Below are 71,537 nucleotides of genomic sequence, written 5' to 3' on the forward strand. Positions count from 1 at the left end.
GTTGAAGCAACTTCCCCTTCACCAGGGTAATCTGGCTGTAAGCAGGGTCAGTGCCGACCACAACACTCGCATGACCGCCCGTCCTGACCGTAATCCCATAATCCAACGGGAGGACTGCCCCAACGCTTTCCTATTTGCACGGACGGAGCAGCTCACATCTCTCTCCTTCTCTACTGTCTACTGATATATATTTACTTTTTGCCTTTTTCCATTTTCCTTATCTTTCCTCCTTTCTCTATGCTCTTCACCAGTATCGATTGTTCCTTAGTCAGCAGCGAGCTCTGTGTTTCGTTTTCCGTCTTTCAATCCGTTCCACAATTTCATTGGTCTATTTGGGCTTGAACATCAGCACAAAATCTCAAAGGTGATTGCAAGTTCTTTCAATCGCTTTGGTGCAATTTTCACAAGTACGGTGGTACATTTTCACAACGCTCAGTTCAAAACTCACAGCAGATCATCAAAAAGGCTGTTGTTTCAAAACTCTAAGCACATTTTCAGTTGACTAAGTACAACACACACAGTCACTTTTCATCTAGAAATCAGTGTTTCATCTATAAAATACATTGTTTCACATTGCAATACATGTTCATAGAAACTAATTGCTTTTCACAATGTAATGCTCACATTACTTTTGAGATGATTGTTTTGAGTTAAAAATTGACCACATATTTGTCAAAATTACACCAAAGTGATTGCAAAAAACTATAATGGCTACGATTGAGTTTGTCTGTCTGTGGGTGTATCTATTTGCGTGTGTCCATTCGTCCATGTGTGGATTGGCAGATAAGATATTCCTGGCCGGTTGAGAGACCTGAGATTATGAGGGAGAGGGATCTGAGGTGAATCCTGTACTCTGAGGCCCGTCACCATGGAAACAGATCAGCTGGGGTGGGTGACCTATATGACAGGTGGTGGTAGAGGCCAGTGGCGTAAAATACTTAAGTAAAAATACTTTCAAGTACTACTTAAATCGTTTTTTGGGGGTATCTGTACTTTACTTTACTATTTATATTTTTTGACAACTTTGACTTTTACTTCACTACGTTCCTTTGGAAAATCATGTACTTGTTACTCTATACATTTTCCCTGACACCCAAAAGTACTCGTTCGATTCTGAATACTTAGCAGGACAGGAAAATGTTCTAATTCACACAGATGAGACATCTTAGCTTTTTGTACTCAAGTATGACAATTGGGTACTTTTTCCACAACTGGTGGTGTGGCAGATGATTTTAGGACAAGGCGCTGGTAATCGACTCGGGTGGTGGCAGTTCGCAGGTCCGGTGGTGGCGCTACGCCTTCAGGATGACACACAGTTGGAGGCCATGCTTCTATAGTTGTATAAGGTGATGGTTAGGCAGATATAATAGGAGATTAGGACCCCTTTTACATTGTTTCATAGGATATATATGTTGTAGAACATATCCTGTGAGAGGAGCGTTTGTGCATTTCTGTTCACGGTTACAGCTCCAGCAACCTTGGGTTGGTGGTTTGCCGGTTGGGGTAGGTCAGGTTGGTGGATGGTTTAGGTGTTGGTTTTACTTCGACTGACGAAGCTTGCTGCGGTTGTATCCATCGAGTAAAGCGCGAGTAAAGATACTGTGCTCCTTTCAAGTAGCGTGCGTTTTACTCACGTTGAGATTCAATTCCATTTACATGTATTATTGTCCCCAAAGACCAATTCAAACATCAAAATGAGCACAGAATCACATGTAAAACAGCAGAAAGTTGAGGTGATAATGTCCGTTGGTCAAATCTTCTCAGCCATGCTCTCAGTGATGCTGTGACGGCCCCCTCTTGTGGCCACGCTACCACTGAGCTCCCTGTGTATACACCCCCCCCCCCCCCGCCCGCCTGCCAATAGCATTCGAGTTCAGCTGACATTGAAAACTGGACTAAGAGGAGAATTGTTTTCAAGTTACTTCTATTGTGTAGTGTTCTACATGAATCCATCCTGTAGGAATGTAAACCAAATGGAAGAAAATAACATACAAAATAACAATAGTTTGAACACTATTATAGCTCCTAGAAGTTCAGTGTGTTTGAAAATCTAATAGTAACAAACGTGGACCCATGGACATTGACATTGGGAGCTCTGTGAGATTGTACAATTTGAGGGAAACAATTCATTTCCCCACTAAATTATGGCATTGAAGATATATTGCGGCTACCTCCCAATTAGAGGCCTGATAAGTGAAAACAGTTTCCAATCCTTTAAATGATAAAGGGAAAGAAGTCCATAAAATAGTATTAGGTCAAAGTCAATGCCCAACTGTGAATTAACCTGGCAGATACCTAAGTCCTCCTTACTTCACAGTCTGGAAAGGCTCCTTGATGTTGTTTGCACGCTGTCCATAATGAAGGGGGCTGTGCTTTATATCCGGTTGGTTCTCCTCTGTGCCTTTCTCACTCAAACACCCACATGGACAGCCACACACAGCCCCCTTCCAGTACAACTGTCAGAACAACGAGAGGTCTCAGAGGGAAAGAAATGTTTGAGACAACCAATCAAAACGCTTGCACAATTTCTGCGGGAATACTACATTTTACAACAGGCTCCTGTCCAGACCAGTGTGTCACAGCTCTTCTTGCGATATGAATCAAGTGGATCGCGTCAGCCAGGCTAACTGTGAACGCCCTCCTGTGATCAATGTTTCGGGAGCAATGCCTACTGCACTGTTTTTCCCACAGATCAGTCCTACCGAGAGTCCTTGCTAGATGCACATGCCCAGTGAGGCATAGAGGACTGTGGAGCCGGGGTATGTCAGCCAAGGTCGGGCTGCTTGGCCTGTGACCTGCTAGCCGGTGGTGAGGGCCTTCCGTGCTCTGGAGCTGATTGGAGTTGGCAGACCGGACAGCCCCTCAGAAGAACTGGGCTTTGGGCCACAGCTGCAGGCAGTCTCCCTGATGCCCAGAGACAGAACACCTCACACACCCTACCCCTCACCCCCCACCCCTCCTGCCCAAAGCCCTTCCCCCACACAAAACTCCTCAAGTCTTTGAACTGGACCGCTAATCCTCTGCACTCTTCAGGTGGCTCATCCCCATGGCAGCAGGAGTGGGTGGAGTGGAGATTGGTGTAGGGAGGGGAGGAGGTTCACGGTCCAGAATGTGGTGGGGGTGAAGAGGGGCACTGTCAGGGAGGTTGGGCCTGTTAGGGAACCAGAGGACAACGGGGGTGGTTGGACATGGCATGAAACCGGAAAAGGCTCCCACAAAGAGAGAGAGAGAGAGACACATGGACCGGGACAATGCTGCTCTGGATGGAGGGAGAGAAGGAAGAGGTGGGGAGGGGCAGGGACAAGCCAAGCCAGGTCAGTCTGCTTTGATCTCTGTCTTATTTCAAAAAGGATAAATGGAATTAGAGGAGCAGGACGGAGCTGAAGGAGAGGTGGGGGGAGGGAGAACCTGGATCCTCTGCTCTTGGGTGGAGGAGCAGGGGGGATAGAAGGAGTTGGGGTAAGGGAATGGTGTGTTTCTAAGTGCACCAGCCGTGTCAGAGCAAGGAAGGGTAGGGGGAAAGCGTGTCCCAGGAATTTACAAATGAAAAGACAAGGTTTATCTTTTAATGCGATTAAATTTTTCCATTTCACCGCTCTACTAGCAGACAGTTCAGCTCTTTAAGTGCAGCAAGCTGCGGAACGGTGTCTTAAAGGGGAGCTGGCGGGGGGCACAGAGACAGAGTGGAGGCAGGGAGGGAGGGAGGGCGGGCGGGCGGCCTACACATCTGAGAAAGTGAGCAGCCATGACAGGCATACAGTACAGCATATAGGCAGTGGGCACAGCGCTGTAGCTACTGTACACGGTGGGTGATTCTAAGAATAGTGTTCCACATCCTTATTCCAACAAGTAGCATCACCAAACTGTTAAAGATGGAGGGCAAAGTACAGCTCTGACATATCAGGCTGTTAAAATCTAGAGCAGGTCATAAAGCAGGGCATATGTGCTCGACGTCGAAGGGATTTGACACAATTTTGCCTGTTTGAATGGTTTCAGAATATGACTTTTCTCACCACAAACAGGTGAACGTGATTGATTCAAAACGAGATTGAACGTAGCCTCTTCAACCAGTGTGACAAAAACAATCTTGAGAGCCTCTCAAAAACAGCGTCTATGCCTAAAGTGGATAGCTGGCCTCAGTTCCTGGACTGGGACTCCGAGTTCTGGCACGGACGTCTGTGTTACCAGGTCCTGTCTGACAGTGTGACTGCCAGCTTCAGCGTTGTTGAAAGTGGGGCAGTCGGAGCTGCGATGTAGAGATGGTACATGGACATAGACAGATATCAATTATCACTGCCCTGCGAATGCAGTGGCTTTTGTTTCTCTCACTGGAAAATGTGTGAAAGTACCCACATGACGTCCGTGTACAAATTATTTCACCACCTGCATACCACAACAAGCATTCAAAGCTTTACGGGTACGTTCTGTATGGCTCCCATGATTGAAAAGGGACATTCGTAATTGAAAAATTAGGGGACATTCATGGTAGGGATCATATAGAGAGTCCCAGCAATAACCTTTGAACTGAACCATGTCAAAAGGTCAAAGGAAGGGTTTGAGGAGTCGTGTGGCAGTTGGGGTCAAGGTCAGGTCCAGGGGCTGTTCTATGGGCCAGGGTGGAGGGCTACAGCTCATTTAGGCTCAGTGGGTGGGTCAGAAGGCCTATAGGAGGTTCATAAGGCCATTGTAAGGGGGTCAGAGAACAGGGAACAGGGATACAAGGTCACTGGTTTTGTATACGTGTTAGGACTAGAGGGTCTGTAGACATAGATTTGATGATCCATGACAAATGTGTGTTTGTGTTTGTGTGTGAGGGCGGGGGTGTGGGTGTTTGTGTGTGAGGGCAGGCGTGTGTGTGTTTGTGTGTGAGGGCGGGGGTGTGTGTGTTTGTGTGTGAGAGCGGGTGTGTGTGTTTCTGTGTAAGTTTAACCATCTGAATCATGCTTGACTCTGAATGTGATGGAAATGCAGTGGGGAAAGTGACTAAATGTTCTTGCTTGAACTTCACATTTTGTGCTTGAGTGAGCGTGTCTGTTCAGTGGTCTGGGAAGCAGGAACGAGTCGGTGTGTGTGTGTGTCTGTCTGCGTTTCTAGTGGGAGGGAAGATGAACTGTCAATGGGAGGTGATGCTGACATCCTGCTATTTGGACCAAGCATCAGGGGCACAGTAAGTGAACTGAACGGGGAGTACAGACACACACACACACACACACACACACACACACACACACACACACACACACACACACACACACACACACACACACACACACACACAGAGGAATATAATTTTGAGGGTTCACCCTGTCAACCTGCTTCACCCTGCTTCACCCCCCCCCCCCCCCCCCCTTTAGTGTGGGATGGCACCAGCGGTGTGGCAGTTGTCACCCCCCCCCCCCCCCCCCCCCCCACACACACACACACAGAGGTGTAGACATTCACAACTCTCTCCAACTGTACCAGTGGGGTCCTCCTCTCATTATCCCCCTCTGTGTGCAAACACATTCCTGTAGCCGCTGACCCGCGCTCGCCGGGTTACCATAGCGACCACTGCCTCTCCATAGCGACCGTTACTTCCTTAAAGCACACACAGCTCGGGGCCTCGTCTCCAGGTGACCTGTTTAGCCTCTCCTTCTCCACTCCTCCACTAACTACCTCTGTCGTTCACACTCTCTTCTCTCCCTTTCTTTTCACACCCTCTCTGTCTATTATTTGCCCTATTCATCTGTGGTTGGTGAGGTCCACGGATTTTCAAATTTCCTCAATCTGGGGTTTTACAACACCTTAAACAAAATAGCAATTGGAAACCAACTCTCTCCAATTGGTTGCTGTGAACTAATTCCATTCACAATCAAAACAATTTTTATTACACAACTACACTACAGATAATGGGGTCTGATCTGATGATGAGATCAGATGTTCATCCACACACAGGCTCCAGCATTTCCCGGGAGCCTCTCGTCTCACAGCCGAACAAGGCTTTGGGTCTCTGGGTGGTCACAGGTAGAGAAAGGCCTTGTAATGTACACCTCATTAGGCACTCTCCCCTGTTCTTTCTCCCTATTCACCAACAAACTAGAACGGTCCAAACACACCAAGACAGTCGTGAAGAGAGCACGACAAAGCCTATTCCCCCTCAGGAAACTAAAAAGATTTGGCATGGGTCCTCAGATCCTCAAAAGGTTCTACAGCTGCAACATCGAGAGCATCCTGACTAGTTGCATCACTGCCTGGTACGGCAACTGCTTGGCCTCCGACCGCAAGGCACTACAGAGGGTTGTGCGTACGGCCCAGTACATCACTGGGGCTAAGCTGCCTGCCATCCAGGACCTCTACACCAGGCAGTGTCAGAGGAAGGCCCTAAAAATTGTCAAAGACCCCAGCCACCCCAGTCATAAACTGTTCTCTCTACTACCGCATGGCAAGCGGTACCGGACTGCCAAGTCTAGAACAAAAAAGGCTTCTCAACAGTTTTTACCCCCAAGCCATAAGACTCCTGAACAGGTAATAAAATGGCTACCCGGACTATTTACAGTGTGTGCCCCCCCTACCCCTCTTTTACGCTATCATATATGCATAGTCACTTTAAATATACATTCATGTACATACTACCTCAATGGGCCAAACCAACCAGTGCCGCCGCACCTTGGCTAACTGGGCTATCTGCATTGTGTCCCGCCACCAACCACCCGCCAACCCCTGTTTTACGCTACTGCTACTCTCTGTTTATCATATATGCATAATCACTTTAACTATACATTCATGTACATATTAAGTCAATCAGCCCGACTAACCGGTGCCTGTATGTAGCCTCGCTACTGTTATAGCATCGCTACCATATATAGCCTCGCTACTGTTATTTTTCACTGTCTTTTTACTGTTGTTTTTATTTCTTTACCTACCTATTGTTCACCTAATACCTTTATTGCACTGTTGGTTAGAACCTGTAAGTACGCATTTCACTGTAAGGTTGTGTTCGGCGCATGTGACAAATAAACTTTGATTTATTCATCACCATTGAAATGATCCCTGTCGTTCATTCTACCCCATAGCCGCCTGCCCATTCCCATTCCATTGCTGATAGGCCCTTGGAATTGAGAGATCTGCAGTCAAATTCATATTCTTTCCTTTCCATCCTTTTTTTTTTTGAGGTCAGCGCTCGCTGTTGGTGTGAGAGACTGATTGTAGCCTTTACAAAAATAAAACGCACCCCACCCTTCCTCCCCCCTCTGACAGGACTGTCGGTCTCCTGGTGTGGTCTGACCTTTCTCCTGAAAGACTAACTGAGGAGAACAGAGAGGGAGAGAGAATGTGTATGTAAATGAATGAATTATAACGTACTGCGATGGAAGGCATTCGACGTGTGTGGGTGTGTGCGCGGGCGCCCGTGTGTATGTCAGAAAGTGAATGTGGATTGTTTATGGTGACTGGGGATGAGGGTGATGGTAAATAAAGATATAAACTGCATTCCATCTCCCTGCTGTAGCCATGACAACCTCACAGCAGGAATAGCTGTCTGTCTTACTGTGCTGACATGACTTTAGAGGGGAGCACTGTTCAACCCCCCCCCTTCCTCCCCCTTACACACACACACACACACACACACACACACACACACACACACACACACACACACACAAAATCACGCATGTACCCATGCACACACACAATCCTACACCCCTGAGAGCACAGCTTTTTCCGGTCTTAAGACTGGCCATAAGACTGATAAAACTAGAGTGGGCTGGGGAGGTGGGGGAGTGGAGTAGGGACTTGCCTTCGCCTCAGAGGGACCCTGGTCTTTTAAAATAAACTCTAACCTGGATATAAATACATATCTCCTCAGTCTTCACTGTCAGCAGCCCAAAGCAGAGGCAGATTGTGACCAAGCACAGCCTCTCTCTCTTAGGCCCTGTATCCATTCTCTTCCACAGGAAACAGGAAGTCCCAGGCTGCGTCCCAAATGGCACCCTGTTCCCTAACTAGTGCAAGTAGTGCACTGTAAAGGGAATAGGGTGCCATTTGGGATTACACCCATTCATGCCAGAAAAAAAACAGCGCTTGGAATTGATTTTTGTCTGGATACGGTGGATCAAACACAACTTTCAAAATGATTAGCATTTCATTCAGCTCCAAAACACCCTGAGGAGAACCGGCGTCAATAAAACACCTTGAGAAATGATATGAACGGAGAAAATAGATTGTGGAATTAGAGTTGTAGGCTAGTGTGTGTGTGTGTGTGTGTGCGCGCGCTTGTGTGTGTGTAATAGTGTGCGAGAGGGGGGTTCTCTGTCAGAAGTCTTCTGTCACACTTGGTAATGATCAAAGTGCTCTTCTGGACCCCTACTGAGCATACTCTCACTCAGTCATCTGGAGTAGAACTGCTCATCCATGCAGCTCAACACATTTATACCACAACACACACCTCCTTCTCTACTACTCTACACAGGTAGGGTTGTCCTACAGTTGCTGGTGCTTCTGCTAAAGATAAACTGTGATCTTTCACTTTACAAAATCTGATGTTCCAAGTGTGGGTTGATCGTGAGCGTTCGTTGTGGCGCCAGTACCTGTGTGTAGGCCTGCTTGTGAGAGGCCAGCCACCGCGTTTAGGAGACTGTGTGGGTATGACAATGGGTTGTGTAGGCTGTGTGTGTGTGTGTGTGTGTGTGTGTGTGTGTGTGTGTGTGTGTGTGTGTGTGTGTGTGTGTGTGTGTGTGTGTGTGTGTGTGTGTGTGTGTGTGTGTGTGTGTGTGTGTGTGTGTGTGTGTGTGTGTGTGCGTGTGTTATATGTACTACATGTGTGTGCGGATACGTGTGTGTATCTGTGTGCTATTCAGTCAGTACTCTGCTGCTGATTCGGGAGTTCCAGAAGCCCCCGTTGGGTTGGAGGCACAGAGCCGGGCAGGAGGGAGCCACGGATGGGTAATGGCCCGCCTTTGTGTTACAAATCCCGGGGGAATCCGGCGCCCATTGTGGCTCCCCGCTTGTGTGCCAAGCAGAGAGCTGAGAGGGGATTTGTAATAGAAGCTCTGCACAGTAGACGACATGACTCGCGTGTTTTTAAAAACTCTGTTTCTGTTTTTGTTTCCCTAGTTCAGCATTTCCCAAACTCGGTCCTTGCCCCGGTCATCTGAATTGTTCAAAAGTTTTTAAAACAATTCTAATAAATGCAACAGTTGGACAATGGATGAAGCTACTCCAAGCTTTTTACATTTTTTATAATCCATCAGATATGGACTAAATTATAGAACAGAAAACATTTTAATGGCACGGACAAACAATGAATGGAGTTCAAGGATTTAGGTGGGAATTCAGGTATTAAATGTATTGTATAATGTCCCTTTTTTCAGGTTATTATTTATACATGTTTTATTGAAGAAAATGGTACGTTCCTCTTTGCATAAATACACCAGTTGTATTTGCATATATGACTAAATTTACATAAAGGGGTGGAACAGGGCTGGAACCACCAAACACCTGCTCTGTCTACCCTACCTGCACTCACCTGCTTTGTCTACCCTACCTGCACTCACCTGCTCTGCTACCCTACCTGCACTCACTTGCTCTGTTTACCCTACCTGCACTCACCTGCTCTGTCTACCCTACCTGCACTCACCTGCTCTGTCTACCCTACCTGCACTCACCTGCTCTGTTTACCCTACCTGCACTCACCTGCTCTGTTTACCCTACCTGCACTCACCTGCTCTGTCTACCATACCTGCACTCACCTGCTCTGTCTACCCTACCTGCACTCACCTGCTTTGTCTACCCTACCTGCACTCACCTGCTCTGTTACCCTACCTGCACTCACTTGCTCTGTTTACCCTACCTGCACTCACCTGCTCTGTCTACCCTACCTGCACTCACCTGCTCTGTCTACCCTACCTGCACTCACCTGCTCTGTTTACCCTACCTGCACTCACCTGCTCTGTTTACCCTACCTGCACTCACCTGCTCTGTCTACCCTACCTGCACTCACCTGCTCTGTCCACCCTACCTGCACTCACCTGCTCTGTCTACCATACCTGCACTCACTTGCTCTGTTTACCCTGTTTACTCACCTGCTCTGTTACCCTACCTGCACTCACCTGCTCTGTTACCCTACCTGCACTCACCTGCTCTGTTACCCTACCTGCACTCACCTGCTCTGTCTACCCTACCTGCACTCACCTGCTCTGTCCACCCTACCTGCACTCACCTGCTCTGTCTACCATACCTGCACTCACCTGCTCTGTTTACCCTACTTGCACTCACCTGTGCTGTCTACCCTACCTGCACTCACCTGCTCTGTCCACCCTACCTGCACTCACCTGCTCTGTCTACCCTACCTGCACTCACCTGCTCCGTTTACCCTACCTGCACTCACCTGCTCTGTTTACCCTACTTGCACTCACCTGTGCTGTCTAGACTGCCTCATTAACTACTGTTGTTATCACGATCTCTTGCATAATTCAGCAAGTGTGACAACAGCATGATGCCCTCGGATTAGAAATCAACACGCTTGGCTCTAGATTATGCCTATCTAAACATACTTTACATTGTTTGCAAGATCAGACACAATATCATGATAATCACAGTGTTCATTTTCGGAAGTTGCTTTCATTTCTGCACGTCTAATTTGTAAACATTTCCACTGTATTCAATTGTTGCTTTTTTTAATTCCACCAAAAAAACACCCATCAAAATAAAGTTCTTTCTTCTCTTTCGTTGTGATGTAAGTGTCGATGGAGTGGTAAGGCAAAAGTAGCCGACTGTAGATTTAAGTCGACGAGTAAAGTCAGGGGTGGTACATGTGCACAGACAGCAAATCGGACATCTTCTGCTCTTTCTAGGAAACGCAACAACAGCAGGCATGGAATGAAGTGTATGCTATCGAAATTCCACTTCTCCCACACGAAGCTGAACATGTCCAAATAATGAATATCCTGATGATAATGAAATTAGATACCAGCACAAGCTCTTTGTAACATTTACAGTGCCTTCAGACAATATTCATACCCCTTGACTTATTTCCCATTTTGTTGTGTTGCAGCCTGAATTCAACATAGATTAAATATACTGTATGCTTTGTCTCACCCATCTACACACAATACCCCATAATGACAAAGTGAGGACATGTTTTTAGACATGTTTGCAAATTTCTTGAAAATGAAATACAGAAATATCTCATTTACATAAGTATCTACACCCCCGAGTCACTACTTTGGAGAAGCACCTTTGGCAGAGATAACAGCTGTGAGTCTTTCTGGGTAAATCTCTAAGAGCTTTCCTCACCTGGATTGTGCAACATTTGCCCATTATTCTTTTACAAAATTCTTCAAGCTCTGTCATATTGGTTGTTGATCATTGCTAGACAGCCATTTTCAGGTCTTTCCAAAGATGTTCAAGTAAATGTAGGTCAAAACTGTAACTAGGCCACTCAGGAACATTCACTGTCTTCTTGGTAAGCAACTCCAGTGTAGATTTGGCCTTGTGTTATAGGTTATTTTCCTGTGGAAAGGTGAATTCATCTCCCAGTTTCTGGTGGAAAGCAAACTGAACCAGGTTTGCCACTAGGATTTTGCCTGTGCTTAGCTCCATTCCATTTATTTTTTATCCTGAATAACTCCTCAGTCCTTAACGATTACAAGCATACCCATAACATGATGCAACCACCACTATGCTTGAAAATATGGAGAGTGGTACTCAGTGATGTGTTGTGTTGGATTTGCACCATACATAACATACCATAACACTTTTGTATTCAGGACAAAAACAGTGAATTGCTTTGCCACATCTTTTGCAGTATTACTTTAGTGCCTTGTTGCAAACAGGATGCGTGTTTTGGAATATTTTGAATCTGTACAGGCTTTCTTCTTTTCCCTCTGTCGATTAGGTTAATATTGTGGAGTAACTACAATGTTGTTGATCCATCCTCAGTTTTCTCCTACCAACACTGTAACTGTTTAAAAGTCACCATTTGCCTCATGTTGAAATCCCTGAACTGTTTCCTTCCTCTCTAGCAACTGAGTTAGGCAGGACGCCTGTATCTTTGTCGTGACTGTGTGTATTAATACACCATCCAATGTGTAATTAATAACTGCACCATGCTCAAAGAGATATTCAATGTCTGCAAAAAATGTTTGCCATCTACCTGTAGGTGCCCTTCTTTGCGAGGCACTGAAAAACCTACCAGGTCTTTGCGGTTGAATCTGTGTTTGAAATTTACTGCTCGACTGAATACTTATGGAAATAAGGTATTTCTGTATTTTATTTCTGTAAACCTTGTTTTCGCTTTGTCATTATGGGGGTTTGTGTGTAGATTGATGAGATTTTTATCCATTTGAGAAAAAGGCTGTAACCTAACAAAATGTGGAAAAAGTCAAAGGGTCTGAATACTTTCCGAATGCACTGTATATTAGTGTTTTATTTTTTTCATTAATTAAAAATATATATATTTAAAAACGTTCTTCCACTTTGACATTACTGGGTAGTGTGTGTGGATCGTTGACAAAGAAGGACAATTAAATCAATTTTAATCCCACTTTGTAACCCAGCAAAAAGTCAAGGGGTGTGAATACCTTCTGAAGGCACTGTAATTGTATGTCTGGGGTTCAGCGATTCAAAAATCTGGTTAAACACTATTACTGCACACAGAGTGAAGCCATGCAACTTATTATGTGACTTGTTAGGCACATTTTTACTCCTGAACTCATTTAGGCTTGCCATAACAAAGGAGTTTCATACTTATTGACTCAAGACATTTCAGCTTTTTATTCTTTAATTTAAAAACATAATTCCACTTTGACATTATGGAATATTGTGTGTAGGCCAGTGACAAACAAATCTAAATTGTATCCATTATAAATTCAGGCTGTAACTTTAAAAAAGGTGGAAAAGGTCAAGGGGTGTGAATACTTTCTGAAGGCACTGTAAAATACTTGTTTTTTATTTTCTTGATGGTTTTCTCAAAATATAACCAGGTAGTGAGTGCATAGGCTACTGGAATGAGAACATATAGGTGTTTTTGCAGCCTAATGGATATGCTCTGTTGTTTGCCATTACTTCATGCCATTGTACTCATGATCATTTGTGATTGTGCAACATGGAATTGTAACAGATGTGAATAAATGGAGTCCACAAAGATTCTTACTGTACGGTCATAAATTGCATGTAAGTATCTCTATAGCCTGCATTGTATTTCTTTCATTCTTAACCCTCATGTTGCTTTTGTCAGTAACCATGTAAAGAACAGAATTTGATTCAATTAAATGAAGGACAAACTCTAACTGTACAGAAAAGTATTAGACTATACATGTACAGTACCAGTCAAAAGTTTGGACACACCTACTCATTCAAGGATTTTCCTTTATTTGTACTATTTTCTACATTGTAGAATAATAGTGAAGACATCAAAACTACGAAATAACACATATGGAATCATGCAGTAACCAGAAAAGTGTTAAACAATTCAAAATATATTTGAGATTTTAGATTCTTCAAAGTAGCCACCCTTTGCCTTGATGACAGCTTTGCACACTCTTGGCATTCTCTCAACCAACTTCACCTGGAATGCTTTTCCAAAAGTCTTGAAGGAGTTCCCGCATATGCTGAGCACTTGTTGGCTGCTTTTCCTTCACTCTACTGTCCAACTCATCCCAAACCATCTCAATTGGGTTGAGGTCGGGTGATTGTGGAGACCAGGTCATCTGATGCAGCACACCATCACTCTCCTTATTGGTCAAATAGCCCTTACACAGCCTGGAGGTGTTTTGGGTCATTGTCCTGTTGAAAAACAAATGATAGTCCCACAAAGCACAAACCAGATGGGATGGCGTATCGCTGCAGAATGCTGTGGTAGCCATACTGGTTAAGTGTGCCTTGGAGCAAGAGTATGAAAGAGTTGTCGCAGGAGTAAAATGAAAGCATCAATCCAGCGAGATTTAAGTGACAAGTGGATTTTGCCCCTCAAACACAGGAAATATTTGGCTGAAAAAGACAGATCCTCAGGTGGGCAGGGCATGGCGTTGCTACCTAGAGAGCCAGGAGTTCAGGTGTGAGACTGGGGGATTAGGTGGCAACTTCCAGTACAGGAAGAATGGGCTATTGCCCTCTTCAGGAAAGAACATCACATTCCTTCTCTCGCTGACTCAGGCAAGCAATTCTGCAAACTGCTATAGATGGGCACGCTACCAATGCTTTACAGAGCCTTTGATTCCCATGCCATGTCTATGAGGGCAGAATTATAATACAGCCTTTTGATGGAGTCTGATCAGCTCCCATGAATAACAATTACTGACAGACTGTTTGGAATACCCACGTTGGTCTTGTTTTATCACAACCACTTCAGACGAAATGCTCGTGGCTCTTCCTAGAGTCATGTAATCGATTTAGGAGTATCGATGTATTTTTTTTTTACATTATCGCAGGATGTCTATACTGTCTCAGACCTCAACATGTGCAAAGGCACAACATGAAGCCTCGGCAGTAGGTGACATCATTTGACATTTGCCCAAAATGGCCACGGTGAGCCAATGCACGGAGAAGAAGCCTGTGGCTGCATGGCTGCTGTGTTTCGGGCTTGCTTCCTGAGAGTGTCCCCCCTTCCTCTGCCCTGCGTGATGTGGGCACAGATGAAGGAGAAGTGTTGCTCCGAGAAACAGGGGAGCAGGGAGACACACAGGAATGCAGCTCCAGTGGAGCCTCAAGGAGAGGAGGAGGGGGGGGGGGCAATTAATTTTGGGCTTCTTTTTTCCCCCACTTTCTCCTTCAGTCTCAGGCTACAGTTCTGTTGTTAAGACAACCAGAAGGAATGGCTGGCAACTGGTTGGTTTGTAACGCCTGTCTGTCCTCAAAAAGGGCTAGAGTAACAGGACACCACCACACATTCAAACACACAAACAAACAGGGGTACATTACACACACACACACACACACACACACACCTCTCATCATGGACACGCAGATGCTCTGCAGCTTCTGACATTCAAAAGCTAACTGTTTCTGTCAATCTCACTACTTTATCATGCCTAGAATGAAAGTGCTTTTTGGGGGTATTTGAATGAGTGAAAATAGCTATTCAGCTGCTATGACCCTTTATTAACACGCGTAGGGCTTTACAAAGCCCCTCGAATGGAGGCGGTCTTGTGCTCAGGTATGATGTCCCCTTTCATTCTCCGTGCTCGCCACCCATTGGCTCCCCGGCGCTGGTGGGCTTTTGTTCTCCCCCTCCCAACTCTCCCTCTCTCTGTCTGAGCGAGTGAATGGAAATACGCACAGATGTGTGGCGCTGTTCAAACTTCGCCTGCGTCGTCGCGCAACTGCCCAGTCAGACTGTATGTGTTGTCCTCTAACTGGGACGGTGGTGGAAAGATGCGATAGCCTATCCACCTGCCGATGCAACTCTAGTCGGCGGTCTATTGCAGTGGTTCACCGGTGACCAGTCCAAGGGTAGTAGGCGTTCTCCAGGCGCAGACTGCGGCGGGGAAAGCAGCGGTTCTTTTCAGGATGGGAAACTCGGATCTCCAGCGTACTGGCATGGATGATGCAGCTCAGTGAGCCCATATTCCCTTCACTGCCGTATCTAATCTCAAATGCGGTCTAACAATTCCAGTGGCTGAAGGACTTTTTTTTAGATGAAGGTTAGGGTATGAGGTCTGCCGTTTATCACTATATTTCACCTGTTTTCAACTGCTCGTCATGGCTATGGAAATCTCTGCCGGTAGGCTATGACTAATTTGTTCAGGATTAATTTTATAATTCTATTTAGCCTACCATTTAGGCATATTTACACACACGTTGAGTTATAAAAGCTGAACTGATGTGTGATGTTGCTGATCTTGAAAATAAATACATTTTGTCGTTTGTTTCGTAAATAATTCTGAGAATGTGTATGGGATTCAATGACCATAGTCGATATTTGTTTTATTTAAAGACCAATATCATGATGATTCCACTTTGATTTCATAATCCTCATAAGAGCCTAATTGTTGATCTGATTCAATGGTGAATGAATGCCATTGCATTTTCTCTTGAGAAAGTGAGCTGGGGGTAACGGGGACACAAGAGGCACTCACAGACAGCGAGTTTAAACATTTCACTTGCAAACGGCAAGACATCTCCGAGAACGCGACGACGGAGGACAGGACAACAGGTGCCTCTGCTCACCTCGGCGGACACAGAACTGGCATTACGCAGCGGGGTCACAGTTAGAGTAGACGCCGTTTCCTTTTACCTGCTGTGAAAATGGGAAGGGTTAGTCATGTTTGTGCTGTTGATGAAAATATTGAAAATGGTGGTAAAGCAAGGAGTGGGGGAAAACTCTGAGCCCGCTCTGAGGTGGATCCATCCACACCTGTACCTTTCCTTACCCCTAGGGGCAACGCTGCACCATACTTGCTATAGTAGTGTAGTTATGACACCACTCCAATATGAGTGTAAATAGTTCATGTAGCCTAGGTGTAAGTTATGAGTATGGGTAGCTTATAGTCTGCTCGGAGTGCCCACTGCACTGTATGGCTTTTTATTCCTATCTGACTGCGTTGAGGGTTCATATAGGGATGGAAGCCATGCAGTGCGCTGGGCTCATATCACGCTGGACCACAGAAGAGGACCACGGAGACAATCCCCCACTGTTCATCCCCCCTCTCCCCATGATCCGAGTGATCTGTCTCCTACTGCAGCGAGACTGTCTGGAGCTTGTGGCTCTCTTATCAGTTCACAGACAGCTCCCCGAAGCGTTATAATACATCGAGGCTCCAGCACCACCCAGATGTATGTCCACAACAAGATACCTACCTACCTGTTACCTTTCCCCATAACGTCCATGTTTCTATATCCCCCTACGCAGCGTGTTCTGGTCTAATCTCGCATGTTGATGTTGAAAGATCCTTTGGGTTTGGGCATGGTACAACCACAACAATTTGAGTCACTGATACTTTTTGTAAATAAATTACTTTTTTTTTAAAGACTAGACTAAAACATGTCATAGTGTGAGATAGAGAGAGAGGGTGAAATGAGGAGAGGGTGGTGCATATAGTTGTATATAACAAGTGTCAAGAGTGATGCTCCTTCATATGCCCTCACACACACACACACACACACACATATATATATATATACGTTCTGTACCATCACTCATTCATATATCTTTATGTACATATTCTTCATCCCTTTACACTTGTGTGTATAAGGTAGCTGTTGTGAAATTGTTAGGTTAGATTACTCGTAGGTTATTACTGCACGGTCGGAACTAGAAGCACAAGAATTTCGCTACACTCGCATTAACATCTGCTAACCATGTGTATGTGACAAATAACATTTGATTTGATATATGCTGGGAGTCAACCAGTTTATCTGGCCTTTGGATGTTCCTGTTGCAGACCATAGAACAAAAAAAAAACTTCCTGCCACATTGTACAATACTGCCACCCTGAGTAAAGCACAGTGCACTGCATTTTACACTCAGTTTTTCTCATCAGCGTTCCTTAAATAACCACTACATATTACAATGGAGTGCACTAGGGGGCCGATTCAGATTTAGGAAATGTACACCTTTCCTACGCATTTTAGGAAATATAAGCCTTTTTTACACACTCCTTTTCTATCCAATTCTCAGTAGTTGGTATTCAGACTTGTGTAGGGTGCCGTCTTTCGGATGGGACGTTAAACGGGTGTCCTGACTCTCTGAGGTCATTAAAGATCCCATGGCACTTATCGTAAGAGTAGGGGTGTTAACCCCGGTGTCCTGGCTAAATTCCCAATCTGGCCCTCAAACCATCATGGTCACCTAATAATCCCCAGTTTACAATTGGCTCATTCATCCCCCTCCTCTCCCCTGTAACTATTCCCCAGGTCGTTGCTGCAAATGAGAACGTGTTCTCAGTCAACTTACCTGGTAAAGTAACGGTAAAATAAAAATAAAATAAAGACTTAACTTATGGAGGCACATACAGTTGAAGTCGGAAGTTTACATACACCTTAGCCAAATACATTTAAAGTCAGTTTTTCAAAATTCTTGACATTCAATCCTAGTAAAAACTCCCTGTTTTAGGTCAGTTAAGATCACCACTTTATTTTAAGAATGTGAAATGTCAGAATAATAGTAGAGAGAATAAGTTATTTCAGCTTTAATTTCTTTCATCACATTCCCAGTGAGTCAGAAGTTTACATACATTCAATTAGTATTTGGTAGCATTGCCTTTAAATTGTTTAACTTGGGTCAAACGTTTCGGGTAGCCTTCCACAAGCTTCCCACAATAAGTTGGGTGAATGTTGGCCCATTCCTCCTGAAAGAGCTGGTGTAACTGAGTCAGGTTTGTAGGGCTCCTTGCTCGCACGTGCTTTTTCAGTTCTGCCCACAAATTTTCTATGGGATTGAAGTCAGGGCTTTGTGATGGCCAGTCCAATACCTTGACTTTGTTGTCCTTAAGCCATTTTGCCACAACTTTGGAAGTATGCTTGGGGTCATTGTCCATTTGGAAGACCCATTTGCGACCAATCTTTAAATTCCTGATATCTTGAGATGTTGCTTCAATATATCGACATAATTTTCCTCCCGCATGAAGCCATCTATTTTGTGAAGTGCACCAGTCCCTCCTGCAGCAAAGCACCCCCACAACATGATGCTGCCACCCCCGTGCTTCACGGTTGGGATGGTGTTCTTCGGCTTGCAAGCCCCCTTTTTCCTCCAAACATAACGATGGTCATTATGGCAAAAAAGTTATATCTTTGTTTCATCAGACCAGAGGACATTTCTCCAAAAAGTATGATCTTTGTCCCCATGTGCAGTTGCAAACCGTAGTCTGGCTTTTTTATGGCGGTTTTGGAGCAGTGGCTTCTTCCTTGCTGAGCGGCCTTTCAGGTTATGTCCATATAGAACTCGTTTTACTGTGGATAAAGATACTTTTGTACCTGTTTCCTCCAGCATCTTCACAAGGTCCTTTGCTGTTGTTCTGGGATTGATTTGCACTTTTCGCACCAAAGTACGTTCATCTCTAGGAGACAGAACGTGTCACCTTCCTGAGAGGTATGACGGCTGCGTGGTCCCATGGTGTTTATACTTGCGTACTATTGTTCGTACAGATGAACGTGGTACCTTCAGGATGAACCAGACTTGTGGAGGTCTACAATTTTTTTTCTGAGGTCATGGCTGATATCTTTTGATTTTCCCATGATGTCAAGCAAAGAGGCACTGAGTTTGAAGGTAGCCCTTGAAATACATCCACAGGTACACCTCCAATTGACCCAAATTATGTCAATTAGACTATCAGAAGTTTCTAAAGCCATGACATAATTTTCAGGAATTTTCCAAGCTGTTTGAAGGCACAGTCAACTTGACGTAACTTCTGACCTTCTGGAAATATGATACAGTGAATTATATGTGAAATAATCTGTCTGTAAACAATTGTTGGAAAAAGTAGATGTCCTAAACGAATTTCCAAAACTATAGTTTGTTAACAAGAAATTTGTGGAGTGGTTGAAAAACGAGTTTTAATGACTCCAACCTAAGTGTATGTAAACTTCCGACTTCAACTGTAACACAATTTGCGTGCGTGGCTCAGTTGCGTGCACTAAATAAATGTAATCAGAGAGGAAGAGGCAAAGCGAGAAGGATAACTGGGCCCAAAATCTGTCTTCTCCAGCAGGTGGCGTTTTATAAATATATTTTTTTACTCACCACGTCTTTTTTTCAATAATCATGTTTCCATCCACAGTTTTAATGAAAGTAAAGCCGTACCATATAAACAAAAATCACGACAGGAAGTTTCTGTACACCTTGTTGTCAGGAACTTGTTAGTTTGGTGGGACACCACTAGAGGGAAAATGCCATATTTTCTTTATGTAGATTTAAGGATATTTGCATGAATTGGATGGAAACCTAGCTAGTGTAGAGAATTTGGTCAACAAGAAACGCAATGGCTTTTTTGCTACTCGAGGCTTATTTGATAAGTTTTATAATGCTTAGGTTGTTAACTGATTATAAGTAGGACACGTGACATCTCGCCATTTTTGAGAAAAATATATACTTTATATCGGAGAATGGTCCCACCTGATCTTGCCTCCTCCTGGCTGCCTTATTCTCATTGTTAAAGCGTCCACTTGAATATATGGTCTATATAATGGATAATCTGTGATTTAATTCAACCCCAGAAAACACACTCCCTGGATGGCCTACCAATTTGATCAGGGCGTTTTTGTTCAATTTGTTTTAATGTTCATTTATCTAAAGCAATCCCTTTAAATACGGTGTACCTTTAATTTGAGTTTGATCGGCGCAAGACTTGAATGTAGACTATGGAGAACGCGTTCAGAGTCTAGAAAGACAGCCATGAAAATACAGTATGCATATTTAACTCTGTTTCAGTACCCATGGGTTCTGGGGTAGATTTAAAAACACTGATTTTACACATTAATGTTAAGGGAATAATCATGAATCCTACTTCAAGGAAAAATATGGCCTTTAAGCACAAACTAAAAAAAGGTGGTTTAATTGATTCTGAAAGTTGACACGTCCAGTTCATCAATGGTAACATTGGAAGTAGTAGTGAAGCCTACAATACAACTTTAATATGGAGAATAGTATACAATAGTATGATATAATAAATATACCTTAATTGCCAGTTATCCAATTTGGCTTGCTTCTCCAAATTGAATCCCTATAAGTTATAAGGCCATACAGGCACAGCATTTCATACTTCACTGTGGGAAAGGGCAGGCCCGTGCACAAACCTTTCAGGGGACAGGTGCGCAAAATGATCAAATATCTTGAAATTCACAATACTTTTGTCATTTAGCAGACACTCTTATCCAGAGCAACTTACAGTAGTGAGTGCATACATTATCATACTGGTCCCCCATGTGAATTGAACCCACAACGCTGGCATTGCAAGCGCCATGCTTGACCAATTGAGCTACACGGACCTTCTGTAACCATACCAAATGTAATATATACTAATTTGAGTGTCCTGGATTTACATTTACTATGTTACGTCTGGTCTATGAGACCCGGCTGCCACTCGCTCCACCTTATTCATGGTTTCCTCAGTTTAAAGGTGGTGGAAATATTAAGGAATTAGTTCAAGGTCAGAATACATTATATCTGTAGCCACAACTCAATTTCTTTAATCACCATCTCAAACGTTTACCTTGCTGGCATACTTAAGTTTTTTAATTTAACTTTTATTTAGTCAGTTAAGATCAAATTGTTATTTATAATGACGGCCTACCCCAGCCCAATTGTCGACGCTGGGCCAATTGTGCACCGCCCTATGGGACTCCCAATCACGGCCGGATGTGCTACAGCCTGGATTCGAACCAGGGACTGTAGTGACTCCTCTTGCACTGAGATGCAGTACCGTTGCCCCACTCGGGAGCTCAAATTAAAGGTCGGAATAAGCAGAAAGGTGCATAAAAAAGGGAAAAAGTTCCAGGGAATAAAGCGCCTTACTCAGGACTGAATTTCCCCCTCGGTGAACGGGAAAATAATAGGTCTACCTACACACATCTGGAACTTTTGTAGCCTGCAGGCCATCCCTGTGGCTCTCTCGAGAGCGCCAACGATTGGGGAGTACTGATGGCGGGTACAGCGCGGAAGTGGATGCGGATGTGACGTTTTCGGACATCACTTCATAACACTCTATCGCCGCAGGATGTATTATGAAAGGCTCCGTAAAGTTGTGTTGAATAACCACGGTTTCTCCGCCAAATTACACAACACCACGTGTGCATGGTAAACTCAGTCATTCACGATTCTGTCTGTAACACTATTTAAAAAGTAAACAATTACATTTGGAACGAAGCGAGCATGGCCAAGCGTAAAGAGTCTGCAGACACAGCAGTGAAGACTGACACAAAGAAACTGAAGAAGGTTGCAAAAGGCAAAGCTGGAGGACTAAGAGCCAAAAAAGGTAATCTAGCCAACTAGTTACAACACCCAACTAACACCCAGCACTTAGCAAATACTTATAGGAAACACCCGTTGAAGATGTTCTACCTTGCCATTTAGCTAATTTAGCCTACATTGTGACAACATTACATTATCAACGTTTATATACAGGATTTTTTATTTTTTTAACGTATTTTTTAAACGCTATATATAATAGGGGGTACAACAATACCGATTATACAAAGTTAAGACATACACGTCACTGTTTTAAAACGCTTTCTTATTCGAAGAATGTACTATAGAATGATCATGTACTGCTCGATATCCTTCTAAATAAACAAGAGCGTTTTTTTATTAGTACATTGACATTTCTGAATATGACATTTTGCCATTAGCACAATTAACTGTTACATTTTAAGAGGTAAAATTGTTTTTCTTGATCCTTAATAATACATGGATAATTCTGAAGGAGACCTCTGGCCTTATTAACAATTAGGAATTTGTGCGCTAATAACCCAAACTTTTTGCAACAGATATTATTGACAAATGTTTTCAGTAAGTTGTGATATAAGGAATATATACAACATCCCTATGAAAAGAATCACACAGACCTATTATTGTTCTGAGCGAGCAAAGGTTACAGTTGGCACAACTCTTTGCCTTGTCATCCAATTTGTCTTGCCTCCAAATATTAACCCTGCAATTTATAAGACCATACAGGCACAGCATTTCATAATTCATATATCTAAATTCATGACATTTGGAATGCCTCTGTAGTGAAAATTTGCTATTTTTCCAAGGAAGGGTATCAAGAAGGTGAGGTCTGGTTACACCTCTAAACAGCATGATAGTCCCAGATGAATAGCGTGAGACTATGGCGAACTGTAGGTGTAACGAGGGATATGGTAAAGAGAGATCAATTATTCATAATTGAATAACAACCATTCTGCGTTACGATGTTGCAGTTGCAGCTCATATCATAACTTCTGCTTCAAATTTGTCACTGATGCGTTTCAATGGGCCAGCATCTGTCAGATTCGTGTTTATTACAGATTGCAGGTGCATCGTCTTGCATGGTTACCGTTGTGGATCAACTGTCTTGTCTGCATATAAAAACTTGTTTACAACTGATCTGAGTTGATTGTGTGTTTTGATTTTCTGCCAAATTAAACTCTGCAATGGTTAATTCTTTAAGACTACATAATGTTTCATCTGTAGAAGCTACAAAGCACCTACAGATGTCAAATGAGGCTATAAAGCTTGCTCTGTAATATGAGTAGTATTTTATTTATATATATATATATATATATATATATATGTTTTATCAGCAAAAAAGAAATGTCCCTTTTTCAGGACCCTGTCTTTCAAAGATAATTCGTAAAAATCCAAATAACTTCACAGATCTTCATTGTAAAAGGGTTTAAACACCGTTTCCCATGCTTGTTCAATGAACCATAAACTATTAATGAACATGCACCTGTTGAACGGTCATTAAGACAGTAACAGCTTACAGACGGTAGGCAGTTAAGGTCACAGTTATGAAAACTTAGGACACTAAAGAGGCCTTTGCTCATCTGCGTGAACGTGTCTTAGGCATGCTGCAAGGAAGCATGAGGACTGCAGATGTGGCCAGGGCAATAAATTGCAATGTCCGTACTGTGAGACGCCTAAGACAGCGCTACAGGGAGACAGGACGGACAGCTGATTGTCCTCGCAGTGGCAGACCACATGTAACACCTGCACAGGATCGGTACATCCGAACATCACACCTGCGGGACAGGTACAGGATGGCAACAACTGCCCGAGTTACACCAGGAACGCACAATCCCTCCATCAGTGCTCAGACTGTCCGCAATAGGCTGAGAGAGGCTGGACTGAGGACTTGTAGGCCTGTTGTAAAGGCAGGTCCTCACCAGACATCACCGGCAACAACATCGCCTATGGGCACAAACCCACCGTCGCTGGACCAGACAGGACTGGCAAAAAGTGCTCTTCACTGACGAGTCGCGGTTTTGTCTCACCAGGGGTGATGGTCGGATTCGCATTTATCATCGAAGGAATGAGCATTACACCGAGGCCTGTACTCTGGAGCGGGATCGATTTGGAGGTGGACGGTCTGTCATGGTCTGAGGCGGTGTGTCACAGCATTATCGGACTGAGCTTGTTGTCATTGCAGGCAATCTCAACGCTGTGCGTTACAGGGAAGACCTTCTCCTCCCTCATGTGGTACCCTTCATGCATGCTCATCCTGACATTACCCTCCATCATGACAATGCCACCAGCTATACTGCTCATTCTGTGAGTGATTTCCTGCAAGACAGGAATGTCAGTGTTCTGCCATGGCCAGCGAAAAGCCTGGATCTCAATCCCATTGAGCACATCTGGGACATGTTGGATCGGAGGGTGAGGGCTAGGGCCATTCCCCCCCCCAGAAATGTCTGGGAACTTTCAAATGCCTTGGTGGAAGAGTGGGGTAACATCTCACAGCAAGAACTGGCAAATCTGGTGCAGTCCATGAGGAGGAGATGCACTGCAGTACTTAATGCAGCTGGTGGCCACACCAGATACTGACTGTTACTTTTGATTTTGACCCCCCCCCCCCCCCTTTGTTCAGGGACACATTATTACATTTCTGTAAGTCGCATGTCTGTGGAACTTGTTCAGTTTATGTCTCAGTTGTTGAATCTTGTTATGTTCATACAAATATTTACACATGTTAAGTTTGCTGAAAATATATGCAGTTGACAGTGAGAGGACGTTTCTTTTTTTGCTGAGTTTATTTATAAACATGGATATAAAAATAATTGATTTGGCAAATTTTTCTCTAATGTAACCAATCACAGCCCTCCTTTTACTTGTATCATTGCACATCCTGCAAATCTCCAGCAGAAGGCAACCATTTTAAATCCATTTTCACATTCACTCTGGTAATGCTTACAAATTGGATCATAACCCTAAAAGTAGCAGAGATCAAGTGGTGGAAAAAGTACACAATTGTCATACTTGAGGGAAACTATAGATACATTTTTAATAGAAAATGACTCAAGTAAAAGTGAAAGTCACCCTTTAAAATACTACTTGAGTAAAAGTATTTGGGTTTTAAATATACTTAAAAATAAAAAGTCAAAGTATAAATCATTTAAAATTCCTTATATTGAGCAAACCAAAAGGCGCTATTTTCTTGTTTTTTTAAAGACATACTTTACAAACGAAGCATTTGTGTTTAGTGAGTCTGCCAGGTCAGAGGCAGTAGGGATGACCAGGGATGTTCTCTTGATAAGTGCGTGAATTGGACCAGTTTCCTGTCCTTCTAAGCATTCAAAATGTAACGAGTACATTTGGGTGTCAGGGAAAATGTATGGAGTAAAAAGTACATTCTTTTCTTTAGAAATTTAGTGGAGTAAAAGTTGTCAAACTTAGTAAAAGTGTAAAGTACAGATACCAAGAAAAACACTTAAGTAGTACTTTAAAGTATTTTCACTTAAATAATTTACACCACTGCAGAGATCCCACCCAACTTTGATATGCCCATAGAGTATATAATGTTCAACCATATATAGAAACATTTGCCAAAATAGATTTTATACATTTCCAATATTCATGTAAAATTTTTCTATATTAGAAAAATTTGCCAAATGTTTTTTTATATTTCCAATATTCATGCTTATATTTGTCTATATTCATAAATTAATTAAAAAAAAGTGTTTTTGAAATCAAAATACTTATATTACAGAGCGAGCAGTAAAGCTTCATATGACACCAATGTTTGCTACGTAGCACCTAAAGATGAAAGAGAGTCTTAAAGCCAAAATGTCATAAATATGCTCAATTATGCCTTTAGATACAAATGTCAAATATATGTCAACAGTCCTTCCTCCGAAGCACTATTTTATGGATTACATTTCGTGAAAATCCCCCAAATCGTGGTCTTTTTTTGGTCTGGGTTTCGTGAGGAGTCACTCATCAGTGGATTATTCAAAGTCTTTCTCTCACTTTCATAATCTTATCATGACCCATCTTTCTTTCTACCCTATCAGAGAATGGAGCGGAAACGGAGAAGGTTCCGAGAAAAGCCAAGCACAAATCCCATCTCTCTAAACCTATAGTAGGGGACACAACCGAAAACCACACCAGCAAGTACTTCCAGGACAAGACTCCAGTGAAGGAGGAGCCTGCTGATATGAGTCCTGAGAGTGATATCATCCCTCCTTTTATCAGAGCCAGAAAAGACACAGTAAAGCCTGTGAAAAAAGAAGAAGAAGATGAGGACAGCGAGGAGGATGAAGACTGGGAGGAAGTGGAAGGTGATAAAGGAATGAACGCTAGTTTTGATTGTATTGTACAATGTTTGTAGACTAAATCTGTGTAGATGTTCTGTTTTGTATGCCTATGATGGCTCTGGTCCTTGCTCTGTGTGTGTCACTATGTGATATTGCTGTCTGAGCCCTTAGGTCCAGTGGAACCAGAAGAGCCAGCCCTGCCCTCACAGCCTGTGGAGATAGAGATTGAGACCCCAGACATCATCCACAAAAGGCAGAAAAGGTGAGAGAAAGTGGCAAGATGGCATGTGGTCTGTGTCTTTGTGTGTACTCCTTTGGAAAAGCAAGTGCTGCATCCTAGATGACACAGTCAGACTGTAGGAGAATTAGCTCGTTTTAGTCCAAGATGGAAATATGAACCATCCATCAATTTACCATGACAACCTGACTCCAGGGAGAAGAGGAAGGCGGAGTTTGAGACCTATTTGCGACGCATGATGAACCGCTTCAACAAAGATGTGGTGGAGGACACACACAAGGTGAGCACACACACACACACACACACACGTGTACCATAAGGACCTCCACATGGCTTAGCTCACAGACTGTCGTGATACTGCTGATGGGGGAATCACAGAATGGCTGTGGTCCATTTTTTTCGCCCTAACACGTTCTCTTCTCATTCGAACCCTTCTTACGATACCGATGTATAAACATCTCTCCCATAGGTCCACCTCATGTGTCTTTTAGCCAACGGGATGTTCCGGAACCGGTTGTGTAGTACACCGGACCTGCTGGCCATCAGCCTGTCTCTGCTGCCCACCCACTTTGCCATGGTGGCCAAGGAACGCATTGACACCAACTACGTCTCTGGCCTGCTCAAGTGGTGAGGAGGGCCTTCGATTTGTATTTGTGTGCATGTGACTTTAACTGTGTGAATCTTTTCTTCTTCTGCTTATTCCTTGTAGCATGCTGAACTATGTTTACCCTTCTTGACACCTGACTAATTCAATCATCCCTGGCTATGTTGTTGAGTTTACATCGTGTTCTTTGTAATTGATCCGGGTTGATTTTTGTCCAGGTTTGGGGCGACGTTCACGCTTAACCCGGAGCTTCCCTGTGAGGAGAGGCCCGACCCACAGGGCCTGCTGGAGAGGAGGCTGGGCAGCCTCACCGCTAGAGACCACCAGGAAATGACACATGTTTGTTCATGTTCCTCTGTTGCACAAAAAAAAAATTTGCAAATGGATTATGTTTTTGAGAGACGGCCACATTTTCCATAAAGTTTTAAATCAACGGTTAAAAAGTTTGGGCTCTTATGGTATGACATGTTCTCTCTAGAGAGAAATTGGGCCTAACTCAGTTTGCCTTGATGTTACTTAACCGAAGCCTGTTTTAAATCAAGTGTTTCCGTTGTCTTACCTGCATGACGTAACCTTGACCTCTGTCCCCTGTGTTTTCCTCCAGCTGTTCCTATTGATGCTGAGGTCGTTACAGCTCTTCTGTCGACTGGTGCTCTCTCTGCAGCCCCTGTCACTGAAGCCCCCGTCAGCCAAGGTCCAGCATTGGCTTTGCGTGTACACACTTTAAGGTGAAGTTCCCGGGCTCTGTGTGTGTCCTTACCTGGTCCAACTCTCTTTTTCAGAGCAAGGCCAAGAACTCAGGCAGTCCGCCTAGGAAGAGTCCATCGCAGAAGAAACCTCCAAAAGAGAGCCCCTCAGAGCCCAAGGTAACCCCAGGGTCCAAGAGACCGGCAGGGGGGAAGGCCGAGAGAGGAGGGAAGAAGGCAAAAAAGAAAGAGGCCGGGGAGACGGGAAAGGCTGTGTCGGTGGGACAGAAACCCAAGAACTCCAAGCGCCGCAGCATAGCCTCGAAGGTGAGCTACAAAGAGGAGAGCAGTGAAGGGGAGGGGCCAAGTGATGGGGAGGAGTTCCAGCTGACCAATGAGGAAGACAGTGAGGACTCTGAGGGAGCAGTCAGAGCCAAGAAAGTAAAAGGACGTAAGAACATGGGCAAGAGTACAGCTCCACAGAAAACAAGTAGTGGAGGCAAGAAGAAAGTGAAGAGTGAAGAGGAGGATGACGATTGGGAGGGAAACGAAGAGGAGGGGGAGGAAGAGCAGGGGATGAAGCGGGGCAAGAGGAAGGAGGGGAAGGGTGCAGACGAGTGGCTGGAGGTGTACCTGGAGAAGACTGGGTGCTGGGTCTGTGTGGAAGTGCTGCAGGGCGTGGGGCAGCCTCAACTGTGCTCCAAGCAGGCCACCCATCCCATGACCTACGTGGTAGCCGTGGACGGGGACGGTCACCTGAAGGATCTGGGCAGCAAGTATGACCCCACCTGGATGACCTCTACCAGAAAGCGCCGGGTGGACGAGGAGTGGTGGGAGGTGACGCTAGAGCCATTCCTCGGCCCTGAATCCGAGAGGGACGTCCAGGAGGATAAAGAGGTGAGAATGAGATGCAAATTCGCACGCCTTCATTTGTACAGCTTCTCATTGACACAGTCCCCTCTCTCTGTGCTCTAGCTCCAGGCGAAGTTGCTGGACAAGCCGTTGCCCACGTCGATAGCAGAGTTCAAAAACCACCCGCTGTACGCCCTGAAGAGACATCTACTGAAATATGAAGCTCTCTACCCCTCCACAGCGGCCATCCTCGGGTACTGCAGGGGAGAGCCTGTCTATTCCAGGTAAGCAGCACACATAACCGGGATATTACACATTTAAGATTTTTCATAACTGATTTTGAATGCAAAGAAGCAGAATGATACTGTTTAATAGTATCATTTTGTTTCAAAGTAGAGTTCATGGAAATGTTGCTCTTTTTTGGGGGCGGGTCATGGAAATGCGTTACTATGCTATGCACACTCATTGTTTGGTGTCCAAAACAAATGTATCTTCTTTGATTGTGAAAAGCCATGAGAAATACAGTAGTACTTATTTGCATCTGGGGTCTCCACAGGGACTGTATTCACACGCTACACTCCCGAGACACCTGGCTGAAGGAGGCGCGCACCGTCCGTCTAGGAGAGGAGCCCTGCAAGGTGAGCAGGGTCGTGTTCTTTAGGGCACACCGTAGCAAAACTCACTTACACACACTTTCTCTCACACTCACTCTCTCTCTCTCACAGACAAGCTCTCTCTCTCACACACACGCTCTCTCTCCCATACACCTTCTCTCAACCTCTCTCTCTCTCTCTCAGATGGTGAGAGGGTTTTCCAATCGCTCTCGGAAAGTCAGGATGGCGTCAGAGCAGAAGGACAAAGATGACCTGGCTCTGTTTGGTGAATGGCAGACAGAGGAATACCAGCCCCCAGTAGCTGTGGATGGCAGAGTATGATGACTTTATTTTGTGTGTGTTTGTGTGCGTGCGACGCTTGTATGTTGCATTTTTATAAACAATTGAGTTAAGTATATGTTTGTTTTCTCCAGGTGCCTCGTAACGACTTCGGCAACGTTTACCTGTTCAAGCCCTGCATGCAGCCAGTTGGCTGTGTCCACCTGCGTCTGCCTAACCTCCAGAGAGTGGCTAAGAAGCTGGACATGGACTGTGCCGCTGCTGTCACTGGCTTTGACTTTCACGGTGGCTACTCTCATGCTGTGTAGGTTTTCCGTTGTTTGCGCGTGTGTGTGTGTGTGCGCGCCGATGTATGGTTGTGTAATTGTTTGTGATATGTGTGCTGGTTGTTACGTAGTTTGTTTCTGTGTGTTTCTTTTCTAGAACGGACGGCTACATTGTGTGTGAGGAGCATGAGGAGATCCTGAGAGCAGCCTGGGTGGAAGACCAAGAGATCCAGAGACAAAAGGAGAAAGAGGGGAGTTGTGGTGTGTCTGAATGTGTTTGTGAAAAGCCTCTGTTTTGCCACTTCGCTCAAAGCACATCTTTTTTCAACTGCCACTGGGTATTGTACAGTTGTATTGAATTTAATAAATACGTATTTCCTGCAATTAATCATGTCTTTATGGAGAAGGTTTGTTTTTAACTACGGTGTATTACAGGCATTATCTTGTTTGTTAGGTTAGTGCTTCTCATATTTTGTTCACATATGTCTTGTGTGTGTTTTCCAGAAGCGGGAAAAGAGGGCAGTGGCTAACTGGACTCTGCTGGTGAAGAGCCTGCTGATCAGGGAGAGACTACAGCGTCGCTATGGGAAGAAAGGCCCAACCCCCGGAGGAGGCCTGGACCAACTGAAGAGCCAGGATAGGGAAGGGGTAGAGGGTCTATCGTCTGAAGAGGAAGGGGAAGGCGGGCCGAACACGGCTTCTGCCGCCCTGGCACAGGCCTGGCCCCAGAACAGACAGGGGGAGCAGGACAGTGGCACGGGGGGATCCTCCAAAACTACATCCAAACGGCAGAAAAGGGGCCAGGAAAAGCACCTTTTCCCCTTTGAGAAAGTATGAGATCATCCAATCCAACTCTCTCTGTCGCCCATCCAGTTGTGTTCTTCATGTCGCCAGAACAGATCAGAAGTAGGTCAGGCATCTGTTCCTGCTTCCTGCTGTGCTACAGGAGATGTAGCTCATTGTAATCCATGTGGACCAAAACAACAAAGCAGTCTGGTGTTGGTGTGGCACACGGGCATGCCTGAAGTGTCCCCACTCGCGCCAGCGAATAGCCCGCTTTTCGCGTGGCGCCCGACTGGTAAGACGCTTGAGAATTGCTGTTACGTGTGCTAGCAAGGCAGAGGTCCTGGGTTTGAGCCTCTGTGTAAACCCTGACTCGGGAGGAAGTGGTACTCTCTAAGCTAGCAGCGTGACCACCTTTACACTGGCACAGACTCTAACCTGCACCGCTGCAGTTGTTTCACACTCTCATATCTCTTATCGCTCCTGTCTCTCTAAACACACTCATATCTCTACGTGTGTGTGCGTGTGCGTGCGTGCGTGCATGCTTGGGAGCTCAGTTGTCTGTCTCTACTGTGTATTAAGACAGTTTTTTTTAAATCCAAAGTATTTTTCTAAGAATTGTTATAAAATTGTAAAAAATGTATCCGAATTGTTGTTATATTACAGCGTTGATGTGATGTTAAAAGAATGGAAATAAATAGCAGATATTTTGGGACTCATTAGTTTGATCCAAATAGTAGTGTTGACTCGGGCATTTGTGTCATCCTCAAGCTGCCCAAACTACAAACTCAGACATTCACAACAAGATCAGTTTCATCATCACAATGTCTCATAGCAACGGTATGTTTTATCCTTGAGGCAATGGAGCCCATCACTGGTTGTCAGAGACAAGGAGGGAGTTATTTTACGCTGGCTTGGGTTGAACCGGGCTACGGGAGGGAGGAGAACTCTTCTCAAATCGCACGGTAATCTGCACCGCTCGGTCATGTTGTCAGCATGGTGCATTGTCTAGAAACATCTTTTCCATCAAATAAATGTTTGAAATGTCAAACTCGTTTTCATTTTCATTTGTTCTATGAGATAATATCACAACGAACCTTTATTGTGCGTTATTACATAAATGCTTCAAAATTCACAAAATGTGACAGCTGAAGATTACCACAGACCTTATTCTCTGCGTTTATTCTAAACAAAAACTCCATTCGTTTCCCATAGACTTTGTTCAACGAACCATGGCGGAGTTGGCGCCTACAAAAGATGTCATTGCTATTGCTTTCTATTACTACATCTGCTTAATTACTTCACTTTTGTTTTGAGCCGACTTTGCCGTCGGACAGAGTGGGGCTATTGGCTCACGCCCGGTTCCAAATCGAATGCAGTCAACTTTCACCCGGTGCAAATCACGCCTACACGGGAGCCCGGGCGAGATTAATTGAACCCCCTCAAGGATTACTGCAGGTCAGGGATTCCCAACATGAGCCAAGTTCCAGTGTCTGTGACACCCGCCGTTTGCTGCAACGCACACCCAGAGGAGAGCGTGGTGAAACGAGCCACAATGTCCTGATGAGTTTTGATGCGGTCTTTACCCGACAAAGTCAAGTTAGGATATGTCAGTTATCTGTGCGAGCTTTTGTCCTGAACCCATTAGGGTGCTTTAGGTGCCAAGCTTATGGTCATGTGGCAGCAGTGTGTAGGAGGGAGATTCCTAGATGTGAGAAGTGTGCAGGAGGACATGAGATAAAGGAATGTGTACAATCGGTGCTGGAGATCAGAGGTGTCCGGTGAGAGAAAGGCAGGTTGAGGTTGCCAGCATCAGAGTAGGACAGAGGGTGTAGTATGCTGAGGCAGGGAAGAGAGTAGTAGAGGAAGATGGGTCCAGGGGGAGGGATCCTAAGAAGAACCCTGTGAGTGGGATGAGGCCAATAAAGAGTGATAAGAATAACGTGCTTCAATAAGGTTGGCTTCTTAGCCTACTGCAGAAAGTGAATGTAAATCACTGAAAAGAGATGTGGTGGCAGCTGCAGAGAAATACTTGGGTGTACAAAATTTTACTGCAGAAGAGTTAGGTGTGTTTGAATGATAGTGTCCCGTCCTCCCAGGCTGTCGGTCTTGTGTAAGCACAGATAGGTGGGGTGCGTCACCTGAGTGGGTTGAATTTCCTGTCCGGGTTGGCGCCCCCCTCGGGTATGTGTCGTGGGGGAGAACTCCGTGGGCTATACTCGGTCTCAGGGTAGTAAGTTGGTGGTTGAAGATATCTCTAGTGGTGTGGGGGCTGTGCTTTGGCAAAGTGGGTGGGGTTATATCCTGCCTGGTTGGGCCTGTCTGGGGGTATAGTCGGACGGGGCCACAGTGTCTCCCGGCCCCTCCTGTCTCAGCCTCTAGTAATTATGCTGCAATAGTATATGTGTCGGGGGGCTAGGGTCAGTCTGTTGTATCTGGAGTATTTCTCCTGTCTTATCCGGTGTCCTGTGTGAATTTTAAGTATGCTCCCTCTAATTCTCTTTCTCTCTTTGTCTTCTCTTGGAGGACCTGAACCCTAGGACCATGCCCCTGGCCTGATGACTCCTTGCTGTCCCCAGTCCACCTGGTCGTGCTGCTGCTCCAGTTTGAACTGTTCTGCCTGTGGCTATGGAACCCTGACCTGTTCACCGGACGTGCTACCTTGTCCCAGACCTGCTGTTTGACTCTCTCTCTATACCGCACCTGCTGTCTCTAACTCTGAATGGTTGGCTATGAAAAGCCAACTGATATTTACTCCTGAGGTGCTGACTTGTTGCACCCTCTACAACCACTGTGATTATTATTATCTGACCCTGCTGGTCATCTATGAAAGTTTGAACATCTTGGCCATGTTCTCTTATTATCTCCACCCGGCACAGCCAGAAGAAGACTGTCCACCCCTCAGGTTCCTCTAGGTTTTTTCTTAGGTTCCTGCCTTTCTAGGGAGTTTTTCCCTAGACACCGTGCTTCTACATCTGCATTGCTTGCTGTTTGGGGTTTTAGGCTGGGTTTCTGTATAGCACTGTGACATCGGCTGATGTAAAAAGGGCTTTATAAATACATTTGATTGATAGGGCCAAGTAGTCGAATAGTGGTGAGGTTTTAATGGGTGTGGGGTTAGATGGTAGGGCAAATTTTTTTTTTCTCCCATTCCCGCGTCCTTTTCCCTTCCCTTTTGTGTCACAAAGTGTAATGAATTCATCCTCTACAACAGTAGGCGGTAAACACAGGGTGATCAGCTTCCATCTCCAGGCAATCAGACGGTTAAATAGCCATAACCTTAGAGGCTGCTGCCCTATGTACATAGTCATGGAATCACTGGTCACTTTAATAATGGAACACTAGTCATTTTAATCATGTTTACATACTGTACTGCTTTACTCATTTCATATGTATATACTGTATTTTAGTCATTGCCACTGACTTCGCTCATCCTAATATTTAAATACAGTACCAGTCAAAAGTTGACACAGCTACTCATTCCAGGGTTTTTCTTTATTACTACATTGTAGAATAATAGTGAAGACATCAAAACTATGAAATAATGTAGTAGCCAAAAAAGTGTTACAAAAACCTAATTATATTTGTCAAGTTTTGACCTCTTTCTTGTGCAATTCCCCACTTGAAAAGGACAGTCCCTCCACATGAAAAGTTTAACTGGATTTTACTCAATAAACAGCCATGGAATCAGTTGTTTGTCTTTTATTTACTATTCTTTGGTTGGCAGTAAACAGGTGAAAAACCTCAAAAAAGAGATGACAAATACAAGTGATTATTTGAGTTGACAGCCTAATTAAATACACAAAATTATCCACATTCACCTCAGAAACACATTTCTGCCATTATCAAATACAAGGTTTCCACTGTTAAGCAAATGTTTCCCAAAATAGAAACCCACCATTTTTAATCAAATGAGCAGAATCAGTACACTTTTATCCAAATTTGCATTTTAGCCAAACACATTCAAAATACCTCTAGTAGCAAAAAACCACACTTATTTTCTAATCAGCAGTTAAGCAGACAAATCCTACATCTTTTAGCCAAAGATTTTCCAGACTATACATTTGTTACTGAATTAAGAACTTGGTTTACTAAGATTTCTACAAAGTTTAAATTACTTTTAACCATTTCAAACAAGTTCTATCAACAATGAATTTGGCTCTTCTTACTTTATACCCCACAAACATTTGAAGTTATAAATACCACTGCAAAAGTCCTATCAAAGTTAAGAGTTAAGTCTGTGTTTTCCAGAGTATCATTAGCAGTGCACTGCTTAAGTCAGTCTAACAAAACATGGCCAATATGGCACTTACCGGCTGTCTTTCACAGTTTTGTGGAGGGCTTGGACTTGCACAGTCACCTTGATCACATAGATGAAGTTTCCTTGGTCTTGTGGTGCTATAAATGCTCCTTTCACTGCGTTCTAAAGACAACAGCAGAGCCAGGTGCTGGCACGCCCAGATTGCCTGGAAGATTTGTTCCACCTGGTTCACCACTGATTGAAGGAGGAGGAGTTTCACCACTGAGGAGCTCCCAGGCAGTTTGACAGCACAATATTTTATATTTGAGATTCTTCAAAGTACCCACCCTTTGCCTTCATAACAGCTTTGCACACGCGTGGCATTCTCTCAACCAGCTTCACCTGGAATGCTTTTCCAACAGTCTTGAAGGAGTTCCCATATGCTGAGCACTTGTTGGCTGCTTTTCCTTCACTCTGCGGTCCAACTCATCCCAAACCATCTCAATTGAGTTGAGGTCGGGTAATTGTGGAGGCCAGGTCATGTGACGCAGCTCTCCTTCTTGTTCAAATAGCCCTTACACAGCCTGGAGGTGTGTTGGGAAATTGTTTTGTTGAAAAACAAATGATAGTTCCACAAAGCGCAAACCAGATGGAATGGCAAATCATATTTCTCTTTGCTTATTTGAGCTGTTCTTGCCATAATATGGACTTGGTATTTTATGAAATAGGGCTATCTTCTGTATACCAACCATACATTGTCACAACACAACTGATTGGCTCAAATGCATTCAGAAGGAAAGAAATTCCACAAATTAACTTTAACAAGGCACACCTGTTAATTGAAATGCATTTCAGGTGACTACCTCATGAAGCTGGTTGAGAGAATGCCAAGAGTGTGCAAAGCTGTTATCAAGGCAAAGGGTGGCTACTTTGAAGAATCTGAAATATAAAACATATTTTGATTTGTTTATCACTTTTTTTGGTTCCTACATGATTCCATGTGTGTTATTTCATAATGTTGATGTCTTCACTCCTATTCTACAATGTAGAAAATAGTAAAAATAAAGAAAAATCCTTGAATGAGTAGGTGTTTCACAACTTTTGACTGGTACTGTATTTCTTAATTCCATTTTACTTTAGATGTGTCTGTATTGTTGTGAATTGTTAGATACTACTGCACTTTGGAGCTAGGAACACACGCATTTCACTACACCCGCAATAACATTGCTAAATATGTGTATGTGACCAAAAGAAGAGAAATAGGCAGAATATGGAGGCCGTAACCGGCCTCACACTCCAGTACAGTAGGTGGCGGTGTATGCAACTTTCAGTTGGTTGCAATCCGGCAATACAAATTGTAAGAAGAAGAACACGATCCAAGGACAGACATTCACTGAGCCATAGCCAAGAATGCACCCTCGGGATTACACATGCATCAGAGCTATAAATATATTCCCAGCCACTCAGAGAAAATAGTCACGGGAGAGTGTTGTTGATTTCTTCCATAAATTCTTTAAACCCGACTGATCTTATGTCATTGTTTAACACTTGTAGGCTATGTATTTTTCCATTTCATTACTTTTGTTCATGCACTGTTGATGCAGTGTCTGGCAGAGCCAGTTCTTAACCTTGATTCATTGTGTCTCTGGATTCCTACTAATTGTTAGAAGAATTTATTGGTATTAGAGATGGGCAAATAATTAAAATGTAGATTATTTGTAAATTCCCCAGACACTTCTATTACACTGGGCAGATTCGATTATGCTAAAACGCGGGGCACCGGTCTATGGCCCGTGATGTGAACGGGCAAAAGTGGTGAGGGAGGAGCGCCTTTCTCAAACGAACAGTAATCTGCGGCGCTCGGTCATGTTGTCAACCAGGCAGCATGGTGTATTGTCCAGAAACGTATATTTTCCATAAAAGATATGCTTGAATTTTCATTGGGAAGGTAGATAAAGCGTTTTTTGCATGTGAAAATACAGAATCCTACTCATTACACAGTAGGTTGTGAACGGGGCACATGGCTCATGCGCCCGGTTCCAAAACGAATGCGATCAACTTTCACCCGGTGTAAAACCTGTCTAACCCGGTGCCCGAGCCTGATTAATCGACTCCCCTTGGTATGTGTCCCCGCCTTGAATAATATAACTGTCCAATGGGTGTCATCAATGGAGACACGGAAGTGACGCAATTTTTGAATATTAATTTACTTTCTGTCTTCCACTTAACTGGCGAGTTTTTCAGAATTGGTCCTGGTACTTAAAACCACTTTTGGCTTCATTTGCAAGGCGACACAACTCGGCCTGGAAGGTAAGTAAAGACTTCCGTACTTGGTTGGAAGGGTTATTCCAACGATAAGGTAAGTTAGTTTGTTAACGATCCACAGACGGCCTTGTTTACATGTCAATCCCCGGGTTAGCGTGTGTGAGATGCGGTGGCTAGGGGGATCAGTGACTCGTTATCAGTTGTGGTGAATTCCGGGGTGGAACAATGGCACCTCGGTTTTTCTACGTTGCCAATGTCTAGAATGGCGTATTTTATTGATTATTAAAATAATTATTTGTTTAACTGCTATTGTGTGTTAACCTCTACTTTATTGCTAGCTATGTTGTAAACTAACGTTAGCTCTCCGAACGTTAACGTTGGGAAATTGGCTTTGCAAACCCAGTTACGAGCCAGTCATGTTTGTGTATTCGGCCAGAACCCACTTCATTTGATGTATTACACTGTAAACACCGAACTACGTCTATGATATCTTGTATTCATAAGTGCCTATTTATAGCATGTAGGGAATGCAAACAAGCGTCTAACACAGGGAGCCAGGTCGATATGGTAAGTCACATATCAAATCCCTGGCTGCCTACTGCGGTGATCCATGGCTTTATGTTCAATATTCATGCCACAAAGAACATCACAAACCGTAGAACAGGAGCAGACATCCGAACTAGACCGACAATCGCCACACCGCCCACTACGTGGAGATATTTTGGGGGGGAATGCAAGAAGTCACTATAGGTGGCTGAATATTCACGTTTTTCTTATTAGGACTATATAGTATGTCACGCGGCTGCTCCTATGCCTACTGTCCTACCGCCTTGTCAGTAGGGGAAAACATCGTCATGTAATCCTTTAAACCGCTGCATTAAGCCGCTTCCCGTGCTTTGTATCCCACACGTGTTATCATATTGTTTGTCATATGTACAACTAGAAGAAAGGAAAGTCCCAGGGGTAATAGGAGATATTTGTGCTTTCCCGGTCTTTCTGAACACTTGGTTGGACAAGTTTTGGTGGATCTCTGATCAGTGAATCGCACAAGTGGCTGGGTATTGGAGACTCTTCTGTCTTGTGCAGAGAGACCTTGACTTTATGGAGCACTGTAGTTCCATTGACCTGAGTTCAGACGAATGAACATCACACAATGTCCCTGACCCGTTCTTCTTTATCATACAACTTGTCCATATAAATATCCACAAACTCACCATTGTCAAGTTTGTTTTCCTTGCGCTGAACCATTTTATTTCCCCCCCCCTCCCGCTTATCCTCAAGTTCTTTTGTCTCCTTTCAGAGCATCCACCTCGACGGTTCCTCATGAAAGACGGGGAGTGTAACTTCTTCTGCTTCTTCCGCTGCTGCTGAGAGGTGTTGGGCTAGTTTGTGGAGCAGTTTTCTCTGGGAGCTGTGGTTCCGACAGCCAGAGAGCCAGTCCCAGAGAGTGAAGGTGTCTCTGCCGGTAAATGTCTGTGGACATGAACAGCCAGGCCTACGACAGCAATGAGGATGACCTCGGGGTCAACTCTGAGGATGATGACGGGGGTGACGACGACGACCAGGGGGACATAGCCGACTACTATGACGGCGTGGCAGGAGACATGGAGCAGCAGGGGGCCGACTCGTTCGACCCAGAGGAGTACCAGTTCACCTGCCTCACCTACAGGGAGAGCCAGAAGGTGCTCTGCGACGAGGTCAATAGTATCGCTGCCATCCTGAAGGTTTGTTGGGCTAGTCTTAGGGGTAATTGAGGTGGTTAATGGTAAAATCTACATCTAGGGTCAATTACATACCCTAAATCTTAACCATAACTAGTAGGGGCATGAAAATATCTGAGTTGGGTTAGGGGCCAAGCATTCATTCTCATGGGGGGCTGTGTGTTAACCTAAATTGAATGGTGAACTGTAATATCAGACCATATCTGTGGCACGGTCATATGAGATCTAGTTATGAGGTGCCTATCGTTCCAGTCTCAGTAGTTATCAGTTTAAAGAAGTAATCAATGAAAGTACTTAAGAAGGGTCTGCTGCTTCCTCCTGAGAACAGCTGTATTCATAAGCTTGATCCTCCTCATGCTCTCTGTCCTCTCTTTGGACAGGTTTTACCTGCTGTAGCCAAACTGGTCCTTGTGCACTTTCACTGGCAAGTGTCACAAATACTGGACAGGTAAACGCTAGTTCAGTCCTACTCACTCGTTTTTTCAGAAAGTATGCAAATATTCTGATAAATAGGTTTAAATATGATTTCTGGTGCCCTGTTTTTGCCTTTTTTTGCCTTTTTTAAAATTTATTTTTTTAGATACAAGTCAAGCTCATCTCAGTTGCTGTCTGATGCCCAGGTCCAGCCCAGCAGCACCTGCAGATCAGTTCCTGTAAGTACTAAGAGTACTCTCTTTCTATGGAGTGTTTGTAATGTATTTGGGTGAAGTTCAAAGTGGTGTCTGGAAAGGTACATGGACTCTATGTTCTAGTTGTGTAGGTGGGCTGAACGGTCACTGACCAGATTTTGCCCTTGGGCCACCATTTGACTATCATGTGTGTTGATTTCTTTCGGTCCCCAGGCGCCTCAGTCCCTCCAGTGTGGGGTGTGTCTGCAGCTGGTTCGGAGGGACACCTTGCTCGCGCTGCCGTGTCAGCACTCCTTCTGCAAAGGATGCTGGGAGCAGCATTGCACTGTACTCGTCAAAGATGGGGTGGGAGTGGGTAAGCAGTGCTGCTAGGGCTGATGCGACCTGTCAGTGTGTTCAGAAGTCAGTAGCTTGTTTCTTTGTAGATAGTGACATGATAGGCTTTGAAGATGAACCCCGGTGAGAGAATTGATAGCCTTGCAATCATATGCTGATGTCTGTGTACCTTGGATATTTTCATATTAAATTTGTCTCGTATTTGAAATCCATGTGTTTCTCCAGGATTTTTTTTTTGTGCTCAGGATGTATGCATGAGATTAAAATATTTTAAATGGCCTGTCTTTCTGTGTGCAGGTATCTCCTGTATGGCTCAGGACTGTTCCCTCCAAATGCCAGAAGACTTTGTCCTCCCACTGCTGCCTGGTGAGGAGCTGAAGGACAAATATAGACGCTACCTCTTCAGGGACTATGTGGAGGTACGAGTCTCAGCCTGTCCTTCTGGTGGTCTGTCTGGCTGCTTGTCGGCGCTTTTCTAATGGTCTGTCCCTCTTTGCCTTTCTGTTTCTCCCTGCTGCTTTTGTTCTTGAACAGCAAATGGTGACAAATTGCACTGCCAGCATACTGTTAATGAAAGGAAACTATCGTCCTCTTAATTTCGGTCTTTCAGCCAGTGTGCTTATTTGTCAGGACCTGTCTAGCTATTGATGGTGTTTGTAGCTGTCGGTAAGGCCCGGTCTCTTGGCTGGTTTACAGTGGGTCTAACTACATATCTGTAGACAGTGACGTCATGAAAAAATATAAACGCAAAGTTTGCATGTTATCAGCAGCCTGGATGGTCCAAATGGCATACCTGCTCTATTTTAATATCAGTCAACCCATCTGTTAAAAATATTGTTTTTAGGAGATGTCAGTCCAGCAAGCCAGGCAACCAAAATGAGCTACCGAGCGGTATTTTGGTTTGCTAGCTTGTTAACATTTTGACTGTAGCTGACTTTTGCTCATTAAAGTGAACGCGTTACAAAATCATTTTGTACAAGGCAATGGGGTGATAAAAATAGCCTGTTTACATTTGTGAATGTGACCATTAAAGCAGTGCATTCTTTGAGAGAAATGTAGAACTTCTAGAAGCTGTCGAAGGTGAGCCTTTTTCAAGTCTCTGCGACAAGGAAACCGACAGGCGCATCAGCGTTCTTCTGAGTCCAACTGAGCATAAATTAAGTTTAGTTCTGACCCAGGACACTTGACGCATTTGAATGGTCCACAGACATGTCGATAGACGGGACTAAACAAGCCTCCTCTCTTCAGAGCCACTTCCAGTTGCAGCTGTGTCCAGGGGCAGACTGCCCCATCGTCATCCAAGTGCAGGAGCCACGGGCCCGCAGAGTACAGTGCAGCCGCTGCAATGAGGTCTTCTGGTAAGACAGGCGCCAGCATATACAACTCTTACACACAGATCAGTACACAAGTTGTTAGATTCATGTGTATCATGTCAGATAAACATACGGTCATATCACTTACTCCCTGCGGATGCCCTTAAAACTATTTCTCTCTGTCTCAGTTTCAAATGCCGGGCCATGTACCACGCCCCAACAGACTGCCCGACTGTCCGACGGTGGCTGACCAAATGTGCAGACGATTCCGAGACGGCCAACTACATCAGTGCGCACACTAAAGATGTGAGACGCCACACGCGCGCACACAATGAAATTAGGTGTGGTTTTCCAATATTCTCCTTTACTTTTGTCTAATGTCGACTGGCTTTTTAATATATTTTTCTTTTTTTTCCCCCCCAGTGTCCCAAGTGCAATATCTGCATTGAGAAGAATGGAGGCTGCAATCACATGGTGAGTGTTAATGGAATCTGCGTCATCTGAGTTGTGCCGACGATCAGCACATTGTTGTTTGCGTTAGTTTTCTTTAAATCTCTGGAGCTTTTCTGTGAATGTCTACTTTCACTACAGGTTCTTAAGTGTCTGACATTGTGTTTCCTCTGTTTCAGCTATGCTCCAAGTGCAAACACGGTGTGTAGCTCAGTTATATTTTCTTACAGCTTAACACCAAATGCGCCTTTTTACCCATCAATTTCCCCCCAATGTTCTGCTGATTTAACGGGCTCAAGCCGTATGCAACCCATTTGACATTGAGCTTGCCTTGTTTTTCTCGTTAATGTCATCTGTATGTGTGTAGACTTCTGCTGGATGTGTCTGGGGGACTGGAAGACCCATGGCAGTGAGTACTATGAGTGCAGTCGCTATAAGGAGAACCCAGACATCGTCAACCAGAGCCAGCAGGCACAGGCCAGAGAGGCCCTCAAGAAATACCTCTTCTACTTTGAGAGGGTGAGATGAATATGAAACACTAACACGCTACCATCACTGACGGGTACATGAAACTTCTGCTCGCACTTTGAGTATTGTATGGAAATCAGTGAACCTTTCTGAAGTAAGCTGTGTGTCATGTGACTAGGTGACATGGAAAAAAATCCATGAAACACCTACAGTGGGGAGAACAAGTATTTGATACACTCCTGATTTTGCAGGTTTCCCTACTTACAAAGCATTTAGAGGTCTGTAATTTTTATCATAGGTACACTTCAACTGTGAGATGGAATCTAAAACAAAAATCCAGAAAATCACATTGTATGCTTTTTAAGTAATTAACTTGCATTTTATTGCATGACATAAGTATTTTATACATCAGAAAAGCAGAACTTAATATTTGGTACAGAAACCTTTGTTTGCAATTACAGAGATCATACGTTTCCTGTAGTTCTTGACCAGGTTTGCACACTGCAGCAGGGCTTTTGGCCCACTCCTCGATACAGACCTTCTCCAGATCCTTCAGGTTTCGGGGCTGTCGCTGGGCAATACGGACTTTCAGCTCCCTCCAAAGATCTTCTATTGGGTTCAGGTCTGGAGACTGGCTAGGCCACTCCAGGACCTTGAGATGCTTCTTACGGAGCCACTCCTTAGTTGTCCTGGCTGTGTGTTTCGGGTCATTGTAATGCTGGAAGGCCCAGCCACGACCCAACTTCAATGCTCTTACTGAGGGAAGGAGGTTGTTGGCCAAGATCTTGCGATACATGGCCCCATCCATCCTCCCCTCAATACGGTGCAGGTGTACCCTTTGCAGAAAAGCATCCCCAAAGAATGATGTTTCCACCTCCATGCTTCACTGTTGGGATGGTGTTCTTGGTTGTACTCATCCTTCTTCCAAACACGGCAAGTGGAGTTTAGACCAAAAAGCTCTGTTTCATCAGACCACATGACCTTCTCCCATTCCTCCTCTGGATCATCCAGATAGTCATTGGCAAACTTCAGACGGGCCTGGACATGCACTCTCTATAGGTCATTGACCAGGTCCTGCTGTGTAGTTCTGGGCTGATCCCTCACCTTCATGATCATTGATACCCCACGAGGTGAGATCTTGCATGGAGCCCCAGACCGAGGGTGATTGACCGTCATCTTGAACTTCTTCCATTTTCTAATAATTGCGCCAACAGTTGTTGCCTTCTCACCAAGCTGCTTGCCTATTGTCCTGTAGCCCATCCCAGCCTTGTGCAGGTCTACAATTTTATCCCTGATGTCCTTACACAGCTCTCTGGCCTTGGCCATTGCGGAGAGGTTGGAGTCTGTTTGAGTGTGGACAGGTGTCTTTTATACAGGTAACGAGTTCAAACGGGTGCAGTTAATACAGGTAATGAGTAGAGAACAGGAGGGCTTAAAGAAAAACTAACAGGTCTATGAGAGCCGGAATTCTTACTGGTTGGTAGGTGATCAAATACTTATGTCATGCAATAAAATTCAAATTATTTACTTAAAAATCATACAATGTGATTTTCTGGATTTGTTTTAAATTCCGTCTCTCACAGTTGAAATGTACCTATGATAAAAATTACAGACCTCTACATGCTTTGTAAGTAGGAAAACCTGCAAAGTCGGCAGTGTATCATACTTGTTCTCCCCACTGTATGCGTTGCCAGAGTAACAGTCAATCAGGTGGTTTGTCTACCTCTGAGCATTACACAGCTTTCAGCACACGTGATGTCAACCAGCGCCATACAGTAAAAAATAAATGGACAATCATTATATTAATACATGCGGTGTACTTTCAAGGATAGTACACATGTTCCTCAGTCACGCATACTTCCACAGAAGTAGGCTGCACGTTATCTCTGGTACTTTTAGATTATGGCAACTGTCTCACATGGGTGTCAAATACCGCTCATGTTCAACAACTCTTGAGTGTTCGAAGCCAAGACACCATGTCAAATGAACACTGAGATCTTTGTCAGAATCACCTGGAAGTGTGTTTCTTGAATGTGTCTGTTCTGACTCTTTCTCCAGTCCTGACTGTGTTTGTGTGTTCTTCAGTGGGAGAACCACAATAAGAGTCTCCAGCTGGAGGCTCAGACGTACCAGCGGATCCAGGAGAAGATCCAAGAGCGGGTGATGAACAACCTTGGCACCTGGATAGACTGGCAGTACATGCAGAACGCTGCTAAGCTCTTGGCCAAGGTACTATGGTCACACGCAAAAGGAGCAAACGCACACATTAACACAAGCATCTATAGGGCTTTTCACACAACTCTATTGTTACTGAGAGGTGCCAAACCAAGTGTGTAAATCTGATCCGGCACAGTTTGGTTCCGCTCGGCATAATGGTGTGAAAGGGTTATCTGTGTAGTTATTCGACCCACTGCACTACACTGGTCCTTGAACCAATAGCAAGTTGTGCTGATCTCTAATCTGCCTGTCCCACAGTGTCGCTACACTCTGCAGTATACTTACCCATACGCCTACTACATGGAGTCTGGTCCGCGTAAAAAACTGGTGAGTGTCTCTGTCTAGTATAAGCTACCACGTTCTGTCAGTGGTGGGGGGGGGGGGAAGGACCCAACTGTCTTAGGTAAAAGTAAAGATGCCTGAAATGACTCGCGTGAAAGCCACCCAGGACAAAATACTGGGTGGCTTATATAAAGTTAACACTATTTTGGTTTTAAATATACTTAAGGATTGAAAGTAAATGTAATTGCTGCGATATATACTTCAGTATCAAAAGTAAACATCTTTTCAAATTCCTTGTATTAAGCAAACCAGATGGCACCATTGTCGTCTTTATGGAAAGCCAGGGGTACACCAACACTCAGACATTAACAAATGAAGCATGCGTGTTAAGTGAGTCTGCCAGATCGGAGGCAGTAGGGATGACCAGGGATGTTCTCTTGATAAGCGTGTCAATTGGACCGTTTTCCTGTCCTGCTAAGCATTCAAAATGTAATTAGTGCTTTTGGGTGTCAGGGGAAAATGTATTGAGTAAAAAGTACAAGTATTTTTAATCACTAAACAAAATAATAAGTATTTTTAAGTACTTTACACTACTGCATTCCATTAATATACACTGAACAAAAATATAAACGCAACATGTAAAGTGTTTTATGAGCTGAAATAAAAGATCCCAGATTGTCCATACGCACAAAGCTTATTTCTCATTTTGTGCACAAATTAGTTTGAATCCTTGTAAGTGAACATTTCTCCTTTGCCAACATACTCATCCACCTGACCGGTGTGGCATTTCAAGAAGTTGATTCAATGGCATGATCATTACACAGGTCTTGTGCTGGGGACAAAAGGCCACTCTAAAACATGCAGATGTTTTGAGGATTGTACAATTTGAGCCACCAGAGCTGTTGCCAGAATTGAATGGTAATTTCTCTACCATAAGCCGCCCCAATGTCATTTACGAGAATTTGACAGTAAGTCCAACCGGCCTCGCAACCGCAGACAACGTGTGGGTGAGCGGTTTGCTTATGTCGAAGTTGTGATGAGTGCCCCATGATGGCAGTGGGGTTATGGCATGGGCAGGCATAAGCTACTGACAACAAAAAGATGCATATCTGTATTCCCAGTCATGTGAAATCCATAGATTGGGGCCTAATGAATGTATTATAGTTGACAGATTTTCTCAGCCATGGCTCTGCACACCCAGTTAAATTTGTAACATAAGTTTTCAGGCTTTTACACAGGGTGACATTTTCCATGAGCAACGCGTGAAGTTGCAAAGCACATTTATGCTGCTATTAAGATATTTGCAAGGGGGTTATTGAGTGAACGATTCTGTGATGCTTGCAGTCCGCAAAGATGCCATTGAATCAAATTGATGAGAACCATTCATTTGCGGGGAGGGTGTTGCTAATTTAAACACGCTGTCTATAATGAATAAGTAGCCTAAAATGCATTTTGTCCTATTCAGTTTGAATACCAGCAGGCCCAGCTGGAAGCGGAGATTGAGAACCTGTCCTGGAAGGTGGAGCGAGCAGACAGCTACGAGAGCGTGAGCGAGGGGGAGCTGAATGCTAATGACAGAGGGGTAAGGAACAGGGTGAAGATGTAAATGAAAAGGGGGGTGTATATGGATATTTTAAAGTTTCCAGATTAAGACTTCCATTGGCTGGGAACACAGGGGAGTTGCCGGTTAATGGCACGCCTTGGGAAATCAGAAGGACCCCCGAAATATGTAGGTCCCTAGGCACTTTTTTTTTTTTTGACAGAAGAATTGAACTTCTTCCACTCGCTCTCTTTCAGGATCTGGAGAATCAGATGCACATTGCTGAGCAGAGGAGACGCACGCTGCTGAAGGATTTCCACGACACCTGAAGTCTCCAGACGACTGCAAAGCACCAGCAGCTCCCTAACTCATTCGCCCCCTCCCTCCTTCACTTTCCATCCCTTTGTCTACGGCTCCTCACACTCATCCCTCCCTCGTTAAGCGCTCTCTTTGTGTCTGCTACAGGGTCCCAGAATGGCGTGACTGTATCCCCCCTCATTTAGATGTCAAGAACGCCACATTCAAACACACTACACATGAAATGAGAGGGCATGCGCGCGCACACAACGTGAACACAAACATGCTTTAACACTCCGCCCAAAAAAAGAACCCTTAATTCTCCCACACGATCCCACCATCCCTCTACCTGTTTTTTTCTTTATTTCTTCTCACATTGTTCACCTTTTTCTGCAAATTGATAGTTCGTAAAAAAAAAAATAAAAAAAAACATTAAATAAATGCTGTAATTTTCAACGGTTGTACATTAATAAAGATAGTTACTGAGTTTGTAAATCTGATGTCATTTTCTTTTGTGTTCATTATCACACCTGAGCGACAATGCCCGTGAGCAGAAAGGAACTGGCACCCATGCTAGGTTCACCGGCTATGTGGTTGTCAATGGGTTGACCCAGATCTTCCAGTCAGACCTTTAATCAGTTCACCTTCATGCTCAATCAGTATACACACTAAACTTTAGGACTTACATGCTGCTCAGATACAGGTCAGACTTCATTAGCTAGGCAGCTCAATTCTGGTACCCCCCCCCCCCCCCCACACACACACTAATTGGTCTTTTGACCACATCAGAGCTTATCTTATTGGCCAAAGATCATTTAGTTTTAAAAAATTAAATAAAATGAGGCTGCCTGTCTAAATGCAGCCATACTGAACACTTCAGGCATGTTACTGTTGTGACAACCTCTGGCCTTTACACACAGTAAGGCCTTCACAATGCATTATTTTGACACCGCCTCTAAACAAGAGCTGCAGTGTAGTCGTTGCTTATTCAGGTCAGTCTGCTAGGCCCAAATATAGGCAGCATGGTGTGCCAAGCTATATTAGTAACAGCTGTAATGCTGTCGCTCCTTTTGAGTGCCACTTTACTAGTGGGCGGTCCAAAGACTTAAATAGGGGATGACAGAAATCAACACCTGCAAGATTTTTCCAGCATAGGGAAGAGTTAGTACCTGTCCCGGAAATGAAGCGTGACTTTATGGCGGCAGCATATCACCTTGCATCCCACTGCTGGTTTACCTTGGAAGCAGAGTTGGTCCCTGGATGGGAGACCAGAAGCTGCTGGAAGTGGTGTTGGAGATCCAGTAGGAGGCACTCTCCTCTGGTTAAGTAAAAAATCCCAAGGCAGTGATTGGGGACATTGCCCTGTGTTGGGTGTTGTCTTTCTGATGGAATGTTTTAATGGGTGTCCTGACTGGTCACTAAAGATCCCATGCCACTTATCCTAAGAGTATGGGTGTAAACTCTGGTGTCCTGGCTAAATTCCCATTCTGGCCTTCAAACCGTCATGGCCTCAATCTTCCAACTGGGTCATTAATCTCCCCTGTCATTTTTCTCCCGGTCATTGCTGAAAATGAGTGTTCTCAGTCAACTTACCTGTTAAAATAAAGTGTGTCACTCCGCCCACCTGCTGGTTTGAATCAGCAATAGCCACAAAGGACTTTCAAGACGATCAGAAACGAATAGGCCACAACAGCCTCAACCACTCTCAGACGAACCTGTGTTGTGTTATCCTATCTTATAACTGGCCAGCAGCATAAACCTCAGATCACATTCTTCACTGTAAAACCTACAAACATCAAAACTGGTCGGACCTGACCAACTTACGGGCCCAAAATGGTAGAGCTGACCTTCCTCAAATAAGAACATGGAATGAGCCATGGCAAAATGTGTAGAATAGCAGGAATTGTGCTGATAAACTGCAAGCAGCATGCAGCTCTCAGGAACTTGATTGGCTCACGAAAATAAATACACATTATAGGGGGTCCTAACCCGGGGGCTCATAATATTTTGGGGTCCCTGACATTAAAAAGTTTGAAAACCCTTGAACCAGAGCGCAGAATCTAGAACATCTCCATAGTATCCATCCCACTCCAGCGCGGTAGATGGCGGTAATGCACCTAATATTGGTTTCACACCGCCATAAAACCCCGAAGAAGAAAAAGGTTGTCAGACGAAAACGTGTGGGACCAGAGGTATCTCCAGACAGGACAGGAGCTTGATAACGTTGAAGGCCGAAGATTAGAGGGCAGTTCGGTAAATGTTCTACAGTCGTGAATGCATTACATGTAATTTTTATAACCAGGAAAGGGTCTTCTTGACAAGAGACAGAGCGCACGGTCGCACCACGCCACAGCTGACTGACAGATCGCCGATCGTAACTGGCGTTCGGAGTGGAGCGAAGAAACGAAGAAAGTTATCGGTCTCTTGGGCCGTTGTCTGTTTAGCACCAACGTGACTAATAAAACACTAACGTAGATACATAAATTGTATAATGGCGGACTACCTGATCAGTGGACAGACTGGTTACGTGCCCGATGATGGACTCAGCGGGCAGCAACTCTTCAACTGCGGGGACGGCCTTACCTACAAGTAATTATTGACGTTTGGCAGTCACATGGCTGCTTGTTGAAATCCATCGCAATTCGCTTGAGTTAACTTGGATAACCTTTGTAGCTAGCTAGTAACCAGAGCCGTATATTTCGTCGTTGACACATTAACTACACTAATATTTGTGCAAGCAGGGGCTTTGGGTGCTTTGTGTCATTGCATTAAATGCAATTATTTCTACCGACTCAGGTTTCCCGGCTCAACTCAGGCTTTCAAATGACAGCGAGTTAAGTAACAATTTTATTTTGGGGATTGACTCAAATCGACCAAAAATAATATCTGAAAGAAGTATATGAATATGAGGTTCTGGATAGGCCTGGCTATGTTCAGCTATGCAAGCCTGTGATTTGAACGTTCCTCTATCACCCAGAGGGTGTATTAATGAATAATAAGCCTACTTTCAGTGTCTGTTATGAAACATACACACACGACAATAACTCGTGTTTGCAGTCGGTAGACTAGTTTTCCAGCAGTTGAATTAGGAATACCAGGCATGACATTCCTTGTGACGATGTAGCTAATTATGACAACCCGAAGGCACCTCCATGTCAAGATATTATAGAATATGACTGTATTGGCATGACCAATAAGTAGTTGTTAGGCAGAAGTATAGTCTATTTGCCACAGTACCTCATCCAAGGAGAGTTTATACACGTCTTTGGCCTTATCTCTTGTCTACTCTTCAGTGAAGTTACCATCACATCTCATTCTGCGCATTCCATGCTTAATATAGGCCAAGTAGTCTCCTCCTAGAAACATGGGCCTACTTAGTACTGGTATACTTCAAAGTGAAGGCGCTTGTGCAACCGGCTGTTTCAAAATCTCAAACCGTTAGTACCAGACAGACGGTGTGCTTGGAAACATATGATTGTAATAATATATGCCATTTAGCAGATTCTTTTATCCATAGTGACTTAGTCATACTTGCATCACTTCTCGGGACCTTCAGGAACGTGTTGACAGTCAGCGCTAACGTGTAACAACACAGGACACGGTTTGCCTGCTCGTCACATGCATCAAATATCAGTTAGTCCCACATCAAGTTCCGGATAGCTCAATTTGCTCAGATGATCAAACGCTGAACTTTTGCATTCCCACTCAAGTGCTGTCGAAAGATATCGTAGAATTTGATATGCCCACTGTCAGTGATTTAAAAAAATAATAATAATAATAAAATAATAACAATTGTAAAGAAAATTACTGTATTAACCAGCTGAAGAAGGAAATTCACATTTGGCCGCCCCACGTGTGATATTGTAACACCTTACTGTACATTCTGAGACACAAATGTGTGAAATTGCATATGTGTGTGAGAATCATTGTTAGATTGTATGCAGCATGTGAAGCCTGTCCCTTCTCTCTCTCTCTCAGTGACTTCCTGATTCTCCCAGGGTACATTGACTTCACATCGGAACAGGTGGTGAGTGGAACCATTAGGGCTTCTGACCCTCCATGACCTGGTGTCATATTCATTAGTGCACGCCATAGCAAAACATTTTGCAATGTTTCTTATTGGATAAGTTCAGGTCGTCCCTTTTCAGTCCGTTTTCTTCCGTTTGTTGCCTAGTGAATACGATCGAAGATTCCATTTAAGATTACAAGGAAGACCTTCCCATTGTAATCTTGATTGGCAACCGAGCGCCGTGAAAGGTGTGTTTGTTTCTACCACAGGTGTTCGTTACAAGTAGTAACTTGTAGTAACTGGTTTGTGTCCTCTGCAGGATTTGACTTCAGCCCTGACGAAGCAGATCACCATGAAAACGCCTTTTGTATCCTCCCCCATGGACACCGTCACAGAGTCAGCGCTGGCCATTGCCATGGCAGTAAGTCTGCTGTAAACATACACACTTTAGCATGGTGACATAATGGAAGGTTTTAGTTCAAAGTCGACTCTGCAAAACACGAAGTGAACAGCAGTGTTAGGCTAACTGTCGTTTAAAAAAACGATGATCGATAATCGCGACGACAATCTTCTTCGCAGTTGTTGGCACAGTTACCAAGGAAGCAACAAGGACTACAAAAAAACGTAATTGCTGTCTCAGACCGATCACACGATGACATGAGATCACAAAGCAACAACCCCCCACCCCCCCCACCCACCCACCCACCACCACCACCCTATAAAACAGCTGATAGCAGAAACATCAACAGCTATTGGAAAACAACCAGTACCTTCTCCCAGGGTATGTTGAAGTGACTACAACAGCTGCAATTATGTGTCACTTAAAATAGTAACCTAAGATGGTTGTTTTGTAAAGCCTCCCCCCCCCTCCCCCCGGAGGCAAACATTGCAGTGGAAACATCACATAGTCCTCACTGCAAAACAAATGCCAAGAATTCACTTGAAACTAGTTGTTCTGCATAAATCCTTACATTCTATCTCTCACAAACACACACACACACAAACTGGCAAGTAAACATGTTCTTCTAATCGTCTTTCAGCTCACGGGGGGAATAGGCTTCATCCATCACAACTGCACTCCAGAGTTCCAGGCCAATGAGGTCCGCAAGGTCAAGGTGATGACCCCTACTACACGTTCTCTCTCTTTCACTCTTCGTCTCCCTTCATATTTCTCTTCTTTTGTTTCGTTACATGTGTATTTTTGTGTGTGCGTGTCTCTGCTACTCATGTTATTGTCTGCTGTCTTTTGGTTTGGTCGTCCTGCCAACCTAGTTGGAACTGTTTCACTGTAGTGTTCCCGCTAGAACAGGAAGCAATCATTTTCTCTCTCTTCTCCTATTTCATTTTTCATCTATCGCTCATGTGCTCTGGTGTGCTTTTTAAATACCCTGTAGATTTGCTGAGCCTAATAGATACCCTTACCCACTCTCCTCTCTCCCCATGTCCCTCTTTCCCCTCCCCCACTTATTCTTCCGCCTGCTACCCAATTCCTTTCTCTCGACTCCCTCCACTCTCTGCCTTCCACTCCCCCCCCCCATCCCTCAATCCCTGCTCCCTCTTTTCCCCCTCTTCTCCCGCCTCCTTCCTCTCCTGCCCTCTCTCTCTCCCAGCGGTACGAGCAGGGTTTTATCACAGACCCGGTGGTGATGAGTCCTACAGACCGCGTGGCAGACGTGTTCCAGGCCAAGGCACGCCACGGCTTCTGCGGCATCCCCATCACAGACAGCGGCCACATGGGCGGGCACCTCGTTGGCATCATCTCCTCGCGGGACATTGACTTCCTGAAGGAGGAGGAGCACATCCTGCCACTCAACGAGGTAGGTGTGGCTCAACTCGTATCACGGTGTTTACCCAGTTGCTATTTGTACATCCTGTATAATTGTGTTTAGTTGACTTCACTGCCACTCTCTAACTCGCGTCCGAAGGTACATGCTAATCTTCTTTTGTTTTCTCCTTCCTTCACCACTACAGGTGATGACAAAGCTTGAAGACCTTGTCGTAGCTCCAGCTGGAGTGACACTGAAAGAGGCCAATGAGATCCTGCAGAGGAGTAAGAAAGGTGAGGAGGCGGGACCTGGGGAGAAGGTTCACCGTTAAAATGAACGAGACTGTCATATAGCCTACGTCAACATGCCCCGTGTGTCCGAGAGGCCCCGTTCTAAATGCCATGTCTCTGTGTAGGTAAGCTGCCCATAGTGAACAAGGAGGGCTGCCTGGTGTCCATCATCGCCAGGACAGACCTGAAGAAGAACAGGGACTTCCCCCTGGCCTCTAAAGACTCACGCAAACAGCTGCTGTGTGGGGCAGCCATCGGGACGCACAACGACGACAAGTACAGACTGGACCTGCTGGTGCAGAGCGGCGTAGATGTGGTCGTACTAGTGGGTTCCTGGTTCTTCTACCCCGTCTACTTGTTATTCTCTTCATGGATACTTTCTCCATCTTTTTCTTAAGTCTGTTCTTAAAAGGGGCAGTCTGCGGTTCAAACAATAACAAAGCGGACAACCCTGCCACTATTTTGGTAAAAAGCGGAGGGATGGCGTTGGAGAAATGTAACCTTTCTCAAGACGGAGCTATGGATACAAGGACTGACCATACATGATATCCAAATTATAGTTTTAACCATGTTTTGTGGCTAGACAGTGTTTGTTTACAATTGCAATGTTTACAAACAAAGGACTACGATCATTAAGTACGACCAATGATGTGTATGGGTTACGATAGTTGAATAAGTTATATTATTCAAGAATCAATATGTGTGTGTGTATATATAATTAATTAAGTCTAAAGATCGCTGTAGCAATCACAGATTGCCCCTTTAATGTTGCTCTCGTTCATTCAGGACTCCTCTCAAGGGAACTCGATCTTCCAAATCAACATGATTAAGTACATCAAAGAGAAATACCCACAGCTTCAGGTCATTGGAGGCAATGGTGAGTGTTACACACAAATATATATATATATACACACACACACACACACACACACACACACACACACACACACACACACACACACACACACACACACACACACACACACACACACACACACACACACACACACACACACACACACACACACACACACACACACACACACACAGAAAGAGCGAGCAAGAAATGCTGCGTTCTCAGAACTGCCCTCATTTCATGATTGCACTGCACCTGCCTGTGACATTGTTGCTCTCTGTCTCCCTCTGTCTGTCTCAGTGGTAACTGCAGCCCAGGCCAAGAACCTGATCGACGCCGGGGTGGACGGCCTGCGAGTAGGCATGGGCAGTGGCTCCATCTGCATCACACAGGAAGGTGAGTCCGACCAATGGCAGACTGCCTAGCTCCCGCTCACCCGCAGCAGCTGTAACCCAATCAGGAGCCTCCAATCTGGCCACCTTTCCGCTAACGACTGAAATCGCCCTTCCGCCAACTGTAGAATTGTGTACAAAGGGTCCCATCCATAACAGGGTTCATTCTAGGTTCTTTCCTTCTCCCTCACCGGCTGTAGAGAATGCTGAAGGGTTTTGCAGAATCAATTTGTGCTGCCATATTACATTCTAATACAGGCAATTTAACTGAATAAGACCACCTGCCGAAGGACTAGAGTGTGGATCATCCTCAAACTTCAGCCAAACCGCTTCAGATCAAAACTCTGAAAACTGACAATAACACAATACAATAACAATGGACTTTCTCACAGGGGCAGGTCCTTTAGAAATCACGCGCAACTCCCCCATCAATTGTCAGTCTTACCCTCTATTTTCTGTTTCTCTTTCACCTCATCCTCCCCTCTCTCAATCATGCTATTCTATCTCTATCTTTCATGATCTGTTTTTTTTGTTTCTTATTTTCGATCTATCTCTTCCTTTATCCTTGTCTCTGTATCCGTTTTGTTGTTTTCTTTTTGTTCCCCTCTCTTACCCACCACCTCCATTTCATGTGTCGTTGTGTGGACCTCTGCTCTATTGGTTTCACACGGCCTGTGATGTCTGTCTCTCTAGCGCCTCTCAGTGTTGCTCCTGGTATAAATCTCCATAGCCCCAAAACCCCAACTACTGTAACGGGATACTGCAGTAAGTCCCTCCCACCAGGCCCCCCTACCCTGCGCAGGGCATTTTCTCTCTAATTGGCTCCACTACCACACTGTGCCCGCCTACCCCCCCGTCACAGCCTGTCTGCATTGGTTGGTTAACGGCTCTGCATCAGTAGAAGTAGTAGCTAAGCTGGCCTTGGGGTTTTGGATGCTTGTCCTTTTGTCCTTGACTAATCTGTCAGCGTGACATCACCGCCCCTTGTCTCGACATCCTCGTCATTTTAAAACTTGCAGTACATTTTAAATCAAATATAATTGTATTTGTCACATGGTTCGTAAACAACAGGTGCAGACTAACAGTGAAAGGCTTACTTGCGGGCCCTTCCCAACAATGCAGAGAAAGAAAATAGAGAAATAATTTTTAAGTTTAACACTAATTAAACTTAATTAGTAATAATAATAAATAAACAATGAGTAACAATAACTTGGCTATATACACGGGGTACCAGTACTGAGTCAATGTGCACGGGTATGAGGTAATTGAGGTAGATATGCACATGGGCAGTGTAACTAGTAGTGTAACTAGGAATAAAGTGACCGATTTTAATAAACAGTAGCGGCAGCATATTTGAGTAGTCACCGTTACTGCAAAAAGGATCAATGTAGATGGTCCGGGTAACTATTTAACTAACTGTTTAGTAGTCTTACGGCTTGGGGGTAGAAGGTGGATGCGTATGAGGAAGTGTATTTTAGTAGTGCGATTGACAGTTTGACGACATGGTGTCTGTCAGTTAGGCCGTTCACCTTCCCTCTGAAACAAGCTGAACCTGAACAGATTTCTATGTCTTTAGCAATACCAGTTACTACAGGTTGTTACTACGTTTTCAGCATCTTTCAATTTCCTGTTAAAGGTCTTTCTCTGTTGAGAATCATTAACCTGTGTGTGTGTGTGTGTGTGTGTGTGTGTGTCCCATGGATTGGATTTAACCACATTTTCTCTGTCGGCTGGACATCAACATATGTTTTCATATAGGAGTGAGGAGGGAGCCCTTAGCTCCAGATTAGACTGGCTGTTGTAACGCGTTAAGGGATCTACGTACAGTATGTCATTGCTTCTTACACCCCATTCACATGTAACAGTCATTGACTTAAGAACACTGTACTTAGGATTTACTATCTGTTTGTTCATAATAGTATTGTTCCTTTTGAGAGGGGTATAAGATGCACGTCTTCAAATGCTTCCTGGTAGTGCTGCTTTGCAATTTAATCACTTCGTATTTATGGTAATTATTTACTCAATTTCATTCCAGTCCCAGTTAGCTCATGGATATGCATATCAATCACAAAAAAAGGTGAGCGCGAAGCTAAAATAATGTTTTCCACTTTCTCAACTTCCTCCTTTTGATGTTGGCTTCAGACATATAGTAATTAACTCATGTATCACATCCGGCCGTGATTGGGAGTCCCATAGGACGGCGCATAATTGGCCCAGCGGCGTCCGGGTTTGGCCGGAGTAGTCCGTCATTGTAAATAAGAATTAGTTCTTAACTGACTTGCCTAGTTAAATAAAGGTTAAATGTAAAAAATACATAAAATGTTTAACTGTCACACAAAACGTTGAGGAAAAGAGGCCAATCTGCTACTTCTCATATTTAGTGTTGAGGAAAAAAAGCCTGCATAATAATTAATCAATCTAGTGTATTTATTAAGCCCTTTTTACACCAGCCGATGTCACACAGTGCTATACAGAAACCTAGCCTAAAACCCCAAACAGCAAGCAATGCAGATGTAGAAGCACGGTGGCTAGGAAAAACTCCATAGAAAGGCAGGAACCTAGGAAAAAACCTAGAGGAACCTGAGGGGTGGACAGTCCTCTTCTGGCTGTGCCGGGTGGAGATAATAAGAGAACATGGCCAAGATGTTCAAACGTTCATAGATAACCAGCAGGGTCAGATAATAATCACAGTGGTTGTAGAGGATGCAACAGGACAGCACCTCAGGAGTAAATGTCAGTTGGCTTTTCATAGCCGATCATTCAGAGTTAGAGACAGAGAGCTAGAGACAGAGAGCTAGAGACAGAGAGCTAGAGACAGAGAGACCAGTGTTCCATAGCCGCAGGCAGAACAGTTGAAACTGGAGCAGCAGCAGGTGGACTGGGGACAGCAAGGAGTCATCAGGCCAGATAGTCCTGGGGCATGGTCCTAGGGCTCAGGTCCACCGAGAGAAGAGAGAGTTAGAGGGAGCATACTTAAATTCACACAGGACACTGGATAAGACAGGAGAAATACTCCAGATATAACAGACTGACCCTAGCCCCCCGACACAAACTACTGCAGCATAAATACTGGAGGCTGAGACAGGAGGGGTCGGGAGACACTGTGGCCCCGTCCGACGATACCGGACAAGGCCAAACAGGCAGGATATAACCCCACCCACTTTGCCAAAGCCAGCCCCCACACCACTAGAGAGATATATTCAACCACCAACTTACCTTCTTGAGACAAGGCCGAGTATAGCCCATAAAGTTCTCCCCACGGCACGAACCCCTCCTAGGGACGGCATGAAAGAGCACCAGTAAGCCAGTGACTCAGCCCCTGTAATAGGGTTAAAGGCAGAGAATGCCAGTGGAGGGAGGGGAACTGGCCAGGCAGAGACGGCAAGGGCGGTTTGTCGCTCCGGTGCCTTTCCGTTCACTTTCACACCCCTGGGCCAGACTACACTCAGAGGACCTACTGAAGAGATGCTTCCTGAAGAGATGCTTCCTGAAGAGATGCTTCCTGAAGAGATGCTTCCTGAAGAGATGCTTCCTGAAGAGATGCTTCCTGAAAAGATGCTTGTGCTTCCTGAATTCAAAACATATAAACTCAAACCCTTTCTAAGGCTTCCTCGGTTTCAGTTGTTTTTCTTTTCATTTTATGAATGTTATTTCCCCAAATAAACATCACGTTTCTCTATTGTAGCCTAATGTTGTGTGTGTTTGGTGTACTACTTGTTGAATCATGTTTTGTGAATGGGAAATCCTATCTTACTAAATGCCAAAAGGTCCTGTCCCGTCAGCTTGCTGTGTAATCAGTTTTATAATGATTACGTTTATCAGGGAAAAACAGACGATAAAATCCAAATCATTATGAGGTTATCCACTCAAGCAAGCCAAAACCATGTTTAATACACAGCAAATCAATGAAAATATGAATTAATATTCAAATAATACTGATATGATTAATTCACTTGATAAACCAGGAAATGACAACCTAAAATGGCAGGCGAGGACAGACTGTCTGTGTGAGGATGCCTAATGTCTAGTCTGTCTCTGATGGGGGGCTACATATGAAGGGTTGGCTGGATATGCCACACCATGACGTGTCAGCCTCAATTGAACCAAGTGACACAAAGTAGGCCTCAAGCAGTCATGAGCATTGTCACTACGTGTGTGTGTTCTTTGTTCACACCTGTCCTCCTTCCCTTGTTGTCTCAGTGTTGGCGTGTGGGCGTCCCCAGGCCACCGCCGTGTACAAGGTGTCTGAGTACGCCCGTCGATTCGGGGTGCCAGTCATCGCCGATGGGGGTATCCAGACCGTGGGGCACATTGCCAAAGCCCTGGCACTTGGGGCATCTACAGGTGTGTCAGGCTCAATTCAAATACCCATACACACACCAACTGTCATTAGTCAATAATATAGCATTACCCAGTACACATAGCATTAGCCATTACACATAGCATTAGCCATTACGGCAGATAGCAAAGTGGTTAGAGCATTGAGCCAGTAACCGAAGGGTTGCTGGATCGAATCCCCGAGCTGACAAGGTAAAAATCTGTCGTTCTGCCCCTGAGCAAGGCAGTTAACCCACTGTTCCCCGGGCGCTGAAGACGTGGATGTCGATTAAGGCAGCCCCCCGCACCTCTCTGATTCAGAGGGGTTGGGTTAAATGCAGAAGACACATTTCAGTTGAATGCTTTCAGTTGTACAACTGACTAGATATCCCCCTTTCCCTTACACATAGCATTAGCCACAATTAGCATTAGCCGTTACACATAGCATTAACCATTACTTTTAGCACTTACAGGCTCACATTTAGAGACTGATATAATAATGTACTAACACACACAAATCCATCTCAAAGCATGAAAGGTACATTCTCTCATCTCTCCTCCCCTTGTCTCTCCAGTGATGATGGGCTCTCTCCTGGCTGCCACCAGCGAGGCTCCAGGTGAATACTTCTTCTCTGACGGCATCAGGCTGAAGAAATACCGAGGCATGGGCTCATTGGATGCCATGGACAAGAACCTGGGCTCCCAGACCAGATACTTCAGGTACGGAGTCATAGTTATACTAATGCACAAGTAATACAAATCTTTATTTTCCCTAAGATTGTATTCATTAGGCACCAAACGAAATAAAACAGACAAACAGGGAGGCACTACCTGAACTTGTCCAATAAGAAGCGCTTGTTGCGTCCCTTTGCAACATGTTTCGCTACGGTGTGCACTAATCAATTGCGACGACCCAGGGGCAACTAGCTCTGCAGCAGGCAGTCGCTCAAAAGACAAATAACACATAGCTGGCCCGTCCTCTCTCTCTCTCTACCCGTTTCCTCCTCCGTCTTTCTGCAGTGAGTGTGACAAGATCAAGGTGGCTCAGGGTGTGTCGGGGGCAGTCCAGGACAAGGGCTCTATCCATAAGTTTATTCCCTACCTGCTGGCTGGGATCCAACACTCCTGTCAAGACATCGGATCCAAGAGCCTCACCCAGCTCAGGTACACGTACACACACACGTCTGAATGTTTGTCAAAGTGCACCTACTTTGATACCGGCACGTGTGTGTGTGTGAGCTCGGGGGCTCCGTGTAACACTATTTGTCTTCCCCGTGCAGAGCCATGATGTATTCTGGGGATCTGAAGTTTGAGAGGAGGACGACATCGGCCCAGATGGAGGGAGGAGTCCACAGCCTGCACAGGTACTTACTGATGTGATCTAACTAGGCTGTGTTGACGATCCTACGGTGCTGTCAGAGAAGCTAACATTGCAATATATTCTTTGCTTGGTGAGGGGATTTTCTTAACATCTCAGTTTCACATACCACCTGCAAGCTCCTAGATTTAAAATGGTTCCCCTTTCCAAACAAATCTCACTTCAACCTGTTTATAGGTCTTTCCGATCTCAGCATGATTCAACATGTTGGTAATTCGTTACCAGGTCATTAATCTGTTAAACCTGCTCTTTTTCTCCCTGACTGTCTTTTCTCCCTGCAGTTATGAGAAGTGCCTGTTCTAAAGACGAGAACAACAGTAGTGGGCTGCAGACTTGTGTTCCTCAAGCGTACGCACATGAAAGCACACCCAACTACTTGACAACCCCCCTCACACACACACTAACACAAATGTCAATTATGCCTAAACCATCAGTCTTCCCCATCTGTTGTTCCCTATCTATGCTGAGGGAGAGCAGAGCATGTCTGTCTTGTCTATCCGTCAGTATTGTGATGGAGTGTTTTGGTGTTGTCAGATGCCTTCCATGTCCTACTGACGTGAATAAAGGTGAATAAGTCAAATAAAATGTTTTTTTTCCACACTTTTTTTTGTTATTGTGGTCATTTGAATGGTCATGTATCATGTGTAGAGATACAGACCTAGTTTGAAATATATGGGTATTTGTAATTTAAAAAATAAATAACAATTCTGTGTCTTATAGTATTTTCAAATAATATGTCAGAAATGAAATTCTTCAATTTTGATAATGTTCTATAAATGTCCTACTATTTGAAACTATTTTCCAAATACATTATTTCAAGTACTTGTAGAACCAAACAGACCTGGGTTCAAATGCATGGGACTATTTCAGTATTTCTATTTATAAATGCACTTCTGTGTATATTTGAATCCATGCCAATACCTTCCAAGTGTATTTAAACATTCCAATATCAACTACATGTATTTTCAAAGCAAAATACATACAAATAATTACTTTGAAATGTCTTTGAACTCGGGTCTAATGGGAAATGCCATCTAAGTTGTATGGAGTAAGGTGAGAGTTGGGGATGGAAAACCAATTAATTTAACAGATATGTAGTGTAAATAAATAGTGTTGTATTTCATTCTGTGATTTAGAGTTTATAACCTACCTGTCTGATAGACACACAGAACCATGATCCTCTTTTGGAGAGGGCAATGAGGTCTCTGGGGGGGGGGGGGGGGATCAGGGATACCTCCAAAACCACCGGACTTTCCAGGCCACGCACCAGTGGACACACACCTGCCCCACACATGCACACCTGTCCCACCGATCAGACAGACTGATGTCTTCAATTAGCAACTCCACAAGGCTGAAGCAGGGATTCATCCAACTTACTTTAACCTTGACTACTGTAACAGCTATTTGTATTGTATCGGTTGAAAAAGTAATATAGTTTACAGTACCAGTCAAAAGTTTGGACACAGCTACTCATTCCAGGGTTTTTCTTTATTACTACTATTTTCTACATTGTAGAATAATAGTGAAGACATCAAAACTATGAAATAACACATGGAATCATGTAGTAATCAAAAAAGTGTTAAACAAATCAAAATATATTTTATATTTGAGATTCTTCAAAGTAGCCACCCTTTGCCTTGATGAAAGCTTTGCACGCTATTGGCATTATCTCAACCAGCTTCATGAGGTAGTCATCTGGAATGTATTTCAATTAACAGGTGGCCTTGTTAAAAGTTCATTTGTGGAATTTCTTTCCTTCTTAATGCGTATACGGAAGACAGCCCTATTTGGTAAAAGACCAAGTCCATATTATGGCAAGAACAGCTCAAATAAGCAAAAGGAAATGACAGTCCATCATTACTTTAAGACATGAAGGTCAGTCAATATGGAACATATCAAGAACTTTGAAAGTTTCTTCAAGTGCAGTCGCAAAAACTATCAAGCGCTATGATGAAAATGGTTCTCATGAGGACCGCCACAGGAAAGAAAGACCCAGAGTTACCTCTGCTGCAGAGAATAAGCTCCTCCATGAAGCATGGAGGAGGAGGTGTGATGGTGTGGGGTTGCTTTGCTGGTGACAGTGTGATTTATTTAGAATTCAAGGCACACTTAACCAGTATGGCTACCACAGCATTCTGCAGCGATATGCAATCCCATCTGGTTTGCACTTTGTTTTTCAACAGGACACTGACCCAACACACCTCCAGGCTGTGTAAATGCTATTTGAACAAGAAGGATAGTGATGGAGTGCTGCATCAGATGACCTGGCCTCCACAATCACCCGACCTCAACCCAATTGAGATGGTTTGGGATGAGTTGGACCTGCAGAGTGAAGGAAAAGCAGCCAACAATTGCTCAGCATATGTGGGAACTCCTTCGAGACTGTTGGAAAAGCATTCCAGGAGAAGCTGGTTGAGAGGATGCCAAGAGTGGGCAAAGCTGTCATCAAGGCAAATGGCGGCTACTTTGAATAATCAAAAATATATTTTGATTAGTTTAACCCTTTTTTGGTTACTACATGATTCCATATGTGGGCATATGGGCTGTATCACTGCCTGGTACGGCAACTGCTCCCCCCATAACCGTAAGGCTCTCCAGAGTGTAGTGAGGTCTGCACAACACATCACCGGGGGCAAACTACCTGTCCTCCAGGACACATACACCACCCGATGTCACAGGAAGGCCAAAAAGATCATCAAGGACAACAACCACCCGAGCCACTGCCTGTTCACCCCGCTATCATCCAGAAGGCAAGGTCAGTACAGGTGCATCAAAGCAGGGACCGAGAGACTGAAAATCAGCTTCTATCTCAAGGCCATCAGACTGTTAAACAGCCACCACTAACATTGAGTGGCTGCTGCCAACATACTGACTCAACTCCAGCCACTGGAAAAATGTATGTAATAAATGTAGCACTAGCCACTTTAAACAATGCCACTTCATATAATGTTTACATACCCTACATTTCTCATCTCATATGTATATACTGTACTCTATACCATCTACTGCATCTTGCCATCTTGATGTAATGTATCACTAGCCACTTTAAACAATGCCACTTCATATAATGTTTACATACCCTACATTACTCATCTCATATGTATCTACTGTACTCTATACCATCTACTGCATCTTGCCATCTTGATGTAATGTATCACTAGCCACTTTAAACAATGCCACTTTTAAATGTTTACATACCCTACATTACTCATCTCATATGTATATACTGTACTCTATACCATCTACTGCATCTTGCCATCTTGATGTAATGTATCACTAGCCACTTTATATAATGTTTACATACCCTACATTACTCATCTCATATGTATATACTGTACTCTATACCATCCACTGCATCTTGCCTATGCCGTTCTATACCATCACTCATTCATATATTTTTTCATGTACATATTCTTATTCATTCCTTTACACTTGTGTGTGTATAAGGTAATTGTTGTGAAATTGTTAGGTTAGATTACTCGTTGGATATTACTGCATTGTCGGAACTAGAAGCACAAGCATTTCGCTACACTCGCATTAACATCTCCTAACCATGTGTATGTGACAAATACGATTTGATTTCTGGTGTTATTTCATAGTTTTGATGTCTTCACTATTATTATAGAATGTAGAAAATAGTAAAAATAAAGAAAAACACTTGAATGAGTAGGTGTGTCCAAACTTTTGACTGGTAAAATGTAAAAATCAGTTGGCAGGAGGTAGTGGTACAGTAGTAAAGCAATCAGAGATTGTAAGTGTTGTGACAGCAAAAGGGGGAGGGACGGAGCGAAGGAGGAGTTATGGTCAGTTGTTCTGCAGAAGTGAAAGTGAAATCGAGTCTTTGTGTATTTAGGAGGAAGTGAAGACTCATAAATAGAGGAGTGCAGACAGCAGGGTGACAGTCGAGTTGGAGCAAGCTGATGGCAACCTGAGCAAAGCATATACGGTAACTTTCTTTTCAGAAAAGGGGGACTCGTCATGTCATTTTATGGGGGGCTGTACTTTGTTTCCATTCATTTAACCATCTGTTTTTGTCCTCATTCACCTCATTCAACCCTTTCTCACTATATATGTAGCTTACCTTCAAAATACCCCTCTCGGGAGTTCTCTTGTTTTGAGTTACCGTTTTTCTGTTCCTTTCTGTTTGCGTTCTCTTCTTCTAATGATCAGATAAACACTAGCTTTCCCCTCAAACCTGAGGAGGAGGTGACTTCAATTAATAAGTGAAAGTATGCCTCTGATGATTCATTAATAGGCTTTCTGCCCTCTCTTTTCTTCTCTCTCTCTCCCCCTCTCGCTCTCTCTCTTTCACTCTCTCTCTCTCCCTCTGTCTCTCTCTCACTCTCTGTCTGTCCCTTTTAACTATTCTCTGGGTGTCTTCCAGTAAATTTGTAGCAGAGCTTATGTGAGATTTAAAGTAAAATGACGGAAGAAATAAAGTTCCACACCCAACCTATCTTTTCCTTATATCTCCCACAAACCTTTGCTTTTATAACTCTCTTCATCTGCTCCTCCTTCAATGGACTGTGACCTCCTGTGACGTCTGTCTCTCTCTCTCTATATATATATATTTATAGCTCTCTCTTCCTCTATCTCTTTCTCTTCCTCTATCTCTCTCTTCCTCTATCTCTGGCTCTTTATCTCTCTCTCTCTCTCTCTCCAGACAGTTTTTTCAAGATGTGAATGGAACAGGATAGACCAATTTCTTTTCTCTACCCCAAGAAATTGTGAAATGGGAACGGGATCCTCAAATAGTGATGTTGGCGGGTAGGATGGTAACGGAACCCATAATGCAGCTGTGTCTATGAACAGCACCTGGATGTGGGTTCCGTCTCCATCCCGTTTTGCAATATTCAACAATCTGACTGTTTCTAGTGCTGTCAGAGGGAGAACAATACTTCATGGTGTACTTGACTCAGTGAGTGTCTTTCAGCGTGGTGTGGCTTAAGTTGACACTTCAAGAACTAACAGGTGATGTTCTTCAATGACACGTTTTCTCCCGGATTGCCAAACACACTATAAGGCACCGGGAATTTCGTGTCAGCAAAGAATGGCACCAGCTTCTATCTAGGACTTGAGCAGCTTGGTGCTATTTATTTTTGATAATGTTGCATATACAGTGTAGTTTGTAAATTGATTAATCGTCAGAGAGTGTTTCTGCATTGTCGCCCTGTTCTTGTGTCCTAAATTCAAAATGGATTTGATTAACAGTATCAACTTTTTACATTGTCTGGGAACACTGCTAAATAAAATGTCCATGGATATGTTTGTACCGTCAGTTTACATTACACGGACCGTTTACATTGCGGTTAGTTTACATTTGCAGTTACCGAATCAAATCTTATTGGTCACATGCCCCGAATATAACATTTGTAGACTTTACAGTGAAATGCTTAATTACGAGCCCATTCCCAAACAGTGCAGAGTTAAAAAGTAATACAAATACCCCCCCCCCCCCCCTCCCAAAATAAGGAAATAGTAACATAATAAAAACAATAACGAGGCTTTATACAGGGAGTACCAGTACCCAGTCATTGTGCAGGGGTAGAAGGTAATTAAGGTAATACAGCATGTACATGTAGGTAGGGGTAACAGTGACTAGGCAAACAGGATATATATTAAACAGAGTAGCAACAGCGTATGTAAAGTGTGTCTATGTGTGAGTGTTATGTGTTGCGTCAATATGCATGTGTGTGTGTGTTGGAGTGTGAGTGTAGTATATGCGAGTGTGTGGGTAGGGTCTAGTGAGTGTGCATGGAGCCAGTACAAGGGAGTCAGTGCCAAACAATTAAGATATATAAATAATAAAGGGTGTCAATGTAAATTGTCCGGGTAAGCATTTGATGAACTGTCCAGCAGTCTTATGGCTTGGGTGCAGAAGCTGTTCAGGAGCCTTTTGGACCTAGACTTGGTGCTCCGGTACCGCTTTCCATGCAGTAGCAGAAAGAACAGTCTATGACTTTGGTGGCTGGTGTCTTTGGCAATTTCTCTGGCCTCCCTCGGTCACTGCATGCTATAGAGGTCCTGGATGGCAAGGAGTTCGGCCCTGGTGATTTTGTATTTGTATTTATTAAGGATCCCAATTAGCTGAGCAGCTAATCTTCCTGGGGTCCTGCAACATTAAGGCAGTTATATACAATTTAAAATATTACATGACATTTCATTTCATAACCCTTTACCCAATACATTTAGTGTGGTCCCTCAGGCCAATACTGCACTATCACATATTTACAATAAAACATCCACGTGTGTGTAGAGTGCGTGTCTTTTCATGTGTATGTGTGTTTGTGCCTGTGTGTGCCTGTGTGTGTCTCTCCTCACAGTCCTTGCTGTTCCATAAGGTGTATTTTTATCTGTTTTTTAAATTTGATTCTACTCCTTGCTTCAGTTACTTGATGTGGAATAGAGTTCCATGTAGTCATGGCTCTATGCAGTACCGTACGCCTCCCATAGTCTGTTCTGGACTTGGGGACTGTGAAGAGACCTCTTGTGGCATGTCTTGTGGGGGTATGAATGGGTGTCTGAGCTGGTGTGCTAGTAGTTTAAACAGAAGTCAATCGCTCCTCCACTTTAAGCAATGCGAGATTTACCTGCATATTATTAATGTTAGCTCACCGTGTACATTTAAGGGCCAGGCGTGCTGCCCTGTTCTGAGCCAATTGCCACACCTGTCACACCTGAACAGTAGTCCAGGTGCGACAAAACTGTATTAGTAAAGTTATTAGTAAAGATTGAAAAAAGTAAGGGGCCTGTACTGGGTCGTACGCACTACCCTCTGTAGCCTCTGTTGCGCCTTGAGTTCGAATGCTGAGCAGTTGACATACCAAGCGGTGATGTAGCCAGTCAAGATGCTCTCAATGGTGCAGCTGTATAACTTTCTGAGGATCTGAGCGCCCATGCCGAATCTTTTCAGCCTCCTGAGGGGGAAGAGGCGTTGTTCGTGCCCTCTTCACGACTGAGCTGGTGTGTTTAGACCATGATACATGTATGTCGTTAGTGAAGCGGACACCGAGGTACTTGAAAGTCTGGACCCGCATAGCAGGCATAGTCAACTTCTAATTCCACTTAGTTCGACTACGCTGAGAGTTCGTGAACATCTGTAGGCTACTGCTCAAATTAGCCTGACTGTAGGCCTGTTGGCCAATGAGCCTGAACCAGCCCTGTGTTCCTAGTCCGGCAACCTTCATATATACAGTCATTTTCTGGCACCCACCATGAGAACAGAATGATTTATTATGACCAGTTGAGTTTCTATACCAAAAAGGCTTTCTATGGCATAGTGAGAATTCATTCAGATAGAGCTCTGAAAGAGATCATGACATTATTGAAAAAGTAGGAAAGGCATTTAATAAACTGTCATGGCAATGTTGTCATACCATCTACCAAGTTCACCACTTACTTCCAAAACCCTGGACCTAGCACCTTTTCAACATGAGAACAATGTTTTGTCTTTGACTACACTTAGATGCAACAACTAGAACTTCTAGCACCTATATATTGAGGGAAGAGTTAATTGAGAGCTGCACATGTTTTATTTTATGTATAATTTCATGTCCTGCTTTGTATGTACTACCAACATGAGTTTCCAATGGTATCTAAGGCTTAGAAAGAGAGCTATGTTCCTCCCAGACCAAGGCATTCAGCTCCATGTGCCTTTTGGTCACTGGACGGGGCTCCAAGAAAACGGTTCGAGCCAACACGACTCCTGGTGTTCACAAGAGCATCACTCTCTGCGTGAACGTCTTGCACGATACCAGGGTAAACGTCCTGATCACACTCCGCGGTGTGGAGGGTCACCTGCTTGTGAGAATCACCAAAGTGAACTGCCTGGATATCACTGGTGTATTTACACAGGTAAAGGAAGATGGCGCCGGAAGAAATGGCAGCCGTTTTACAGGCGCCTAACCAATTCTGCTATTATGTGTTTGTTTTTGTACATATTGTTTCTGCCACCGTAGCTTACGGCAAAAAAAGAGCTTCTGGATATCAGGACAGCGATCACTCACCTTGGATTAGACTAAGATTTTTTCTTCAACAATCAGGATGCACAGGATGTAGTTCAGATACACGACAAGGCCAACATCCTCGTCATTGGCAGGAGAAAGAGACGCAGGTATAGAGGACACTCCGCTGACGGCGAGTGGGAAATCTGCCTAAACCATCAATATTACTTGCCAACGTACAATCATTGGACAATAAATTAGACGAGGTACAATCACGAATATCCTACCAACGGGACATCAAAACTGTAATATCTTATGTTTCACCGAATCTTGGCTGAATGACGTCATGAATAACATTCAGCTGGCGGGATATACGCTGCACTGTTTGCTTATAGATAGAGCAGCACACTCCAGTAAGACTGGGGGGGGGGGGCGGGGGTGCATGTGTATATATGTAAACAACAGCTGGTGCACAAAATATAGTATAGAGTAGAGAAATAATAGAGTAGAGTATCTCATGATAAGCTGTAGACTACACTATTTGCCAAGAGAGTTTTCATCTATATTTTTTGTAGCTATTTATTTACCACCACAGATGGATGATGGCACTAAGACCGCACTCAGTCAGCTGTATAAGGAAATAAGCAAACAGGAAAACGCCTACCCAGAGGCGGCTCTCCTAGTGGCCGGGGACTTTAATGCAAGAAAACTGAAATCAGTCTTACCTAATTTCTATCAGCATGTTAAATGTGCAACCAGAGGGGAAAAAAACTCTAGACCACCTTTACACCACACACAGAGATGCATACAAAGCTCTCCCTCACCGCCCATTTGGCAAATCTGACCATAATTCCATCTTCCTGATTCCTGCTTACAAGAAAAAACTAAAGCAGGAAGCACCAGTGACTCAGTCAATAAAGAAGTGGTCAGATGACGCAGATGCTAAGCTACAGGACTGTTTTGATAGCACAGACTGGAATATGTTCTGGAAGTCCTCCGATGGCATTGAGGAGTACACCACATCAGTCACTGGCTTCATCAATAAGTGCATCGATGACGTCGTCTCCACAGTGTCTGTACATACATACCCCAACCAGAAACCATGGATTACAGGCAACATCCGCACTGAGCTAAAGGGTAAAGCTGCCGCTTTCAAGGAGAGGGACTCTAATCCGGACGCTTATAAGAAATCCCGCTACTCCCTCAGACGAACCATCAAACAGGCAAAGCGCCAATACAGGACTAAGATTTAATTGTACTACATCGGCTCCGACGCTCGTCAGATGTGGCAGGGCCTGCAAACAATTACAGACTACAAAGGGAAGAACAGCCGCGAGCTGCCCAGTTACATGAGCCTACCAGATGAGCTAAATCACTTATATGCTCGCTTTGAGGCAAGCAATACTGAGGCATGCATGAGAGCATCAGCTGTTCTGGACGACTGTGGGATCACTCTCTCCGTAGCCGATGTGTGTAAGACCTTTAAACAGGTCAACATTCACAAGGCCGCTGGGCCAGACGGATTACAAGGACGGGTGCTCTGGGCATGTGCTGACCAACTGGCAGGTGTCTTCACTGACATTTTAAACATGTCTCTGATTGAGTCTGTACTACCAACATGTTTCAAGCAGACCACCATAGTCCCTGTGCCCAAGAATACTAAGGTAACCTGCCTAAATGAATACAGACCCGTAGCACTCACGTCCGTAGCCATGAAGTGCTTTGAAAGGCTGGTCATGGTTCACATTAACACCATTATTCCAGAAACCCTAGACTCACTCCAATTTGCATACCGCTCAAACAGATCCACAGATGATGCAATCTCTATTGCACTCCACACTGCCTTTTCCCATCTGGACAAAATGCTATTCATTGACTATATCTCAGCGTTCAACACCACAGTGCCCTCAAAGCTCATCAATAAGCTAAGGACCCTGGGACTACACACCTCCCTCTGCAACTGGATCCTGGACTTCCTGACGGGCCGCCCCCAGGTGGTAAGGGTAGGTAACAACACATCTGCCACGCTGATCCTCAACACTGGAGCCCCTCAGGGGTGCGTGCTCAGTCCCGTCCTGTACTCTCTGTTCACCCACGACTGCATGGCCAGGCACAACTCCAACACTATCATTAAGTTTGCAGACGACACAACAGTGTCGCCTGATCACTGACAACAATGAGACAGCGGATAGGGAGGAGGTCAGAGACCTGGCCGGGTGGTGCCAGAATAACAACCTATCCCTCAACATAATGAAGACAAAGGAGAGGATTGTGGACTACAGGAAAAGGAGGACCGAGCACGCCCCCATTCTCATCGATGGGGCTGCAGTGGAGCAGGTTGAGAGCTTCAAGTTCCTTGGTGTCCACATCACCAACAAACTAGAATAGTTCAAACACACCAAGACAGTCGTGAAGAGGGCACGACAAAGCCTATTCCCCTTCAGGAAACTGAAAAGATTTAGCATGGGTCCCCAGATCCTTAAAAGGTTCTACAGCTGCAACATCGAGAGCATCCTGACTGGTTGCATCACTGCCTGGTACGGCAACTGCTCAGCCTCCGACCGCAAGGTTCTACAGAGGGTAGTGCGTACGGCCCATCACTGGGGCCAAGCTGCCTGCCATCCAGGACCTCAATACCAGGCGTGTCAGAGGAAGGCCCTAAAAATTGTCAAAGATTCCAGCTACCCCAGTCATAGACTGTTCTCGCTGCTACCGCATGGCAAGCGGTACCAGAGCGCCAAGTCTAGGACCAAAAGGCTTCTCAACAGCTTTTACCCCCAAGCCAGACTCCTGAACAGCTAATCAAATGGCTACCCGGACTATGCATTGTGTCCCACCACTTTAGTTACTTATGTGTCTTTACTTATCTATTTTTTTAAAAACTGCACTGTTGGTTAAGGGCTTGTAAGTAAGCATTTCACTGTAAGGTCTACACCTGTTGTATTCGGCGCACATGACAAATAACTTTGATTTGAGGTAGTTCTCTGCAAAGTCAATATGCACAATGATATCCTCTTTCCCCAGATTCTCTTTTAATTATTTCAGTTTGGAGTATTGGTGTTGAATGTTGTACACATGTTTCACATACTTCTCTTTCAATCCTTTGGAGATGTCCTCCAGTACAATCTGCAGTGTGCCACCTACCTTTTCTTTTACTGTCAAATGTACAGTGAACTTCTCCATGTTTCCCTCTTTGTTTTTCTTCTCTCCAGCTTTGTTTTTCCACTCAAACCACCATGTCTGCATCAAAGTCAGATGTTTTAAGCTCTTTTGCTTGGCAAAGGAAGCACTCTCTGTACATGCACTCTTTCTTCAGGTTCTCACACCACAAAGACTCAATAAGGTTCTCAATGTTTGCTGCAGCTGATCACTTTGTGATGCTGTAGTTTGTCCACCATGTACTGGAGGTTGGCGTGGGTTTTGCAGAGGCATGTGTCCCTATCCTGGACTGCTGGCTTGACAACCCAAAAAGGACACATTTTGCAGAATTCATAGTAGGAAATGTGAATATCTGAATATTCCCTCTTAAACTTCTGATAAAGGTTCTGAATTGTGCCATTCAAGAAGCACTTCTGCTTTTCCTTCTTGTTCCTCGTTATTTTGTCATTTTTCCATGTTGTTGCTCTTCTATTGTCATCACGTTCATAGAATCTAGGGGTTTTCTCTTCTGTGGCAGTGCTAATTCCATTACACTGATTTTTCCTGGAGTATTGAAGACTTGATGGCCTGTTTTCATTTGTCCTCATTGCTTTTGGTGAAAAACTAAATTTTCTGTTTGTGGCATTGACCAGGCCATACTTTCTCAGAATGTTGCCACTGAGCATTTTTGAAGCCACTTGTTTGTCCTTGGCACTGGTAAATGTGTTGATACTTTTGCTTTACCTCTGCAATGATGGCATATTGACACAGTAAAATCCTTCTCAAGTTCTTTGGAGTTTCCTTCATTTGCTGTTAAGGCTTTGTGGAATCTTGTCTCACCAGTTTCTTCATCAGTCGATCATACCTTTTCTTGCATTTCTCAGCTTTCTCAGTTTGACATTTGCCATGTAAAGATCTTTGTATGTTTTTGAGCGACTTCTTACAACATTATTCCTTCCAGCAAGTATTCGACTACTCATTTATGTTGCAGACAATGAGGAAGGGGTATCAGGGCTTGCATCAGTGTCAGGTAAATTAGGGGCAGGTATGTTGGCCTCATATTCTGGCTGCAAGTCATCTGGTGACTGAGGTGAGGTGTTGCCTGATAGGTAGGTCTCCATTGCAACTGTTCTCTTTAAAGTCTGTCTTCTTTTCCGTTGGTTGCATTTCCATTGCCTTCTCTTGTTTCTTTGTTCTGCTTTGTAAGCTCAGAGATAGATTTCACT

The 71,537-nt window shown here is 44.2% G+C and overlaps 3 protein-coding genes across 4 annotated transcripts; all 3 read left to right on the forward strand.

Annotated features, from left to right (window-relative positions):
• The first annotated feature begins 20,759 nt into the window (after positions 1-20,759).
• Positions 20,760-31,515, forward strand: xpc (xeroderma pigmentosum, complementation group C). Its single transcript, XM_055892786.1, has 14 exons — positions 20,760-21,884; positions 25,900-26,166; positions 26,314-26,404; positions 26,576-26,660; positions 26,850-27,007; positions 27,203-27,323; positions 27,589-27,678; positions 27,767-28,567; positions 28,646-28,806; positions 29,079-29,160; positions 29,320-29,451; positions 29,550-29,719; positions 29,839-29,930; positions 30,184-31,515. Exons 1-14 carry the CDS (start codon positions 21,782-21,784, stop codon positions 30,516-30,518), a joined length of 2,688 nt encoding a protein of 895 aa, XP_055748761.1. The 5' UTR covers positions 20,760-21,781; the 3' UTR covers positions 30,519-31,515.
• Positions 31,516-36,904: 5,389 nt separating this feature from the next.
• Positions 36,905-46,717, forward strand: LOC129830308 (E3 ubiquitin-protein ligase ARIH2-like). Its single transcript, XM_055892789.1, has 15 exons — positions 36,905-37,014; positions 38,270-38,693; positions 39,071-39,138; positions 39,271-39,343; positions 39,533-39,674; positions 39,953-40,074; positions 40,904-41,013; positions 41,157-41,274; positions 41,392-41,442; positions 41,598-41,619; positions 41,786-41,937; positions 43,972-44,115; positions 44,362-44,430; positions 45,851-45,967; positions 46,183-46,717. Exons 2-15 carry the CDS (start codon positions 38,439-38,441, stop codon positions 46,252-46,254), a joined length of 1,515 nt encoding a protein of 504 aa, XP_055748764.1. The 5' UTR covers positions 36,905-37,014; positions 38,270-38,438; the 3' UTR covers positions 46,255-46,717.
• A 1,636-nt stretch (positions 46,718-48,353) lies between these two features.
• On the forward strand, positions 48,354-59,830 carry LOC129830307 (inosine-5'-monophosphate dehydrogenase 2-like). 2 transcript variants are annotated; one of them, XM_055892787.1, is made up of 14 exons: positions 48,354-48,811; positions 50,201-50,249; positions 50,551-50,652; positions 51,272-51,346; positions 51,842-52,048; positions 52,203-52,290; positions 52,413-52,612; positions 53,074-53,164; positions 53,444-53,539; positions 57,736-57,879; positions 58,428-58,572; positions 58,873-59,016; positions 59,133-59,216; positions 59,512-59,830. In XM_055892787.1, exons 1-14 carry the CDS (start codon positions 48,714-48,716, stop codon positions 59,531-59,533), a joined length of 1,545 nt encoding a protein of 514 aa, XP_055748762.1. In that variant the 5' UTR covers positions 48,354-48,713; the 3' UTR covers positions 59,534-59,830. The 2 variants fall into 2 exon arrangements, with proteins under 2 accessions (XP_055748762.1, XP_055748763.1); XM_055892788.1 differs by lacking the exon at positions 48,354-48,811 and adding an exon at positions 50,397-50,479 and having other exon boundaries at positions 50,209-50,249.
• Positions 59,831-71,537: the final 11,707 nt, after the last annotated feature.

The sequence above is a fragment of the Salvelinus fontinalis genome, chromosome 31 (assembly GCF_029448725.1).
Source record: "Salvelinus fontinalis isolate EN_2023a chromosome 31, ASM2944872v1, whole genome shotgun sequence".
Taxonomy (NCBI): domain Eukaryota; kingdom Metazoa; phylum Chordata; class Actinopteri; order Salmoniformes; family Salmonidae; genus Salvelinus; species Salvelinus fontinalis.

Coding starts and splice junctions, on each gene's coding strand:
- xpc (XM_055892786.1), top strand. CDS start 21,782: ATGGCCAAGCGTAAAGAGTCTGCAGACACAGCAGTGAAGACTGACACA. Junction 26,167..26,313: donor AGACTGGGAGGAAGTGGAAG/GTGATAAAGGAA, acceptor CTGAGCCCTTAG/GTCCAGTGGAACCAGAAGAG. Junction 26,405..26,575: donor ATCCACAAAAGGCAGAAAAG/GTGAGAGAAAGT, acceptor ACCTGACTCCAG/GGAGAAGAGGAAGGCGGAGT.
- LOC129830308 (XM_055892789.1), top strand. CDS start 38,439: ATGTCTGTGGACATGAACAGCCAGGCCTACGACAGCAATGAGGATGAC. Junction 41,014..41,156: donor CGCTGCAATGAGGTCTTCTG/GTAAGACAGGCG, acceptor TCTCTGTCTCAG/TTTCAAATGCCGGGCCATGT. Junction 44,116..44,361: donor CTGCTAAGCTCTTGGCCAAG/GTACTATGGTCA, acceptor CCTGTCCCACAG/TGTCGCTACACTCTGCAGTA.
- LOC129830307 (XM_055892787.1), top strand. CDS start 48,714: ATGGCGGACTACCTGATCAGTGGACAGACTGGTTACGTGCCCGATGAT. Junction 52,613..53,073: donor GCGTAGATGTGGTCGTACTA/GTGGGTTCCTGG, acceptor TCGTTCATTCAG/GACTCCTCTCAAGGGAACTC. Junction 57,880..58,427: donor GGCACTTGGGGCATCTACAG/GTGTGTCAGGCT, acceptor TTGTCTCTCCAG/TGATGATGGGCTCTCTCCTG.